Genomic DNA, 72,089 nt, shown 5'->3' on the forward strand with positions numbered 1-72,089 from the left:
GGCCTTCAGAATAGACTTGGGATCAGTCACTTGTTGACTGTGAACTGCTCAGGTCTGTAGATTCTAGTCTGAAAATCTTTTAAGACTTTTAAGCCTAGTTTTGTGTATCAACTGTGGATCCTTTTTTCTGGTTTGCACTGTTTTTTATAGAATCATAGAATAGAATCATAGAGTTGGAAGGGACCACCAGGGTCATCAAGTCCAACCCCCCGCACAATGCAGGAAATTCACAACTACCTCCCCCTCCCACACCCCTAGTGACCAGAAGATGGCCAAGATTCCCTCCCTCTCATCATCTACCTAAGGTCACAGAATCAGCATTGCTGACAGATGGCCATCTAACCTCTTCTTAAAAACCTCCAGGGAAGGAGAGTTTACCACCTCCAGAGGAAGCCTGTTCCACTGAGAAACCGCTCTAACTGTTCGAAAATTCTTCCTAATGTCTAGACGGCAATTCTTTTAATTTAATTGAACAAGTACTTGAACAAGTACTTTTGGTTGGTTTAAACTTTGTTTTAAACTAATGTTTTGTAAACCACCTTGAGCAACAAGCAAAGGTGACCTGGGACTTATTTTAACAAATAAATAACCCCCTTAATTCTCTTTCATGCCACATATACCTCTTTCAGCCAGACACGTTCTGGAAACTTAAAGAGGAGCCGAAATGCACAAACTCCTTGAGGGGCGACACCCTACAGCACCTGGGGGGCTGATAATAAGCAGATCCTGGCATTGTCTTCATTCCAGTCCCCAGAATCAACAGATCACACCTAAGGATACAGCATAGAAACAACCAATACACTTCCACAACAGCTCTTGGAAGAATGGTTTGATCTAATCTAGCAACGTTGGTGGCACGACAGACGGTGGGAATTTAATTTCCTGCACTTAGCCAAATTTCTGCTTCGCAAAAGTGTCAAAAGACAGAAATTTGACTGTTATCATGTTACTAGAGCAACAGAAGTGAGAATTGTTCCTAGAAAGTCATCTTTTCCATTATTTCAACCAAGGTGTATAAAGGGGGAGATTACTCAGTTCTGACAAGAAACAATTCCATTCTTGTCCTTCCTGTATAAAAACCTCCGCGTCTTCCTTTTAAGATGAAAAGAATTTATTTATGTATACCTGACGCTCCAGATGATTAATACGGCTGCTATGATTAATACCCAAGGATGACAGTCATTGTTTCCCCAGTAACACTGTAAGGCATGTTTGGGTCATGGGAAAATGATATAGGCTCTCCTCCAGCTCCATCAAGTGAAAACAGAGTCCATTTTAGTTTTTTAGTATTTATTCTATTTATTCTATTTCTATTTTGCCAGCGTGGTATAGTGATTAAGAGTGGTGGTTTGGAATGGTAGACTCTGATCTGGAGAACCGGGTTTGATTCCCCGCTCTTCCACATGAGCGGTGGAGGCTAATCTGGTGAACCAGGTTGGTTTCCCCACTCCTACACATGATTGACCTTGGGCTAGTCACACACTCTCAGCCCCACCCACCTCACAGGGTGTCTGTGGTGTGGAGGGGAAGGGAAGGTGATTGTAAGCTGGGTTGATTCTCCCTTAAGTGGTGGAGAAAGTCAGCATATAAAAGCCAACTCTTCTTCTTCTTCTTCTAAACAACAACAAATTGTGGCCAAATGCCTTCCGAAATAAGGTTGTTTCAGCCCAGGTCTAGTAGCCATGAAGATGTCTACATAAGAATATGGATGGTGTTGCACATTCAAATGCTCACTGAGATTTGCAACCCATTCAAAGCAGCAGGGTATTTAGAATGTACCTCCAACTAGGGCTGTTGAATTAAAAAAAATTCGGTATAGTTCGGATTCGGCCGAATTCAGCCCATTTAGATTCGGGATATGCCGAAGTCCGAACTCCCCCACTTCGGATCCGTTCAATTCGGCGGGAATTCAAAGTTCGGAAAAAAATTCGGCCGAATAAAGCCATTAAAATCACAATCGCGCCTTTCCGCGGCTCTGGGGGGGCATTTTTGGTGTTAGAGGTCCCAAACTTTCGGCAGAGCTTCAAAGGACATTTATTGAAAGACTCCCCAAGTTTTGTAAAGATTGGGTCAGGGGGGCTGAGATATGGGCCCCGAAAGGGGTCCCCCCACCCTTAATGTGCATCTCTCAGCAGAGCTTGCCGCCCACGCACAAAGCTCCCAGCCCCGACAACAGCTGAAAAGTTTGCAAAGCAACTGCAAAACAACTGCAAAACAACACAACCTTGTTAAACAACACCTTTGCAACACACAACTGAAACCTCCCCCCTCAAACCAGGGAGCGAGAGAGTCGAGGGGGAACACACACCCCAGGCAGAACCGACGAAAGCCCCCTTTGGCTTCCCCCCACCCACAGAAACTGCTCCCTCCCCACACACACACAGACTCTGCTTTCCCCCACACACACACACATACAAAGGAGAAAAATTATAGATTAAAGCCCCCAAAGCGGTCTTACTGTGGCTGTCTTCTGTTCCATCAAGAGGGGCTGAAGAGGACTTGTAATCCAAGATGATTCCAATTAGGCACGGGACGTTTTGCTCTGGAGAAGATGCACAGGATCGGCTAATCCATTCATCCCAATAGGGAAAAGGGGAAAGGGGAAAGGGGAAAGCCCATATCTCGGGACCCCCTGACCCAATGTTCACAAAACTTGGGGGTATCTTAAGAACACTGGTCTGAAACTCCGCTCAAAGTTTGGGATCTGCACCCCCAAAAATGCGCCCCCTGCAGCCATGGAAAGAGAAAAGGGGGAGGCGATATTTCTGCCCCTACTGAACCCATCTTTACAAAACTTGGGTAGTATCTTAAGAATAAGTGTCTGAAGCTATGCTAAAAGTTTGGGAGCTATATCCCCAAAAAAGCGCCCCCTGCAGCCACATAAATGGAAAAAGGGGGAGGGAAAAGGGGGAGAGCCCATATCTCGAGACCCCCTGACCCAATGTTTACAAAACTTGGGGGGTATCTTAAGAACACTGGTCTGAAACTCCAGTGAAAGTTTTGTGTCTGTACCCCAAAAAATACGTCCCCTGCAGCCACAGAAAGGAGCAGCACAAGCACCCCACACACACACACGAGGATTTCGCTCTCTCTCTCTCTCTCCCTAGCCGGGCCGCACATCAGCTGATTCCTCCAGTACTCAATCCTGACTGATTGGCCAGAAGAAGACCCAGCTTGGCCACCGATTGGCCGGGGGAGGAGAATGCTGCTTACTGACGGTTATGCTGCTTACTGACGGCCCCGAATTTGCTGAATTTATTCGCGAACTCCCGAACTCGCTGAATTCGGCCCCCCCGGTTGCCCGCCAGTTTTGAGTTCGGTTCCTCCCGAACTAAAAACCACCGAATCAGGGGAAATTCGGCTGATTTTCAGTTCGGGCCGAACTGAATCAACAGCCCTACCTCCAACCTATGCTTTTGGCTCCCAATTCAGCAACTGATACACATCCAGAAGCTGGTTTACACATGTGGACCTCCTTCACTAGATTGTAGCGTACGCTTGTAACAACTCAGCAAACTTACCAGATAAGCAAGTTCCACAAAGAAGGTATCCCTGCCACCTAGGGCTGCCAACTCTGCGTTGGGAAATACCTGGAGATTTTGGGGGTGGAGTCTGAGGAGGGAAGGAGAAAGGAGGGACTTCAGTGCCATACAGTCCAATTGTAAAAGCAGCCATTTTCTCCAGGGGAACTGATTTCTATCACCTGGAGATCAGTTGTAATAGAGGGGGGTCTTCAGCCACCACCTGGAGGTTGGCAACCCTACTGCCACCATAGGTAAGAGCCTGTTTCTCATTGCCATAAGCGTTACCGCTCATGGTGAAATTCAGTGTCTGGCCTTTTCTGAAAGTACAGTGATTCCTGGATTTTGAAATGTTGCAAACTCTACCTTAACAAACACTGTAATCCCAAGCAAAGCTAAGCCCTTCTCAGTCCATTGAAATCAATGGAGTTAGAAGGATATAACTCTGCTTGGGTCAGCAGTGATAAACACACTGTAAATCTGTAACTCAACTGTAAATCTAACTCAATGAGATGATGAAGAGTGAGCCTGAGGAGGAAGGAATGTGCAAATTTACAAATCGTGTATAGGACGCATAATCCAGGCTTGACGGTCTGTTACCGGCTTCTCAAGGTACAATTCGTATTCAGTCATTGCCGGTTTTATTAATTCAAATAAGAGCTGATGAAGTCCATCGAAATGTGTACAGACGATTAGCCACACGTTCTCTTTTCTTCGTTGGATCTCTCCGCCTTCGGGCTCTTCTTTGGAACTTCATATACCCACTGAGCTACGGCTGTTCCCAATTCGGACTCCCTTTACGTATTTACTACAAACTCAGTGGATGTTCTTGCTACTCCTATTGGAGATTCTTTATTTCGATACGTTATGTTACATTGCTATTATTAATTGCTGTGGGTTGCTTTACTTCTGTACTTTGCACTTAATCATACTAGATAATTTATGTTACTTATCAGGTTATTGTGGCATGAAGATAATGCCACATAATAAATCATAATTTTTGGAATTTCGTTTTTGCTAACGCTGTAAATATTTGAGCCCTCGTGCTGCCAACTTCCAGGTACTAGCTGGAGACCTCCTGCTATTACATCTGATCTCCAGCTGACAGAGATCAGTTCACCTGGAGAAAATGGCCACTTCGGAAGTCCAGGGTCAGTACACAGCGGCAGGCCGTGGCAAACCACCTCTGAATGTCTGAGATCGTTGCCAGCCCTTGTGAAGTTGTATTGAAAAGCTGGAGCCGTTCACCAGCTTGCTGAAAAGCTGAGCTCCTCAAGAGCAGCCCGGTTTTCTCTGCCGTTGTTACCACGTGAGCTAACGTGGGCATGTGGCTCCTCACCTGCCAGGGCGGGCCTTTCCAAGGTAATTCCTCCCTCAAACCACTACAAGGCTACTTCTCCTCCACCACCGCCACCAGGGCGGTTTGGATGGAGCAGCTGTTCCTCTCTGAGACACAGAGTTATACAGGAAACCAGGAAAATGAAAAAAAAATGGAATAATGAAACAGGAGAAAAAACGCTGCACCTTCATTTTTGCTCCCCGCGTCGGTAACTATCCGCAGCCTCAGGATATGGCTAGTTAAAATTTAATCCAAATCAAATAGAGCCAATTTGAGAGAGAGTCTTCTGTTTGGCTGTGGTTTTATTTTCCTTTGAATGCTGTATTATACTTGATGCTCAGATCCTTTTGACAGGCAAGGAGTTTAGGTGTGGGATGGGTATGTATGCGGCTGGCTGCTCAGGCCTAGAACCTCAGGATTTATTAATTGGCCCCTGGTGACAGGCTGGGATGAACCTGAAAGTCCTCAGGACGGCAGCGTCCTAGAAACAGATGTGAAGTCTAGCATTTGTGGTGAGGAAAGCCAAGGTTCATGTGTTTCTCTAACCACGGCATTTTGGTGACCATAATTTTGTCAGGAATTTGTTTTGAGACAGAGAGCTTTCCATGTTTGATCACTGCTTGGAAGTGATTTTTTCGTTTTCCACTTGGCATTGGGAAAAAAATACCACAATTTACATGCAAAACCCCATCTCCATCTTCCATCCCCCTGGTCCAAAGCAGACACTTGCCATATGGCCAAAATGACAACTCCCTGCATGGTTAACGTAAAGGACATCAACGGAGCTTATTAATTTATGTTATGGCCCTAAGTCTTTTTTCAAGAGATCAACATGAATAAGATCTAATGAGTGTGAGTCTCGGTGGGAACTGACCCCATGACTGTGGGCAGGTTTGGGATCCCTGGCATGGTCCTGGGTATCCCCCCTTACCCTACTTCACTAGCTTTTCTTGGATCAGCTACCGCCTCTGGCCCTGCTGGTTTCATACGAAAAGGAGGGGATTGCATCACCAAAATCCTCCTCCTCTGTCTGAGCACTCTCTCTCGCCCTCTCCCCCCAGTTTCCATCTCTGCACGGCAACTTCTTGTAACTCTCATCTAATCTAAGGTCGAATTTCCCTGGAACGAATGACTCAACTTTTCTGCCTAGATGATTCCGCAATGACTCTCTAATGGTCCAAAATGGTGTCTTCCAGGCAATCATAATCTTATGAGTCTTTGACAGAGACATGAAAATCTCCTGCCCTTCCCAGAAATATAGAGTTCAGTATCACCAGTATGCAGATTACAAGATGGGAGGGTCATTGGTGTTATGGTTGCCAACCTCCAGGTGGGGCCAGAGGCTCTCCTGGAATTCCAACTGATCTCCAGACTACAGAGATCAGTTTCCCTGGAGAAAATGGCAGCTTTGGAGAGGGGACTTTGTGGTATTATACCCTGCTGCGGTCCTTTACCTCCCCAAACCTCACCTTCCCCTGGCTCCGGCCCTCAAATCTCTAGGAATGGCAACCACATAAATCATCCTCTTCTGTATTCTCAAAGGGGTGAAGAAAGTGCTCCATGCCACTCCTTTTTCAACGTAGGGTTGCCAGCTCCAGCTTGGGGAAATCCTTGGATATTTGGGGGTTGAATAGTGTTGCCAACCTCCAGGTACTTAGGAAATAAACAGCACACAAACTCAATATTATTCACAATACTCCTACGTTTATAGGTTCAATTTTTCAAAATTTTTACACAGTATAAATACTCTCTATGTTCTACTGTCAAATAAATATACACACATACAAAAATTTCTCTCAACTGTGGCAATGTCCATAAGACAAAGGAGACCGCCAGTGTCAGTTCCAATGAAAGTTGGTATTTATGAGTTCAAAAAGGATGCTGAAGATCTCCAGCCGGTAGAGGTCACTTCACCTGGAGAAAATGGCCGCTTTGGCAATTGGACTCTATGGCATTGAAGTCCCTCTCCTCCCCAAACCCCGCCCTCCTCAGGCTCCGCCCTGATAATCTCCTGCAGGTGGTGAAGAGGGACCAGGCAACCCTAGGGTGGAGCCTGGAGAGTACTGGGTTCGGGGATGGGATGGACCTCAGCAGGGTATAATGTCATAGAGTCCATCCTTCAAAGCAGCCATTTTCTCCAGGAGAGCTGATCTCTGTTGTCCGTAGATGAGTTGTAATCCTGGGATGTCTCCAGACCCTGCCTGGAGGTTGGCAACTTTACTTGCAAAGGAGGCAGAAAGGGATATGGATTTCTAACTGTTCATTGCTTTGGCTCTCCAGGCATCAGGTATCCCTACTCCTGTACTGTCCAGCCCACCAAAGATCAGCCTCTCAAGCCCTGATCTCTGTGTCCCAGCCTTCAGAGGTGAGGTGGGTGGTGACTAGAGACGGGGTCTTTTCTGTGGTGGCACCTCACTTTTGGAATGCGCTCCCCTTCAGGCTCTCCTGTAGGGTTGCCAACCTCCAGGAACTAGCTGGAGATCTCCCGCTATTACAACTGATCTCCAGCCAATAGAGATAAGTTCCCCTGGAGAAAATGGCCGCTTTGGCAATTGGACTTTATGGCATTGAAGTCCCTCCCCTCTCCAAACCCCGCCCTCCTCAGGCTCTGCCCCAAAAACCTCCAGCCGGTGGCGAAGAGGGACCTGGCAACCATACTCTCCTGGCACTTACTTTACTACCATTTAAACACCAAGCCAAAACATCTCTTTTACCTGTACCCAGGTTTTCAATCTGGGTTTTTATCTTTCCAGCTCTTTTATGGTCTGCTTCTGGCCTGAGGTCTGTTTTAAGGACAGGTTTGTTCTGTTTTTATGTCCCCAGGACTGCTTTTATGGCTTGTTGGTTTTATACTGATTATTTATTATTACGATTGTAAGCCATCTCAAGCAAGACTCCAGGAGGCACAGTTACCTCCTAAATAAATGAGAAATAAAAGAACAAAAGTCTCATAATCGTTTGGAGAAGTTGGGTAGTTCAATCAAGTTTTATTTTGATACAATATCAGCTCTGAATAAAAATCAAAGTTAGGTTTAAAAGAATAAAATAAAATAATAACAGTTGATGAAAGTTGGGTAGTTAAAGACAGAAGGCAGACAGATCTCAATTTGGTGACCTCCGTTGATCTCTACATCAAAGTAATTACTCCTTTGCTTAGAACAATTTTTGGCCTCTTGCTGTAGTGGTTAAGAGCGGCTGACTCTGGAGAACCGGGTTTGATTACTGTTACTATTACTGTTGCTTCATCGTAGCTTACCACCAATTAATTTCCACCTAGCCTGGATTCTTTGATGTGGTCACCCTTCTCATAAAACCTCGTAAGGCAAGTCTTTCAGCTTGCCTACACTGCCTACACCCTACAGATGACCAACTGCTGGCCTGCAGATAGGAATCATCCAATGAGATAATGTCATCTTGTTCCTAAGAGTCCTTGGAGGAGGCAACACTTGCATGCCAGGCCCTGAGAAGCCGCAACGCTCATTGAATTCCACCTTCACCCATGTTACGCAATGTCGTATCTTCAAGACCACCTCTCTTGGCAAACCCCCGAAGAGCATTACACTCTGCTGATCATAGCTTGTTGGTGGTCCCCGGCCCTAGGAGTGTGTGGCTGTCGAAGAAGAAGAAGAAGTTTTTACACCCTGCTTTTTTCTACCTTTAGGAGTCTCAAAGCAGTTTACAATGCCTTCCTTTCCGCTCCCCACAAAGACACCCTGTGAGGTAGGTGAGGTTGAGAGAGTTTGGAGAGAACTGTGACTGGCCCAAGGTCCCCCAGCTGGCTTCATGTGGAGGTGTGAGTGGAAACCAACCAGGTTCACCAGATTAGAATACACCACTCATGTGGAGGCATGGGGAATCAAATCCAGTTCTCCAGATTAGAGGCTGTTGCTGCTCTTAACCACTACGCCACATTGGCGGTAGTAGTTACAAGGCAGTGCAATTCATTTCATTTCATTCCATCAATGAACTCTTAATAAATGTATTAAATCTGATGAACTACCTCAGCTTCACAAATTTGTTCTGAATGAATGTTTATTTGTTTATTTATTAGGTTTATACTCCACCCTTCCCGGCTCAGCCAGGCTCATGTATGTTGTGCTGAAATATCCTTGGTTTTTGCCATCAATTTATGAGATTCGACATCAGACGGCAAACCAGCCAGGCAACTGTAACAGGCAATACCGAGCAATAAATAGATTGCTTATTTTTAAAAGAAGAGGGAGGGGGAGACCATGGAAAATATGCTGTTCCCATTTGTATTATTGTTTGAAAGATCTGGACAATTCCCTTGCCAACATGCAATCCATAGTAGCTGTTTATGTTGATGTGTCAGGCTCTTGACGGGATGGAGGGTATCATAGCCTAGTATAATATTTGGCTTTTTTAACTTTGGCAGAAAGAGGCCCAGCCATCTAGATCGAGGCAACATAAGTTAAGACATGAACTAGCCTTCTCCATGCCAGAAGGAATACAAGTGCCCCCTTTCAGAGTCGTAATGAAATCATTACTTATGTCAGCGACTCCAGTGATAGTTCTCCAAACACTTCACTCTTCTTAAGCAATGGAGCTGCCTTCTTGGGCACTTTGGAACTTCCAGAAAAGGGTCTCCTTACAAGGACGAACCCTAACCACAAGCCATTGTACAGTTACACCGATTTCTGGTTCGACCAGTTTCCCCCGGCTTCCTTCATAAAAGAACTCGAGTGGTGTTTCAGTGGAGAGAGAGAGTTGACTGGCTTATTGCAACCTGTAAATGGAGCCATGACGCAACCAAAGGCTAACCTCCTGGATCCAAAAATATATCACATATTGCATTAATAACTACTTCTTCAATAGCACGCTTTCATTTTAGCTAAGGTTTACTGTGAGCTCCTGACCAATATTGAAAGGGGGTTCTTAGCATCTTCCAGCACCATTTTTCTTGATATAAACATTCACACATGTTTACCTTTCTGGAGCACTTGCAAAAAAGAAGAAGAAGCAGCATTGGCGTCTATATGTATAGGCCAGTATCCAAGCTTAAAAAGAAAGGAAGGAACCGAAATCTGAAAAGAAAGGAAAAATCCGTGTACATTCCTGCTGAATAGCAGACCACTGGGAGCCCTATGTATATAGCTACAAACTTTATAATGAATTTTATTGGCTATAACGCTGCACTGTCCAACGTCATTTTAGTTGGGTGTGTTTCAGATGGCTCATATAAAAGCAAAGTGTTCTGAGTTTAATGTGTGGTGGAATAACTTCTTCCTATTGGAGCAGTAAGTAAAAATGAGCTTTCCCTAAAATTACCATGCAAGCAATGCACAGGTCATTTTTTTCTCAAACAGGAGTAGGCCTTACATCCTTCAGCAAACAAGAGAACCCCGTTATCAGACTATCTACACCAGACATTAACATATTTGTAAAAGTGTCCTGTTTTCCTCAGGCATTCGTATTGAAAGTGGCTATGCCGGTTTTGAGAGCAACTGTATGAAACCGGGTCCATTGAAACACACACTTACTTATGCTACTGTTGCTTCACTGGAGCTTACCACCAATTAATTTCCACCTAGCCTGGATTCTTTGATGTGGTCACCCTTCTCATAAAACCTCGTAAGGCAAGTCTTTCAGCTTGCCTACACTGCCTACACGCTACAGATGACCAACTGCTGGCCTGCAGACAAGAATCATCCAATGAGATAATGTCATCTTGCTCCTAAGAGTCCTTGGAGGAGGCAACATTTGCATTCCGGGCGCTGAGAAGCCCCAACGCTCATTGAATTCCACCTTCACCCATGTTATGCAATGTCATATGTTTGGGACTGCCTCTCTTGGTATACCACCCCCACCCCCCGAAGAGCATTATGCTCTGCTGATCGTAACTTGTTGGTGGTCCCCGGTCCTAGGAGTGTGCGGCTGTCCTCAACTAGAGGAGGAGGAGGAGGAGGAGGAGGAAGAAGAAGATGAAGAAGAAGAAGAAGAAGAAGGAGGAGGAGGAGGAGGAGGAGGAGGAGAAGGAGAAGGAGAAGGAGAAGGAGAAGGAGAAGGAGAAGGAGAAGGAGAAGGAGAAGGAGAAGGAGAGTTGGCTATTATATGCTGTCTTTCTTTCCCACTTAAGGAAGAGTCAAACTGGCTTACAAGCACCTTCCCTTCCCCTCCCCTCAACAGACACTCTGTGAGGTAGGTGGGGCTGAAAGAGTGTGACTAGCCCAAGGTCACCCAGCTGGCTTCATGCGTAGGAGTGGGGAAAGAAATCCAGTTCACCAGATTAGTGTCCGCCACTCATGTGGAGGAGTGGGGAATCAAACCGGGCTCTCCAAATGAGAATCCACCCCTCCAAACCACCGCTCTTAACCACTACTCCACTCTGGCTCTCTACACTGCTCTTAACCACTACACCTTTTCAGCCATGGCTCCATCCTGGTGGAATGCTCTGCCTAGTAACATAGTATCTGAAAGAGTTCCACAGGGCCTGTAAGACAGAGCTATTCCACCACACCTATGATTGAGGTGAGATGAATACTGGCCTCCCTACCCCACTTTTATTTTACAATCAGTTTACTTAAGGTGGCTAGCCATCCTGGTTTCAAGCTGGTTTGTCTTGGGTTTGGCAACTTTTGCTCCACAATATAAATATGGTGACCATCTTTTTTTAATAATCGAGGAATGGTTTTATGGTTTTATACGTTTTATTGTCATTGTTGTTAACGTTAACGTTGTCACCTGCCCTTAACCCGGCCTGGCCAGGGCAGGGCAGGTGAGAAGTACGAAAAATACATAAATAAATTAACTGAGGAAGGGGCCTCAGAGGCGCTGGGATTCTCTCATCAGGAGGGTGTGGCATGTTTGCACCACGACCACTGATCTCAGATGTGCTCTCTCTGCTCACCCACACCTGTCTCCAGTTTAATGACCTGGTGCCTGCTCCCAAGTCCTGGGCTCATCGTCTTGGAATCCTCTTGGATGTGACGAACGTTCTCCCTTATGGGCTGTGCACACAAATGAGATCTCGACTGTTTTAAATGTTATCACAGGTCCCCTTCTCAAGCTGATAAACTGACTACCCACTCCGGTGATATCTCTTTGAAGGAAACTCTGATGAAGTCAAAGTCATTGGTCCTTGTAAAATATACCTGAGGTCTATATTTACAAGAAACGTAGGGGTGTGGTGGTTAAGAGTGGCGGACTCTAATCTGGAGAACCAGGTTTAAGAACATAAGAAAGGCCATGCTGGATCAGACTAAGGTCCATCAAGTCCAGCAGTCTGTTCACACAGTGGCCAACCAGGTGCCTTTAGGAAGGCCACAAACAAGACGACTGCAGCAGCATTATCCTGCCTGTGTTCCTCAGAATCTAATATAATAGGCATGCTCCTCTGATCCTGGAGAGAATAGGTATGCCTCATTACCAGTATCCATTTTTACTAGTAGCCATGAATACTCCTCTCCTCCATGAACATGTCAACTCCCCTCTTAAAGCCTTCCACGTTGGCAGCCATCACCACATCCTGGGGCAGGAAGTCCTACAGTTTAACTATTTTGGGGTTTGATTCCCCGCTCCTTCACATGAAGCCTGCTGGGTGACCTTGGGCCAGTGACAGAACTCTCTCAGCCTGCATGGAGGCAGGCAATGGCAAACCACCTCTGAACATCTCTTGCCTTGAAAACCCAATGGGGTTGCCATAAGACAGCTGTGACTGGACAGCACATGCACACATACACACATAGCTAAGATCAAGCATCCCTCACTTGCAAGACAAAGGAAGGCCAATCCACAAGAGCATGCACAAGGCTGCCTTGTTCATATTGATCCCATTTTTAAATTTCACAAAACATAGAGCATCATCAGCTGGCACATTGTGTGTGTGTAAAGTGCCATCAAGTCGCAGATGACGTCTGGTGATCCCAGCAAGGGGCCTTCAAGGCAAGTGAGAAGCAGAGGTGGCTTGCCATTACCCTCCTCTGCAGAGTCTTCCTTGGTGGCCTCCCTTCCTAGTACCAACTAGGGCTGCCAGGTCCCTCTTCGCCACCGGCAGGAGGTTTTTGGGGTTGGAGCCTGAGGACGGTGAGGTTTAGGGAGGGGAGGGACTTCAATGCCAGAAAGTCCAATTGCCAAAGCAGCCATTTTCTCCAGGTGAACTCATCTCTGTTGGCTGGAGATCAGTTATAATAGCAGGAGATCTCCCGCTAGTACCTGGAGGTTAGCAACCTTAGTACCGACCCTATTCAGCTTCCAAAATCTGACAGGATCGGGCTATACCGTGCTGCCTTCCCTACACAGGTACATTACTTGAAGTTAAATTCAACAAGACTCTTGGTCCCTTTTCTCTCCCTCTCAATTGGAAGATTCATCCAGCGCAATCAGAGGCAGACCTTTCTGCCAAAGCAAACTATTGACGTTAGCATGGCCCACAGACAGCCATTTTCAGGCACTCTGCTGTCTATGCTGAGAAGCGATGATGTACACAGCAATGAAGAGGACAGGTTAATATAAGACATTTGCAGTGCGCTCACTAGAATGCCCATGCTGAATACACCTGTGCATACAGAAAGGAGCCATGAATGCCTACACTCAGGAAAGGGGTTCTTCAGATATTTTTGTGCAATGTAATCGATGCAAGATTTGGTGGATGCTCTAGAAGCCTGCAGTCAAAAGCTCTGCTCATGACCTGAGTTCAATCCCGACGGAAGTCGGTTTCAGGTAGCTGGCTCAAGGTTGACTCAGCCTTCCATCCTTCCGAGGTCGGTAAAATGAGTACCCAGCTTGCTGGGGGTAAAGCATAGATGACTGGGGAAGGCACAAGCAAACTACCCCATAAACATAGTCTGTCTAGTAAACACCGGTACAGTATGTGCAGTCACCCCATGGGTCAGTTAGGACCGGGTGCTTGCACAAGGGACTACCTTTATCTTTACCTAGAAGCCTGTGTGAGTGCACAACAGTGCTGAGCTCAATATCTTTAGAGTAAGTCAAGTTCTCCCAGTGTTGTATCCAACCATCTCTTCTGCTGGTGAAAAAGGAAAAGGGAATCCTCTTTGATCACCAAAAAAAAGGGTAGAACATGGGGGGGATCATGGCGCCCGCAAGTACAAAAGCCATGTGGAATGAGGGCTGCATTACGGATGGGAATTGGGTGAGTGAAAAAGTTGGCTGGATCTCACCCAAAGAATTCAAATCCTCCAAATCACCATGATTCAATGGTAAAGTTCACAAAATAATCAAATTTCTACACCCTCTAGCAATGGATGTAGCTTTAATGCTTCCTGGTTTTCTCTAAATATATACTTGATATTTGACAGTATTTTCTTGCAGATATGTGGTGTTTAGTAATTAACTACTAACATTTTGTGAAATGGCATCAAGTTTAATAACAATCAAGTTCCAAATGTGTGTGTGTTAAGTGCCGTCAAGTCGCTTCCGACTCATGGCGACCCTATGAATGAAAGTCCTCCAAAATGTCCGATCTTTGACAGCCTTGCTCAGATCTTGCAAATTGAGGGCTGTGGCTTCCTTTATTGAGTCAATCCATCTCTTGTTGGGTCTTCCTCTTTTCCTGCTGCCCTCAACCTTTCCTAGCATGACTGTCTTTTCCAGTAACTCTTGTCGTCTCCTGATGTGACCAAAATACGATAGCCTCAGTTTAGTCATTTTAGCTTCTAGGGTCAGTTCAGGCTTGATTTGACCTATAACCCACTGATTTGTTTTTTTGGCAGTCCACGCAATCCGTAACCCTCTCCTCCAACACCACATTTCAAAGGAATCTATTTTCTTCCTATCAGCTTTCTTCACTGTCCAGCTTTCGCACCCATACATAGTAAAAGTTCCAAATAGTGAAGTTAAATTACAAATTCAGAGTGTGAATTCTGATCCTGAAAGGCAATTCCATAGGGTTTTCAAGGCAAGAGACCTTCAGAGGCGGTTTGCCATTGCCTGCCTCCACGTCACACCCCTGGTATTCCTTGGAGGTCCCCATCCAAACACTTGCCAGGGTAGAGGCTGAGAGCATGTGACTGGCCCAAGGTCACCCATCAAGTCTCCATAGCAGAGTGGGTTTCCTAGGTCCTAGTCCGACACCTTAACCACTACATCACGCTATCTGTTTTACCACTTTCTAAATATCTGTTTTTTTAACCTTCTCTTTAAGTGTCTGTTTTAAAAAACTGATTAAAATTAGTTACATCATGCAAAGTGGTCTTTTTTCTAATCCTTTCTACTTCCCAGAATTTTGAATGGGCTAGTATTCCTCTCTGTTGGTTTCTGTTCTTATGGCAAACTATAAGAATTGCAGAAATTTCAGAAGTAGAAGAATTGTGTCAATTTGGTTGGCCTTATAAAAAGTATTGTATGGATTTCATACTAGAAGAAGAATGTTTCTCTCTCCTTTATAAAGAAATGGGGCTTTGAAAGATTCTCTTCTCTTGGTACCAGTGCATATTATGAGTCTTCCTTCCCCACCCAAAATTAATGTTTCCAAGTAGTTCTTCTCCCTTTGTGCTTTTAAAGAAATCAACTGAAAACCAAGCAATAAACACACTTCCGTTTGAACCTCTCATGGTATTGGGTGGAAGGTTTTCATAAGTTTTTAATTTATCAGCGTGATCTGATTAAATTGTTATAATCAACACTTATAGCCTCTGGTCAATTGATTGGCAAGCGGGAGTATTGCTCCTTCTCCAACTACTATGCATTGTTGAATGACTGCACCATGAATAAAGCAGGATGCTTTGTGTTTCAAAAGAGATTGCAATTCTGATGTTATGAAAATGAAATTGATGTCATTGGTACCATGTCGCAGAGAGATTGCATCATTTCATTTCTAAAGCTATATACTTATGCCTTCACTTCCTTCATCTTGCTGTAGTAGTGCCGTCCAGTTGCTTCCAACTTATGGTGACTCATAGTGAGGGACATAAATTTAAGGATATAATAGTTTTAAAATAATGTTCTGGGTCACAAGAAGGAACTTGATTTAATTCTCAGTCTGTTAGGGAAGGCAAAGAATACTGGCAATTTCCACCAGCACAAGCCAAGTGGAGGTCCGCCTTTCAAACAAAATAAAGATACTGAAGGAATATAAAAACAACACACAATGTAATAAATTATCTACCATAAAGGATGCTGGTTTTCTTCTGGAAGTCAACCATGTTTCCTGGTTGAGGATCTGTCGCCCTCAAATAACCCACTCAAAACAATTGTATGTATCCTACCACTCAGGTCAGCAAAGTTTGAAACTTTCCTTCAGCTTATGGAGTCTTCTGTGGAACACACATGAGCACATGAAGCTTCTTTATACTGAATCAAACCCTTGGTCCATCAAAGTCAGTATGGTCTACTCAGACCGGCAGCGGCTCTCCAGGGTCTCAGGCAGAGGTCTTTCACATCACCTACTTGCCTAGTCCCTTTAACTGGAGATGCTAGGGATTGAACCTGGGACCTTCCACGTGCCAAGCAGATGCTCTACAAACTGAGCCACAGCCCCTCCCCTAACACCACTTAATTGGGAAGAAGACTCCTTAGACTGGAGGAAGGTTTCAAACATCATTGAGATGCATGGTAGAGTGCAGGCCAGTACATTTCAGAATGAATCAGTTCACCTGAACACTTCCGTTCCACTCCTAACTCAAGACGTGTGACAATAATGAACTGCAAACATTGCATATATAGCAAATATTGTAAAAACCACAGATGCCAATATTTGTTTGAACTGTGCAATTCACTTTCTCAGTGACGGGGCAGGCGAGAACAGCAGACAATTTCTATAAAGTTCGTTGTCTTCAGAAAACTTTGGACATTTTGGGCTGCTTATCTGCTTGGTCTGCTAGCCACCCAGAGAGCTTTAATTGAAGCGCAGTTAATGAATCGTTTTGACCGGCTTCTCCTTCCAGGTGCTCGGGTGAAACAATTCCTCAGCAACTGCACATCTATTTTTAAAATGCTTTAGATATGGAAATGAAGTTAAGACATAAACACACATTGTTACATAGGATTGGTAGTAATATACGGTTTTAGTCAATCTGGATTAAAGGCACTCTGGTCTTAAAAGCTTTGCCTGTAGGAGCCTGACTGAATTGACAGAGACCCAAGATTCCACTGAGCTTCTTTCTGCTCTGATCTGCTGGTTCCCAGCACCCGTGTTGTAGACCGTCAGGAAGTTCCCTTCTCTCCCAGCTGAGGATGACTTCATGCAAGTCATTCCAAGTATGCTTCTTCCTGCTAGGGGGAGAGGTCAAAATGGTGGGAATGGGTGGGGAGGAAAGGGAGAGGCAAAGGTATGCAAAGAGTGACGTAAGCAAACCCTGTAACACTTGAGCAGGGCGCATTACAACAGAGAAGAAGGCTAAAGGGCTCGGCATTCGGTTTCACAGAGAAGATGGGTTTGGGGGAGGGATTGGAAGGCAGAGAGGAAAGTGAGTCAGTGTTGGGATTCTTCTGGGAGGGAATTCTAGGGAAGAGGCCACTGGGTGAGAAGGGCAGAAACCTGGTCCCAGTAGAGTCCTACATTCATATAGTGAAGTTTATTCATAAATCCAAGTCAGAAATCTCATGCTAGAGCCAGCGTGGTGTAATGGTTAAGAGAGGTGGTTTGGAGAGGTGGACTCTGATCTGGAAAACGGGGTTTGATTCCCCACTCCTCCACATGAGTGGTGGAGGCTACTCTGGTGAACTGGATTTGTTTCCCCACTCCTCCACATGAAGCCAGCTGGGTGACCTTGGGCAAGTCACATTCTCTCAGCCTCACCTACCTCACAGGGTGTCTGTTGTGGGGAGGGCAGGGAAGGTTTCTCTACCCTTAAGCGGTAGAGAAAGTTGGCATATAAAAACCAACTCTTCTTCTTCATCCTGACTTTTTAAAATGTCAGACAGTGACAACTTTTGCATGGCTGAGGGTGGCAGAATGGAATAAGTAAAAGTGTAAGGGAAATTATGGGATGTAAGGGCAGGAAGACCGGGGCCTTTGCCCCGCACCCCTTTTTCCTTCCTTCAGAAGAAGAAGAGTTGGTTTTTGTATGCCAACTTTCTCCACCACTTAAGAAGACACAAACTGGCTTACAATCACCTTCTCTTCCCCTCCCCACAACAGACACCCCTGTCAGGTAGGTGGGGCTGAGAGAGCTCTACCAGAGCTGTGACTTGCCCAAGGTCACCCAGCTGGCTTCATGTGGAGGAGTGGGGAAACAAATCCAGTTCACCAGATTATCCTCCGCCGCTCATGTGGAGGAGTGGGGAATCAAACCCGGTTCTCCAGCTCAGAGTCCACCACTCTTAACCATACACCACGTTGGCTCTGCAAAATGACCAGGGATGTATCCCAACGTACAATGTTCATGTAATAATGTACAGTGACAGATTTAGTCCACGCATTCGAGAGATCGCAGGAGATTTCCAATGGCCCATGGAATTATTTTTATACTCCCCCCCCCAAGGTTTTGCACCAAAATACTTAGCCTGACAATGGTGTTGTGGGCAATGGAGGGGGGTCGACATCTTTCCAGGACAGGACCAAAACGGCTTTCGAGGAGTCCTGGGCTTCGTCCACCATGGACAGCTCACTGGTTTGTCAAGCCAGCCAGTGGAAAGCCTTCTCAAACGCCATAGGAGCCACAGAACCCGGTTTCGCTTTTGATCCCCCTGGCGCGGCGCCAACCCTCCGCAGTGTACACACCAGGCGCCCGTGCCAGCATCATCCACCAGGCGAGCTATATATAGATGGAACAGGCTTTATGAATTAAATAACTGAATCCGTGCCCTCCTCAAACTTGAAAGGCAGCCTTTGAGTGTCTACTAGATTCCAAGAACCAGACAGCAGGTTTGGCAAAACATTCTGCAGTTCCACGGCTCTTATTTATTTTTTTTAACCTAAATGGTGACAGGCATTTTTTTTAAGTCTTATGTTCCACTAAAACTGTGCATTTCAGTAACTAATGAAGTGGAGATAGATCACTATGGGTAGGTGTTACGCCACTTATGCATGGGGTTTTTTGCCTTGGATTTGCCACTCTCTAGACGCACATTTTCCCCATCCAAATTCTCAAAACTCTGCATGGGGGTTTGTTGTCGAGTTTGGGCACTTATGCATGGGGGGGGTTGCTTTGGATTTGATGTTCTCTAGATGCACATTTTCCCCATCTGAACCCTCAAAACTCTGCATGGGGGCTTATTTTTGAGTTTTGAGAATTTGGATGGGGAAAATGTGCGTTTAAAGAGCGGCAAATCCAAGGCAAAACCTCCCGCGCGTAAATGGCCAAGTCTGTCTGTGGCAGTAGAAAAGAGCAAGAGTCGCATGAACACATGAAGCTGCCTTCTACTGAACCAGACCCTCGGTCCATCAAAGTCAGTCTTGCCTACTCAGGCCGGCAGCGGCTCTCCAGGGTCTCAGGCAGAGGTCTTTTGCATCACCTACTTGCTTAGTCCCTTTATTGGAGATGCTGGGGATTGAACCTGGGACCTTCTACATGCAAAGCAGTAGCACCTTAAAGACTAAATATCTTGGCAGTGCATGAGCTTTCGTGAGCCACAGCTCCCTTCTTCAGTTGAAAAGGACTCTACTCCAGCAAGTTACAAACAGGGCGAAAACGCATGGTCGCTTTATCCTTCTTTAATCCCTGTTTCAGCCAGGATTCAGCCAGGATCGAATACATGCGTTTCACCTAATGTGCGCGATCCTGGCTAAAACAGGGATTAAAGGAGGATAAAGCGACCATGCGTTTTTGCCCACAGGTCACCAGACTGGTCCTCAGAGGCGTTTGCATCAGGAAGTACCATCCCTGGAGAAAAGGGGTTTTCCTTCCCCGTCCTGGATTGCAGAAAGCAGGAAACTATAGACGGGTGCTCTTAAGACCTAAATGGGAGAGATCCTTCCTAGAAGGAACAACCACAGCTGCGCAACGTTTGAGCACGTCGGGCGTCGAGATAGACAGAGGGGGCGGGGAGGGGAAAACCCCATTTCCCAAAAGCGCTGAACCGGGGCAGAGAAGCCCTGATACCGAAACGCGGCTGATGAGAAGATCGCGTCCCGGAGCCTCTCCGGGAAATTCTGTCCGAATTTGGGGCATTTTATTTCAGACCCTCTTTGGATTCAGAATGCCACCCCGGGGGGGGGGGATTTTCCAATTCCAGAGTCCCGTGAAGCCCACGACCCCACTAACCCTCTTCCCGAGTTGAAAGCGGGTCGGACCCGGATTTCAGACCTCCGGGAGAAGCTGCCCGCCTTCGCGCACCCGGCTGGGGCCAGAGCAGCCGCGACGCGTTTGGTGGGAGCGTTTGCGCAAGGGACGCGCGTCCAGGCGGGGTCCGCTTGAGATCCCCGCCGAAGGCAACTGGCAGGAGCCCCGCGAGGTTGCATGTTCGGTTCCGGGGCGCTCCTTTCGGCGCCCAAGAACTGAGTTCCAAAAACAAAACAGAACAAAAAACCCCTGGAGCATCTGACGCCTCTCCGAGCGCCCCTCTGCTTTACAAAACTTCCTTCTTGGCGCAAAAGAAAGGGGGTGGGGGTCGCCTTAACACAAGGGGCGAAAACGCACGGGAGGTTTTGCCTTGATTTGCCGCTCTCTGGGTGCACATTTTCCCCAGCCAAATTCTCAAAACTCAGCAATAAGCCCCCATGCAGAGTTTTGAGGATTTGGATGGGGAAAACGTGCATCCAGAGAGCGGCAAATCCAAGGCGAAACCTCCCGTGCGTTTTCGCCCAAGGAGAAAGCTGGAGTCTGCCCATTCGAAAATTCTCGCTCTTTGAATCTGGCCCAAACCCCCCACCTTCACCCCAAGACATTGGGGGAGAGGACTATACACCGCTTCCCACACCTGGATATTTTAGAAAATGAAGCGCTGCTCCGCCATCCCCTCGTGGCGTTTCTCGCACCTTTCTAGGGCGATCAAGGCTGCGCATCATTGATTCAGGAGCCCCGCTAGTGAGGTTTTCACCTGAGTTAACCTGGATCGGCTTATGAAGCTGCTTCGCCTTTCCAGGCTACCAAACGGGGTTAGGCACCTTCTTTTGGGGTGGGGGCTGTCTAGGTGTCTCCTACCCACACCCATGTAGAGGGTTCGGCAGAGGAGCGGGAATCTTCTTTACTTAGGGCGCGATCTACACCCCTGTTTGAGGGACTCCGAGCAGCTGGCCACATTCTCTTTTAATCCTTGCGACAACAACCCTGCCAGGTAGCAGAAAAGAGTAGGAGTCCAGTAACACCTTAAAAATTAACAACATTTCTGGCAGGGCATGAGCTTTCGTGAGGTGTGGCTCTCGAAAGCTCATACCCTGCCATACGTTTTGTTAGTCTTTAAGGTGCTACTGGATTCCTACTCTTTTCTACTGCTAGAGACGGACTAACACGGCTACCCATAGAGACCTGTGAGGTAGGTTAGGCTGAGAGGGAATAAATGGCCTTAAGATAGGGGAAAGCATCTTTCAAGATTATCTTGACAGTTACTTCACCTATAGCGCACCTTTCTCAGGGATACACCAGGCGGATTACAACTACAAGCCAGGACGATCCATAGGGAAAAGGAGACGTATCCGGGCGCTCGCCCTGCCTGGGACCTCCTGCCAAGATGTGTCAAAACAAAGGGGTCCCCTGTCTCTCCCCCCCCCCCCATGAGATCGCCGGCTGGCTCTTTGTAAGGGACTTCGACGCGCCGGTGTGTGGGCTGCCAGGATCTTCAGCCCCCAGGATCCAACCCTCTCCCCACCTGCACCCCTTCGCATCCGGAGCGGGAGCTGATCGATGGGTGGTCCGGCGGGCGGTTCCTCAGTTCCGCCGGCCCAGGATCTGCGATCGGCTCTGGGGATGCCAAGAATTTGATTCTTTTTTGGGTTGTTGTTGTTGTTTCCAAAATTACTCGGAAGTGAAGGATTTGCAAACACAGGAGGGAGATCAGATAAGAGCATTCTTCAGGGCTGAAGTCATGCAGCGGCGTGCAGGGGAAAGGGTTTTGCCGGGAGAATCGTCTACTAACCAGGAGGCGAACAGACGGTTAGAACTTTTAAAAAGGGGGGAGCGGGGAGGCCCAAAGGTTTTCCCTTGGATCTACCGCTCTCTAGATGCACATTTTCCCCATCTGAATTCTCACAACTTTGCATGGGGGCTTATTTTTGAGTTTTGAGAATTTGGCGGGGCGGAGGGCGGAATGTGCATTTAGAGAGCAGCAAATCCGTGCATTTTTGCCCCGGCTGAGTCGCCCTCGCTTTGTCCTGCCGTCAAGGGAGAGAAGACGCCCCAGCGAGGGTCCAGATGTCCAGGGATCCCAGGCACAGAGGAAGAGGCCAGCAGGTCCCCGGTCTGTGTGTGTTCCATGCAAAAAAAAAAGGGGGGGAGATGCACAGGCCATCCTTCCTCCCCCCCCCCCCACGGACATGCCAGTTCCCTCCTGGCCAGAGGGAGGGGCAGGTGCTCACCCCCCCACCACCATTCTGGGACCGACGGGCTCCAGATTCAGGGCAGGCAGGTGGGTGCCCGGGCAAGGTGGCTTGGCTGGAGGAGCCCCCCCCCCAGCTGGGGGGCAGGCAGGCAGGGCTGCGCCCCCAGGCGGCTTCCACGGGGGGAGAAAGGAGAGTCCCCCAACTGCCCCTCCCTCCCTCGAGGCCACGGCACCAGCCCCCTCCCCCCTCCCAGGGGCGGCCTGAGCACGGTCTTGGGCCCGCTCTGCAGCCCTGGGGGCGAGAGCGGCCGTACCGAAAGAGAGGCCTGAGCGGCAGGGAGGGGGGAGGTGGCGGCCGCCAGGGCAGCTCGCTCTCTGCCTCCCCCTCCCCTCCGGGCTGCGGGCGGCCTCAAGCGAGAAAGGCACTGCGCGGGGCTTCCTCGTCAGGGCGAAGCGCGTCCAAAGCAGCGGCATGAGTCAAACGTCCCTTTAAGGGCAAAGGAGGGCTCCCCCCCCTCCCGCCTCCCGCCTCCAGCTTCGCTATATATTCAGAGAATCCCGCTCTGTCCTTTCAGTCATTCCAAGAGGAAAGGAAGCACCTGCTTGGGGTTTTTTTTAAAAAACTATCTAAACAAACTTCTGCTGAGTTCTCACGTCCCGAATCAAACCTCCTAGGTGTGGATTATTGAGCAGGGGGGGAAATATCCTTCTCTTCCCCCATCTCTCCCTGCTGTGGCTGCCTCGGCTTGGGGGAAAGGGAGGAAAGACCCAACACGTTTGGGGAGCGGCTGGCGAGGAGATCCGTTTTGGCTTGGTCACCGGGAAGGCAAAAGAGGAGGCGAGGAAAAGGTGATGTACCGCGGGCGGCTGGCTGGAGAAAAGACTTTTGTTTTGTTTTTTTAAATGTTTGCTCTTAAATCTGTAAGTTTAGTGGGGTGAATTCTTCATAGATGATAGTAATATGGGGGGGGGCTGTCTTTAGAAGTTTTTCTTTTTCTTTCAAAGAAAGGTTTATTTTCTTTTCAAGCATCTGGGACATCCCAATGAAATACTACTCCAGCCCCGTCTACCATTATGCACGGGAGGTTTTGTCTTGGATCTGCCGCTCTCTAGATGCACAGTTTTCCTTATCTGAATTCTTAAAACTCAACAATAAGCCCCCATGCAGAGTTTTGGGAATTCGGATGGGGACAATGTGCATCTAGAGAGCGGCAAAACCTCCCGTGCATGAATGGGACATGTTTCAGCGAATGCAGGGATAACCCGCCTGTACCTGGGCGCGCAAGGGGCAGGCAATGGCGAACCACCCCCGAAGTCAGCCGTGACTGGACGGCGCCTGCACCACGCACTCACGCACTGGTACAACTACAACTGGTTGTAAGAGAGAGCCAGCCCCCTGTTCATTTGCCCAAGGAAATCGGGGGCCAGCGCCCGGAGAGAAGCGGGGTTGCTCAGGGACCGTGGCTCAATGGTAGAGCATCTGCTTGGCATGCAGAAGGTCCCAGGTTCAACCCCCGGCATCTCCAATTGAAAGGGACTAGGCAGGTAAGTGATGCGAAAGACCTCTGCCTGAGACCCCCTCTGCCTGAGACCCCAGAGAGCCGCTGCCGGTCTGAGTAGACAATACTGACTTTTATGGACCGAGGATCTGATTCAGTAGAAGGCAGCTTCATGTGTTCTTGTGTTCATTTTTGGGGAAGGGCTGTGGCTCAGTGGTAGAGCCTCTGCTTGGCATGCAGAAGGTCCCAGGTTCAATCCCAGGCATCTCCAGTTAAAGGAACCAGGCAAGTAGGTGATGGGAAAGACGCCTGCTTGAGACCCTGGAGAGCCGCTGCCAGTCAGAGTAGACAATACTGACTTTGATGGACCAAGGGTCTGATTCAGTAGAAGGCAGCTTCATGTGTTCATAGGTGCGGGCAGAGACTGCACCTGCCCTCGCTGTAACTTCGCTGTCTTTGTCGAGGTTTGTGGCGGTACAGTTTGCTGCCTCAAGAAGCCCTGTTAGGCACAAGCCGCTCCGAGCAGGCTTAAAGGGCGCCTCCTGAGATGCCTTCCAGAGCCCGACAGCATGGAGAGCCTCTGCGGGCTGAGCCAGGAGGCGCTCTGCCTATAGGATGGCGGCTGCCCCTCTGGTCCTACGGGCTGCGCCCCAACGCGCACTGACTCCAGAGGAAGCCCACCCCCGGACACAGGAGGCCTTAGCTCCCAGTAAACACCGGGCTCGGCCGACTGCAACTCTATTCACAGTCGGGAGTGGGTTTCAGGGACAGGCATTTCTTCGCACAACGCAGAGTTCAACTGTGGAACTCCCTGCCCCAGGATGTGGTGATGGCTGGTAACTTAGAAGGCTTTAAGAGGGGAGTGGACATGTTCATGGAGGAGAGGGCTATCCATGGCTACTAGTCAAAATGGATACCAGTCATGATACATACCTATTCTCTCCAGGACCAGAGGGGTGTGCCAAATATGTTAGGTGCTGTGGAACACAGGCAGGATGGTGCTGCTGCAGCCGTCTTGTTTGTGGGCTTCCTAGAGGCACCTGGCTGGCCACTGTGTGAACAGACTGCTGGACTTGATGGGCCTTGCTCTGATCCAGCGTGGCCTTTCTTATGTGCTTATGGGATGGGGCTTGCTCGTTGATTTTATTGGGAGAATGAAGCAGGCGTTTTGGCCGCTCTTCTACTGAAATTCCGGATTTATGCACGGGAGGGTTTTCCTTGGATATGCCGCTCTCTCGGTGCACATTTTCCCCACCCGAATTCTCAAAACTCTGCATGGGGGCTTATTCTTGAGTTTGGAGAATTCGGATGGGGAGAAATGTGCACCTGGAGAGCTGCAAATCCAAGGCGAAACCTCCCATGTATAAACGGGGCTGTTGAAAGGTGCGGGCCTTTTTGATCCGGTTCTTTCCCTCAGTCACGTCAAAGGACGTTTGAATTCTCCTTCCTTTGGAATTGCCGGGTCTCCCAGCACCACAAAGTCAAGCCCCTTTTGATTTGAGGGGAAGGGATTCTCACCACTGCGTTGGGCTGGGATCTCTAGACGCGATCAGGAAACCACGCTTCCATGAAGCCAGGCTAGCCTGATCTCATCAGATCTCGGAAGCTAAGCAGGGTCTGCCCTGGTCTGTATTCGGAATGGGGGGCCACCGGGAGAGTCCAGGGTCGCCATGCAGAGGCACCTCTGTTCTAGGATGGCCCAGGCCAGCTCGACTTCATCAGATCTCAGAAGCTAAGCAGGGTTGTCCCTGGTTAGTATTTGGATGGGAGACCACCAAGGAAGTCCAGGGTTGCCATGCAGAGGCAGGCACTGGCAACCCGCCTCTGAACGTCTTGGGTGGAAAACCCCACAGGGCCACCATAAGTCAGCTGAGACTTGGGTGGGGAAAGATGCAGGAGCCCCATCCAGACAAATGGATCCCATTCATTCCAGTGGGACTCATTCGGGGGGACTTCCCGCTGTGGCCCGCCGTCCTATGCGCGCTTCCCGGACGGACTTCCCAGTCGGTGTGGCTTCCGATCCGCCTGTGCCTTAAGGATCGCTCTGATTCACGCTGATCTGGGCAGGGCGACTAGAGGATCCCCACGACGAATGAAGCGGGGGGAGGTATTTGGCTGAAATCCCGAAAGCACCCTGCCGACTTTGCCCAGCGCAGGCTGCAGGCCGGCCGGTGTAGGTTCCCCGGGGAGTCCTTCGCTGAAGCGGATCCGGTGGGGACAGGAGGGCGGAAAGCAGCGCGGGTCTTGGGCGACTTGGCCAGGGCTCAGCCATGAAACCCATTAATTCAATAGGCACTTTTACAAATGCCAAATAATGCACTTTCGGTCCACTTTCAATGCACTTTGAAGGTGGATTTTACTGTGTGAACTGGCAAAATCCACTTGCAAACGATCGTTAAAGTGTACTGAAAGTGGATTGAAAGTGCATTATTTGTTTGGCATGTGTGAAAGTGCCCAATGTGCGCGTGCAAAGTGCCGTCAAGTCGCAGCCGACTTATGGCGACCCCTTATGGGGTATTCAAGGCGAGAGATGTTCAGAGATGGGGTTTGGCCATTGCCTGCCGCTGTGTAGCGACCCTGGACTTCCTTGGTGGTCTGCCACCCAATTACTAATCAGGGCTGACCCTCAGGGGAGAGGCTGTGGCTCGGTGGTAGAGCATCTGCTTGGCATGCCGAAGATCCCGGGTTCAATCCCCGGCATCTCCAGTTAAGGGACTAGGCAAGTAGGTGATGTGAAAAACCCCTGCCTGAGACCCTGGAGAGCCGCTGCCGGTCTGAGTAGACAATACTGGCTTTGATGGGCGAGGGTTTGATTCAGTGTAAGGCAGCTTCATGTGTTCATGTGTTCTTCGCTTCGGAGATCTCACCCGATCGGGCTCTCCCATGCTGCCTTCCCTCCCAATAGATTACCTCCCCCCCCCCAATTTTTGAAATAGTTTCTTGTGTAAGGGTTCTGAACTAAATGATGGACTTGGGTCCCCTTTGGGTGGGGGTTTACACTATTTCTGAAAGGGTACCTTTTGGTGGCGCGCTGGGAGACCCGTTTGGACGAGAGATCCCCGGCGAAAAAGCCAGCCAGGCCTCCAGAGTTGAGGGGGGGGGGGTTGGCCGGGCTCCAGCTGTGCACAGCTGTTCTTCCGGGCTCCGGCGAAGCACCAGCCGGGCCCCGAGCCGATTCTCCCATCCCGAGCGCGGCTTCTCCTCCCCCTGGCCGAGTGGGGCTGGAGGGCCTTTCGCTGCAACCGGGGGGCCCAAAACAGGGAGGGGGGGTGACTTTCCACCAACTCGTTGCACCAGAGGATTCCCACAAGACTGGGCGCGCGGGGGGGGGGTTGCACATGCCCCCCTTTCCTCGTGTCTCATTGGGACTGGGCAGCAGCTGGTGCGTTTCCATTTCCCCGAGCGGGAGTCTAGAAAGCGTGTCTGGGTCTGACAGGCACCCCAAGAATGCTCGCAGCAGAGATGATGCGGAGTGGGGGGCAGGGGAGGCGATTGGGGGGGGGCGTGGATCCCAGAGGGGCTGGCCCGAGATCCGGGATGGATGAGGCCTGATCTCCGCCTGCAGGCGTGGTAGAGTCCTGCAAGAGGGTGAACCAGACCATTTCGGACGAGACCATTTTTTAATGAAATGCACCCCCCCACAAACCCAAAGAACCCAATCTGCCTGCAAGTAGACCATTGACATCCGGAATAAAGGCTCAAATGCAACCCTGAACTACTAGTTGTCTACTTCAGGGAGTTTGGCTTCCTTTTTTTTTTTTTTTTAAAGGGAGCTCTTTCAAAAAGTTGCCCCCCAAGAACCCAACCTGTCTGCGAGTAGAACATTGACATCCGGAATAAAGGCTCAAATGCAACCCTGAACTACTAGATGTCTACTTGCAGGGAGTTTGGTTTCTTTTTTTTTTAAGGGAGCTCTTTCAAAAAGTTGCCCCCCCCCCCCAAGAACCCAACCTGTCTGCAAGTCGAACATTGACATCCGGAATAAAGGCTCAAATGCGACCCTGAACTACTAGATGTCTACTTGCAGGGAGTTTGGTTTCTTTCCTTCCCCCCCCCCAAGAGAGCTCTTTCAAAAAGCCCCCCGCCCCATTCACGCCGGCAATTCGTGCCCCCGGCCGGGTCTGCCCGCCCGGCCCGGCCCCGGGGGCCCAGCGGAGCCGGGGGGCGGCCCCGGGGGGCGTGGGAGCGCGGCGGGGAGGCCCCAGGGCCGCCGCGCGAACGGAGCGTCTCCGCTCCTGGGGCGCCGTCTCTCCGCCAGCGGTTCCTCCGCCTCCTCTCCGCCTCCTCCCGCAGGTTTCCCAGAGGCGGCGGCGGCGGCTGCCCGCAGACGAGCGTGTGAACCGTCCACGGCAGGCTGCGGAGCCCCGCCGAGGGCTTGGCTTGCGCCCAGTTGGGGAGGGCGGAGGTGCCCCGCCGGCCAGAAGCGCCGGAGCGGACCCTTCAGCCCCCAGGTCTTACGAGGCGCAAAAGCCTGCCGCTCCAGCGCGCAGCGCCGCCCGGCTCTCAGCGAAAGCGCGCAGCCGCCCGCACTCACGCGTGCTTGTCCTCCGCAGGTTCCCAAGACCCCCCCCCTCCCGCCGGCGACGATGTTCCCCAGACTCTTTGGACGGTGGAGTTTCCTGGTCTTCATGCTCAGCTACGGAGCCCCCTCCTCGGGGAGGTCGCTGGAATGGAACCTCCGCAGAATGTAAGTTTCCTCTTCTCCTCTGTCCTTCCCTACTATACTGTACTATACTATACTATACTATACTATACTATACTATACTATACTATACTATACTATACTATACTATACTATGTTGGGGGTCCTTGGGACAGGGTAGGTCAGTTTTGCACAGGAATAAAGTTTCTTGAGTCTTTTTGGTCCCCGAAATCCGTTTCTGAAGTCACCGGGGCAGGTTACACACCTGATTCATTCCGTTTTTTTTGGGTCTGATCGAATGCTTAGTCGAGATTGAGCCTTACAGTGCGTTCCTAAGGAGAGTTACTCCAGTCTGAGCCCATTCGTTTCAATGGGCTTAGACTGGAGTAACTCTCCTTAGGAATGCGCCGTTTGTTTCTCTTACTAAGGGTTAATCTCAGCTAAGCGTTAAAGAAAACAAAAAAAACCCCTGAATGAATCAGGTCTGGAATAAGGAATTACGCTCCCTAAAAGGTTTTTTTTTAAAAAAAATATTTCCTTTAAGAAGAATAGTTGGAGAAATAACCTATTTTGGAGCTGGAAACCATCATCTCTGCGATTGTTGGCAATCCAGGAGGGGAGCAATCACTGTCCTTAAAGAACATGGGTGGGGAAGGGGAATCTCAGTTGTCAGTGCAAGAAAGCTATGCTATTAGGCCCATGCTGACTTGCCCCCCCCCCCGCACATTGGCACGGATCCCGGCACTTGGGGGGAGCAATGTGGAAAGAGATACGGGACCCCCTCCATCACAAGCATCCCCCCCCTCTTGGCATGTGCCAGCCAGCATTAATTCTCCAGCTGGAATTCAATCTCTCGATTTGGAGAGATGGAAGGGTTTTTAAGATAACATAATCCAAGCAAGGTCCCAAAGCCCCAAGCCATATTTATTAACATGAATCATATGTCTCTCGTGTAAACAAAACTCAGACAAAAAGCCGCAGAAACCACCCAGGTCAATATTCCCACATGGTGGTTACTCATTGATGTTCAGGAGAATGCCAGTTACTTTAAGGCCAGGATTCCAAAAAAGAAAAACCCCTAATTATTCCAGCCTAAGAAAAGGGAGGAGTCGGGAACTGGGTCCAAGAAGCTCCCAAGCCAGGTGGCTTATAAGGTGTTTGTTGGAGCAATCATTCTAGGAGAACAGGTCTTGTTATGAACTTCGCTAAAAGGGCTCAGTAGGATCCAGTTCGGTTTGCACATAGACTTAAGCCATTTGGGAGGATGCCCAGAGTTCATTGTTGGGACAGAGAACAAAAACTAGGCTGGCAACGAGATATGCGAACTTTTGCACCAAAAGTCTGTAGATAACTGGGATAGAGAAACGCTGTCCCAAAGATAAGGCTCCAGGACATTCCCTTCCCGCGAACGTTCGCTGCCTTGAGATTTTGGCTGCCAGCGGTTTATCAGAAAACGGTGCTTCTGACATGCGTTCTTGTTTGGGTTTGTGTCGAACCCTTGCACGGGCAAGGACATGGGGAACTGTCTTAGTCCTTTGGACTTTCCCCAAGAGTCTTTTGATATGCCCTCCACCCAAAATCGCCACTGCAAAACTCACCCTGCACTTCTCAGTGCCAAAAACCCACGCTCAAGAAACTGCCTGCCACTGAGCTGCTGCTTGTACGTAATGCTCTCGAAGAAAACCCATAAGCAAAATGCTACCTCCCCATGCCCCACTATATTATCAAGGATGGCGATGGGAAGCAGATAAAATTTTGAGTTATGGGAAGCCAACGAAATCCCAAATGGGGAGGCACCGGAGCAACTTGGCTGGTCTTGAGTCTCTGGCTCTAGACAGACCTTCTTCAGTGGAATCAAATAGGGGAAATCGATCAAATAAAAGATGCAGAGGCCTCTCAGCCCACAGACAGGCTTTCAGGACTGCAAACCTTTGAGAGATAAATAATTTCTGGCAGGAGTTCGAGCGGCCCTTCGAGTGAGCTGGTTCTGTTGGAGGAAAGTGAAAGGGAACTCAGAACAGGAGAAGTGTTTGAAGTGGCGGATCGGGATTAATTCGGCAACTGGAGGGTGCCTGTTGAACGCCAAGCTTTGCTGGCAACACACAATGTCAACAGCGGACACTTTCCTAATGAGGATTGGGTTGAAGTAATCCCCAAAGGGAAAAATGGTTAACCAACCGGCATGTTTCTGACGCTGCATTCATCGCATTCAGGGCTTGGTACATGTTTATGCGATTGAATGATAGCTCTGTGAATGTGGCGTGCAATGTATACAGTAATTTGTGTGGGCATTTTGGGCAGTGAGAAACCATAAGCTCTCAGCTCTTCTCTCAAAATTGCCTACCGCATGTTAGCATTGAATTAACTGCATCTGGTTTGGGGTCAGACCTCTTTCATTGAGCAAGTTCTCTTCACTTCATCGCAGGGTGGAAGGGACCTCTAGTGGGTTATCCTAACAATTATTAAATCTTCATTCTGGTTAGCACGGGCTTCTTCTTATTTTTTCTCCCGGTGCTTTTTTTCCTGACGACTAAACCAGCCTTGTAATTAGGCACACAAAATGTTTAATCCTTTTTAACGCCACATGATTACATGGGGGTGTGAGCAACCATGCAGGAGATCAGCCTTTTAAGGGACATTAGCTTACAGCCTCTGTTACGGTTCTGCTTTTGGTTTTCTTTAAGCGGTTTTATCCGTTCCTGCTCAAGACATTTTGGTGCTTGATGCATGGGGGAGCATGGGGGGGGGGCTCTAAAAGGCAAGAGGCCACACGTGATTATTCCTCAGTAGAGTCTATGAGCCAAACCAGACTTGTGCTGAGAATTTTCTGTCTGGAATTCCCAGCAACTTTTTTTGAAAGTTAATTCTCAAGTGTGCATGTCTAAGATCCCAGTGATTTTTAAAAAAGTTAATTCTCAAGCATGCATGTCTCAGCGCACCTGAGAAATGAGTTTTAAAATATCACCAGGTGCTCCGGACACAAACTCCTGGTGCACATCTGATATAGCCCATGTTTATGGCCGGCTCACTGGTTCGATATGCCGAATGATTATTGGTAAACAATTAGACTCGCCTGACCTGGATAGCCCCAGGCTAGCCTGATCTTGTCAGATCTCAGAAGCTAAGCAGGGTTGGCTCTGGCTAATATTTGGATGGGAGACCACCAAGGAATACCAGAGGCGTGACATGGAGGCAGGCAATGGCAAACCGTCTCTGAATATCTCTTTCCTTGAAAATCCTATGAGGTTGCCATAAGTCAGCTGTGACTTGACGGTAAAAAAAAAAAAATCTAAATGTGCATAAGTGTCATTGTGCAATGTAAACCAATATGTTCTACATTCCAAAGCCACACATTCCTTTGCTTTTACAAAAGGTGTGAGACAGAGTTTGTGGATCATGTTACTGCACTTGTGAGGTATGAAGGATGACCAAACACATTCTCTGCTTTTAAGAACAGACCTGACCCCATCCTGCCAGAAATCAGAGAGGATGGGCACTGCTGAGAAAGGGCACCTGAATGGTGCCCCCTAATTAGTATGGGGATGAATGTTAGAGCAAGGTGGACCTCAGTGAGACTGGCACAGAAAAGCTGTCCCATAAGCCAGCTCCATTCTGCCATGAATGGTGCCCCCAAATCCACAGCCCTGAGAAAGTCACCCCGCCTGGACTCTGGATGAGCTGCCTCGATATTCTTCAGCCTCTGTTTCTTCAGCCAGGTTCCTTTGATAAACAGCGAAATCGCTAGGATTATTATACTAAAGCATTTCCCACTTGTTAGATCTGTCATTTTGAAGGATTTTTTTTTCATTTCACAGTATACAAAAGAAGCAATTGGGCAAAATGTCATCTTTCCATCTGCGTCATAAAATCCATGTGCAAAGTAATGCCAAGTAACGTTCTATGATTTCATAAAGTGACAGAGAAGTTTGGGGCCAGATTGGCATGTGAAGCATTGGACTGAAAGGCACCCTCTGCCGGCACAGTATGGTTTCAAATAATCAGGCAGGTTATTTTGAAAATACTATTACTGAACGTTTCATAGAATCATAGAGTTGGAAGGGACCACCAGGGTCATCAAGTCCAACCCCCTGCACAATGCAGGAAATTCACAACTACCTTCCCCCCACACCCCCAGTGACCAGACGTTGGCCAAGATGCCCCCCCTCCTCATCTGCCTAAGGTCACAGAATCAGCACTGCTGACAGATGGCCATCTAACCTCTTCTTAAAAACCTCCAGGGAAGGAGAGCTTACCACCTCCCGAGGAAGCCTGTTCCACTGAGGAACCGCTCTGTTAGAAAATTCTTCCTAATGTCTAGACAGAAACTCTTTTGATTTAATTTCAACCTGTTGGTTCTGGTCCGGCCTTCTTGGGAAACAGAAAACAACTCGGCACCATCCTCTATATGACAGCCCCTCAAATACTTGAACATGGTTATCATATCCCCTCTCAGTCTTCTACTCTTCAGGCTAAACATACCCAGCTCCTTCAACCTTTCCCTATAGGGTGTATATAATACACCCAGACTGTATTCTGTGTATACTAAACCAACATCTGTGTTTAGGGTACTTAGGTAAGAATAGAGGTGTTTTCTACCATTAATCCATCAACATCCCTATTGGATTTGATTTCTTAAAATAATGTGGATGAGAACAGTACAAGGGGAATAAGGTGGTGTTGGCTTCGTGATAATCCAGAGGAAATCCAGAGAAAGACCTCTCTCAGTTTGGCCTAAAAGTGTCTCCCACCCATTCTGAGCAATCATGAGGTCCCTGAATATTCACAGACTGGCTCCTTTCCCCTCACAGCTAATCATGACTTCAGAGTAGCTCGAACCGCACCCAGGACCTAGAAAGAGGCAAAGCTCTGAGTGGTAGGTGAGAGGAAATAAATAAATGAGAACAAGAGAAACCAAGGAGAGGGACGGTGCAATTTTACAAACTGGTTCTAAAGTACTTACCAAAACTTTGGCTATAGTATTTCTAATGTGATACAACACTATGAACGTTAAATGTTAGGAAAGGAGTTGATGTAACTCCTGACAGTATCCTAGAAAATGTCATGTGGAGTTTTATGTGAGCAGATGAACAATTACTGTAGAGGTTAACCAACCTTGAAGGAGCCCTGTGGGTCAAAAGAGGTAAACTGCAGTACTTCAGTCAAAGCTCTGCTCACGACCTGAGTTTGATCTCGATGAAAGTAGGTTTCAGGTCGCTGGCTCAAGGTTGACTCAGCCTTCCATCCTTCCAAGGTCAGTAAAACTACCCAGCTTGCTGGGGGTAAAGTGTAGACGACTGGGGAGGGCAACGGCAAACCACCCCATATATGTGGCCTGCTAGTATATATGGTGATGTGACATCACCCCACGGATCAGTAATGACCTGGTGCTTGCACAGGGGGGACTACCTTTATCAACCACCTTTCATGGCTGTAAGTTAATCATTTCATGTAACATTGGTCTGCTCTGAAAACATAAGAACATAGGAAAAGCCATTCTGGATCAGACCAAGGCCCATGAAGTCCAGCAGTCTGTTCACACAGTGGCCAACTGGGTGCCTCTAGAAGCCCACAAACAAGGTGACTGCAGCAGCATTGTCCTGCTTGTGTTCCAATGCACCTAATAAAATAGGCATGCTCCTCTGATCCTGGAGAGAATAGGTATACATCATGACCAGTATCCATTTTAACTAGTAGCCATGAATACCCCTCTCCTCCATGAACATGTCCACTCCCCTCTTAAAGCCTTCCAAGGTGGCAGCCATCACCACATCCTGGGGCAGGGAGTTCCACAACTGAACTTGAGACTGTTGATGACTATGGAGAAATGCAGAGGACAAATGTCAGAGGGAGTTTCTTGAGAATAGTTTTCTGCGGTGGGGGGGGGGTCCTTTTAGTGCTGTGGTTTTAAGGACTACATGTTAAGAGTCCCACACGTGTCCTTTCTCAGCTACAGTCTCTTCTTCAACCCTTCTGCATTTCCATAACATCCGTGAAGATTTTTTTCAAGGATATGCTTTTGACTGTACTTCTAGTACACACAACACCATTCCTACAAGGGCACAGTGGGGGTCCTTACAGGCAGCCTTTGGAGAGAAGATCCTGCCCCAGTGAGGTTACAGTTCATTTGAAAGTAGCCAATAGGGAATAGGCGAGAGGTGGCTAGACACTGGACAGTTGCCTGGCCTCCAGCCTCTTTCAACAGAGGCAGCATTAGATTAAAAAGGGTGTCAAATATACAGCCCAGAGGCCAGATCTGACCCCTTGAGAGCTATTATCTGGCCTGCAAGGCAGCCACCCCCCACCCACTCTCAATCTGGGCTGGAGAGGCATGGCCCAGCCTGACCGAGTGACATTTATGTCATATCTGGCCCTCATAACAATTAAGTTCGACACCCTTGATTTACACAGTATCTTCTCATACTAAGATGATCAATTGTAAGCTAAAAAAACACACCCACTGTTTTAATGTGTTGACCTCTGCCAACCCATACAGCTTTAGAACTCTTTGAGGGTTCAAAATATTGTCGAAGGCTTTCAGTCAGAGTTCACTGGTTCTTGTAGGTTATCCGGGCTGTGTAACCGTGGTCTTGGTATTTTCTTTCCTGACGTTTCGCCAGCAGCTGTGGCAGGCATCTTCAGAGGAGTAACACTGAAGGACAGTGTCTCTCAGTGTCAAGTGTGTAGGAAGAGTAATATATAGTCAGAAAGGGGTTGGTTTGAGCTGAATCAGCCACTGCTGATTTCTCAGACTTGGCCAACCTGAGAAATCAGCAGTGGCTGAACATGGACTGACACATACAGGACACAGGGTCTTATTCCAAGACACTGAAAGACTGGACAATTCTACCAACTATTTTGTCAGATTGCACAGAGAAGCCATTGAAATTCATAAACATCAGCACAACTTTAACAGAAAAGAAGAGAGTTTAAGAATGAATAAGGCTTGGCTTCCTGTCCTGAAAACCTCCAGACTAACAAAGACTACAGTCAACAATAGCCATGCAGATTAGCTTTGGATTTCACACATTAACAGGTCACTTCAGGATACAATGGTTCCGTATTAACATACCACACCCTCATTAGCACATTATCTTGATACTTACAGGACAATGATTAGCACATTACCTTTGATACTTTTTGCAGGACAATGATTCAGCTCAACCCAACCCCTTTCTGACTATATATTACTCTTCCTACACACTTGACACTAAGAGACACTGTCCTTCCGAGTTACTCCTCTGAAGATGCCTGCCACAGCTGCTGGCAAAACGTCAGGAAAGAAAATACCAAGACCACGGTTACACAGCCCGGATAACCTACAAGAATCTTTGAGGGTTGCTTCAAAAAGATGTCTTTAGCAGTCCTGTATATATACCTCCCATATACTGGTATACTGTCCATATATGTGGGTTCCCAGAGCACTGTAGCACATTCACACTCATATACCAAGTGTAGGTTCACTTTTCCAGCATTTTTACTTAGAAGGGCACTCTCAAAGCAAGCTCTTCCCAGCAAGGCTTCCTGTCCACTACAATTCTGCCAGCTATAACAGGCACCAACTCCCCAGGATGCCTCAGAGTTTCTGGACAGCTGCCTTCTATTTAGGCTAATAGTATTGCATTGGGTGGCTGGTTGATTCCAATATCTAAAAGGCTGGTTCACACATGTATGTTATTGACTTAAGAACATCAGAAGAGGCCTGCTGGATCAAACCAGTGGTCCACCTAGTCCAATATACTGATTCATACAGTGGACAACCAGTAGTCATGGAGGGCCACCAAAATGGCCCAGAGACCAAGGCCTTCCCTGATGCTTCCTGGGAAGATAGCCAGCGTAGTGTAGTGGTTAAGAGCGGTAGTTTGGAGCGGTGGACTCTGATCTGGAGAACCGGGTTTGATTCCCCACTCCTCCTCATGAGTGGCAGAGGCTAATCTGGTGAACTGGATGTATTTCCCCACTCCTACACACGAAGCCAGCTGGGTGACCTTGGGCTAGTCACAGCTCTCTCAGCCCCACCTACCTCACAGGGTGTCTGTTGTGGGGAGGGGAAGGGAAGGCGATTGTAAGCCGGTTTGATTCTGCCTTAAGTGGTAGAGAAAGTTGGCATGTAAAAACCAACTCTTCTTCTTCTTCCTCCTCCTAGCACTGGGTTTCAGAATATGAACACGTAAACACATGAAGTTGCCTTATAGTGAATCAGACCCTTGGTCCATCAAAGTCAGTATTGTCTACTCAGCAGCGGCTCTCCAGGGTCTCAGGCAGAGGTCTTTCACATCACCTACTCGCTTAGTCCATTTAACTGGAGATGCTGGGGATTGAACCTGGGACCTTCTGCATGTCAAGGAGATGCTCTACTACTGAGCCACAACCCCTCCCCTATATGAAGGTTCCCTTTACTCATCGCAGCTAGTAACCACTAGTGGACCTTTCCACCATGAATTTACCTAATCCTGTTGTAAAGCCATCTATGCCTGGGGCCATTACTACATCCTCTGGCAGTGAATTCCACACTTTAAAACTGAAAATTCTCAGATTCTTCAGCCTTTCCTCATAGCAAAGGTGCTCCAGCACCTCACTCATCTTGTGTGCTTCTATACTCCCCCCCCTTTGCAATGTCCTTTTCTAGATATGGTGATCAGAACTGCACATTGTACTCCAAATGAGGCCTCATCATTGATCTAAACAGGAGCATTACATTTGCAATTTTATTTGATGACCGTAAGATCCGCTAATCATAAAGATCATAAATAATAATTTGCATTAACTTTTTCTTTTTTTTTGCTGTCAAGTTGCAGCCAACGTTTGGAGACCCTGTAGGGTTTTCAAAGCAAGAAAGATTCCGAAGTGGTTTGCCATTGCCTTCCTCTGCATAGTGATCCTCGATTTCCTTGGTGGTCTCCCCGCCACATATTGATCAGGGCGGACCCTGCTTAGCCTCTGAGATCTCAGGAGATCAGGCTAGCCTGGGCCACCCAGGTTAGGGCAGCATTGACACAGGGTTTCTGAAAGTTCCTGTTAACCCCCTTACACAACCTTGTAAGGTTGTCAGAGCCATTATCCCTTGAGATAGGAGAACAGCAATTTGCCCAGGGCGACCTAGAAAGCTCATGGCAGATGAAACATTCAAACCAGTGACTTCTTGTTTCCTAACTTCATCTCTGAGGCCTGGTGCTGCTGTCCCAATACTCCAAAGCAGTGCACATCGAACACCGTGGCTTAAATATCCTCGTTTGCACAAATGCCAGTCTCATCACATGTGCATCTTCCAACAAGGACACATAATGTGTAAACGTTTACTAGGCTGGCTCTTTGTCTAAGAGGATGGGGTTGCCTGGACTTCATTTTAATATTTAGATCCCTCAGAATATGAAAGGTGCGGACAATGACAAATGTCTGTAGAGTTCTGCTAGTCAATGCAGAACAGCAGTTCAGATGCTGGAGATGACGGGCAACCGTGCTGTTTATGTATGTATGTATGTATGTATGTATGTATGTATGTATGTATGTTACGGATTCCATGGACTGCCAAAAAAACAAATCAGTGGGTTATGGATCAAATCAAGCCTGAACTGACCCTAGAAGCTAAAATGACTAAACTGAGGCTATCGTATTTTGGTCACTTCATGAGACGACAAGAGTCACTGGAAAAGACAGTCATGCTAGGAAAAGTTGAGGGCAGCAGGAAAAGAGGAAGACCCAACAAGAGATGGATTGACTCAATAAAGGAAGCCACAGCCTTCAATTTGCAGGATCTGAGCAAGGCTGTCAAAGATAGGACATTTTGGAGGACTTTCATGCATAGGGTCGCCATGAGTCGGAAGCGACTTGACAGCACTTAACACACACACATGTATGAATGTATACCCTGCCACATTTTAATACTCTTTGGTGCAACTGGCAAATATTCTTGCCTCATTAGGCCTGCGTTCAATAGATGGAGTAATTCTGCAAAGGGGATGGTTGTAAGAAACTTGTGATTAGTTGTAAGCGAAACAGCAAGGACATTAATTCGCCCTTGACCACTTATTTCCATTTGTCATGCATGCACTGAAGCAGCTATATGAACACATTCAACTCCTGATGGACCAGAAGGACAGCTAATTTGGCATGCCAGGGAACTAACCTACAAACCCACCTCCCGGTTTTCCCTGCGCATCCACCTTACCCTGAGGGAGATGCACATATTTTTCCCATCGTTGATTATTTCCCAGGCTGCTCTGCTGGACCACAGCATGGTTTCCGTGGACCACGTTCTCTTCCCTCCCTTGTTATTCCAGTATGAACTGTTTGCAAATTCTCTGGTTAAACCATTGCTTAACAGTGCTAAAACTGAGAGAGCTCAGGAGAGTGAAATGTGTCAGCAGTGTGAGAGAGGCAATGGCCTCAGCTGGTAACCAAGAAGGCATTATGATATGTACAGAACAAGATATAGGGAGAGAAGAAGAAGAAGAGTTGGTTTTTATATGCCAACTTTCTCTACCACTTAAGGGAGACTCAAACCAGATTACAATCACCTTCCCTTCCCCTCCCCACAATAGACACCCTGTGAGGTAGGTGGGGCTGAGAGAGCTCTAAGAGAGCTGTGAGTAGCCCAAGGTCACCCAGCTGGCTTCATGTGAAGGAAACCAACCCAGTTCACCAGATTAGAGTCCACTGCTCATGTGGAGGAGTGGGAAATCAAACCCAGTTCTCCAGATCAGAGTCAGTGTTTAAGGGCATGGCAGTCAGCACCGCAGCAGTGACTCTGGAGATGGAGACATAAAACAAGTAGTCTGACATCTACAGGGAGGGGGGAGGGGCCACGGCTCAGTGGTAGAGCATCTGCTTTGCATGCAGAAGGTTCCAGGTTCAATCCTTGACATCTGCAGTTGAAAGGATCACATAGGAGGTGATGTGAAAGACCTCCAACCTGAGACCCTGGAGAACCGCTGCCAGTCTGAGTAGACAATACTGAGATTGGTGGACCAATGGCCTGATCCAGTATAAAGCAGTTTCATGTGTACATTTCATACAGTGCACCCCTATGCAGAGTAAGTTTGCCAACCTCCAGGTACTAGCTGGTAATCTCCTGCTATTACAACTGATCTCCAGCCAATAGAGATCAGTTCACCTGGGGAAAATGGCTGCTTTGGCAATTGGACTCTACGGCATTGAAGGCCATCCCCTCCCCAAACCCCACCCTCCTCAGGCTCCACCCCAAAAACCTCCCTCCAGTGGTGAAGAGGGACCTGGCAACTTTAATGCAGAGTCACACCCTTGTGAGTCCAGTGAAATTGACATTGAAGTCAACATTTAGTCCATTGACTTCAGGGGTGTGTCTCTCCTTAAGATGGCACTCTTCTTTAGCCACTGGATTTCTGTACTCCTATCCTGCCTTTCTGCAAAGTGCTCAGGTTTCTGCTATACTACTCTAGAATTCACATCCCGGAGAATAGCTTTTAAACCGAGGAATGCATGTTATGTCTGTGGTGGACCTACCAGGTCTGAATCAAGGAGTGGCAATAGATTTGTCCCCCGTTTCATAAGGAAAAGAGGGGACAAGAGGGTCTTTTCAAATTGTAAGAGAGAGCAAATCTACTGTGTAATATGTCAGGCTTCTATGCTTTAAAAAAAATGTAATAGCCACTTTATACCTGAGCGCATATGCGCCGTCAATGGGGCACTTCCTGCAAGAGCTTCACTTTTATTATAGAGGTCAGCTGGCTTTGCAAAAAAAAACCCTCTCTTCTAGGCAATCTTACATTGGGTACCCAAGTGGCCTTTGATGGTGTAGAAAGCTCACAAAGTCAAGAAAAGGAGCAAATGGATGACTTTTGGCTTAGCTTTCCCGGCTGTGCAGGGAATGGCCTAGCAAAAGTAGACAGCACCGTTCTCATACCAGTTGGTATAATCATTCCACATCAAGGAGGCGGAAGACAGACCCGTCGAGCTGCGTCACTATGGTTATGAAAGTTACCAAAAGAGAAGGGATGGGTATTGCCAAACTGGCTGAACAACAACAACCCCATTCATGTAATATAATTCATTCATTCATCATTCTCTCTCTCTCTCTCTTTCTCTCCTTTCTTCAAACAGCAAAAGAACAGTATCAGAATATCAGCTGTTGCATGACAAAGGCAAGTCTTTTCATGAAACGCGCAGACGGCACTTCCTGCAAAATTTGATAGACGGGGTGAACACGGCCGAGATCCGAGCCATGTCCGAGGACTCGCCTAACCCTAAACCGTCCACCATCGCCAAGAATTACCCTGTGCGGTTTGGCAGCGACGACGAGGGCAAATACCTGACTCAGGAGACCAACAAAGCTCAGACGTACAAAGAGCAGCCCCTTAAGACACCAGGGAAGAAGAAGAAAGGGAAGGCCGGGAAACGTAAGGAGCAGGAGAAGAAGAAAAGGAGAGTTCGCTCCGCCTGGCCCAGCTCCAGGGGGTCGGGCAGTGGAATGGCACAGATCCCTCTCTTGGACATCTTTGGTGCTACACATGTCAATGCAAGGTAATTTCATTATTCTCCACCCTCAATGACAAAGGCAACTGTTGGAAGTTTCCGGGGCAAAATACTACGGTGCCTCCAGTGGACCAATGGACACGGAGCAAAGTCTATTTTAGAAGCAGTTTGGTGCAAGCCTCATTGAGTAAAACAGGAGCTGCACAACAGCAGTCTGGTTCCGGAGAAGGCCCGTCTCTTACAGGGTCATCCTAAGCAGAGTTACACCATGATAGGTTCATTGAAGTCAACTGTGCTTGGGATGATACTGTTACGCTACAATCCCAAACCCACTTCCTAGGGAGTATGTGTGGTTAGGATTGCAGTATGTCCTGCCTTAATAGGGTTGCCAGCCTCCAGGGACTAGCTGGAGATCTCCTGCTGTTACAACTGATCTCCAGCCAATAGAGTTCAGTTCACCTGGAGAAAATGGCCGCTTTGGCAATTGGACTCTATGGCATTGAAGTCCCTCCCCTCCCCAAACCCTGCCCTCCTCAGGCTCCACCCTAAACACCTCCCACCAGTGGCAAACAGGGATCTGGCAACCCTATGCCTTAAGTATTAGGGATCTACCCTAGATGTTTATCCTGGGAGGCAGGCAAATTATTACAGAAAGATTTGCATTTGATTTTTTTTTTAAATGAGAACTATTTGGATTTTAGATTGGAAAATACAAACCTTGGTTAACTTTTGCGCACATAGAAGTGATAGGGTTGCCAACCTCTAGGTAGTAGCTGGCAATATCTTACTATTACAACTGACCTCCAGCCAATAGAGATCAGTTCCCCTGGAGAAAATGGCTGGTTTGGCAATTGGACTTTATGGCATTGAAGTCCCTCCCCTCCCCAAACCCCACCCTCTTCAGGCTCCACCCCCAAAATCTCCTGCTGGTGGTGAACAGGGACCTGTCAACCTTAAGAAGTGAGGTATGATTTCCCTCCCCCCATTTTTAGTAATTTACACCCCTGCTTTACAAGGTTGGATTTTTCTTACCTTTTTTTTTCATTCTTACTACTTTAACCTCAGGGGAGAACATGGAAAGTTTCTCTTAGTAAAATGTGCTCAAACTGGCCTCCCCTCTGCCATAATATTTTCCCTACCATTAGGACTTGTTAGTTCAGTTCCAATTTTGCTGCCAGCTTGTCAAACAATTACATTGCTGCTGAAAAATGTTGAGCATTACCCTGGGGGAAGAGAAACATGTTTCTCTTATGTATGACAAAGAAGGGCTTTTTAAAAAGTAACAGCAGTTTTGCAGCTTAAGCGCGGCTGCCCTGCGCCGATTCTGTAAGATAGTTTTTGGAAGGAATCTCGAAAAAGGCTCACTCTCTTTCATTTGCTTTAACTCAAAAGAAAATAGACTGAACTTTAATTTTAAGGGAGATTCTTGGATAGACATCTGAACAGTCCAAAGCTTATATTTTACTTACATCCCTCCTTTTTCCACTGTGGAACTCCATGCTCTGTACAACACTTTTCCTGGAGGTCTCCCACCCAGGCATTGACTAAACTCAGACCTGCTTGGCTTCAGAAGTCAGCGAGCCACTTCAGAAGTTGTCTTTCAATAACACGTTGGGTATTTATAGCAAACTACATCTGGTTGCCTCAGATAGATGGTAAGGGAATCTTCCAAAAGCCCAAGCAACTTAAAAACCTATCTCAAGGCCTTGCTGTCTGGTATGGAATATACTAGACAAGCAGTTCCCGACTTTTTGAATCATGGAGCACTTTTCGGGTGAGAAATTCGTCACAGAGCACTAATTTTCACCTAGCACCTATATACTAAACCGAATGACAGTAGTATTTTTCTTTCCAATCTCTTCACGGAGCACTACGAGATGTTTCACGGAGCACCAAGTGCTCCGTGGAGCACAGTTTGGGAACTGCTGTACTAAACTATGCATGGGATTGGACTGTTACTGCAAGGGGCAATTCAGAGCAAGACGAAAAAGGCCTTGCTTAGATATAACAGAAATCAAATTGCACGAAAAGGCAGTCTTTCTTTTTTGTGTCTTCTGATAGCTATAAAAATGTCAAGCCGTTCCCAACATCCTATCCCCTTTCCAAGGAATTAATACTTTGGGCATGCATGCCTTCTCCAAATAGTCATTGCATGATTTGTAACTGTACAGAACCAGTGAGTGTGCAAGGAAGAAAGGTTTTCCTGAAGGACAGTTACATGAGATCTGAAATACAGAGAGAGGGTAATCTGCCCCTCCTTCCACCTACCCTAAACAATGCCCTGATCCTGTTTGAAGATGGTTCTGGGGTACCTTCTCATGCTTGATGCATTTGGAATTCCTTACTCAATGGGGTTGCCAGGTCCCTCTTTGCCACCAGCGGGAGATTTTTGGGCCGGAGCCTGAGGAGGACACGGTTTGGGGAGGGGAGGGACTTCATTGCCATAGAGTCCAGTTGCCAAAGCGACCATTTTCTCCAGGTTGACTGATCTCTATCAGCTGGAGATCAGTTGTAATAGCAAGAGATCTCCAGCTAGTACCTGGCGGTTGGCAGCCCTATTCCTCAGTGCTTTGGAGAGATCAAGATTGACAGCGATGATAGTCGCTTTGAAATATTTCTCATGGCAGTTCTAGGAGAGGAGGAAGAATAGTTTTTTATATCTCGCTTTTCTCTACTTTAATGAGTTTCAAATGGGCTTACCATAAACATTCCTTTCCTCTCCCCACAACAGGCACCTTGTGAGATATGTGGGGCTAGGAGAGTTCTGAGAGAACTGTGACTGGCCCAGATCACCCAGCTGGCTTCACGTAGAGGAGTGGGGAATCAAACCCAGTTCTTCAGATTTAGGGTTGCCAGGTCCCTCTTCACCACCAGCAGGAGGTTTTGGTGGTGAAGCCTGAGGAAGGTGGGGTTTGGGGAGGGGAGTCCAATTGCCAAAACGGCCATTTTCTCCAGGTGAACTGATCTCTATCAGCTGGAGATCAGTTGTAACAGCAGGAGATTTCCAGCTACTACCTGGAGGTTGGCAACCCTAACTAAGACCTAGTTAGGACCCAAGATTCTGCATGGGCAAAGCCTACAGAATGGTGTTCTGTGGGGCCTGGGGGGGGGGAGCGGAGACACCCTGAACTTTGCAAAAAGTGGCTGTGCGTCAAACCTTCACTTAACTGAATTGCTGCACTTCTCAGGGTCTTCTCCCCCTCTCCAGTTTTATTTTTATTAGCTGCATAACTATGGCTCTTCTATCCAAGGGCTCTTCTTAAGAGAGTTGCAGATGCTGTATTAGAATTGTTTTGAAATGCTGAACCAGCTTTAATGCTTGGTTATGCACAAAGGAAACCCAAAACTCACTGAGCGTTCATCGATCTGGCCTCGTCACAAAGCATTTTTGTCTTCATTATAATATTTTCGCAGCATAACAAAGCCTTCAGGAGTTTATACGTTTGTTTTAAAAGACTCTTTGAGAAAAGGAAGTGATTAAGAACAAAAGCAAAATTCCTCCTTTGCCAAATGGAATGTGGAGTTTCGGCTTCTGAGATTCAAAAGCATCTTTACCTGAAGTGATGCCAATAATCTGGCAGAAGATAATATTTCTATGCCATTAATCATGTGATAGTTAGCCTTAAAAGATCAGGATAGTGTTTCCAGGAAAATACATGGTGATTTTCACCAGGTATAGCCAGATATATTTTTTTTAAAAAAACTGTTGCTCTGCTTCCATTGCCTTTTCAATATTGATGTGTACAGTTTCCCCGCTGCAGATTTTAAAGTGGTTTTCTTACACGCTGCCAGAGAAATCAAGATTTCTGGGCACGCAACAGACGAATGGCTTGTGAAGTGTGGTTATTCTTGCTGGTCTCCCTCATTCAGCCAGAGATCTAAACAGAGCCTATGCTCACCCAAGTTGCACATGGTTCTCTCCATGCACTCAGGAACCATGCAAATGGGTAGATTTGGGTCAGACCTCTGGGTGTAGGGTTGCCATGTCCTTCCTGGCCATGGGCAGGGGATGGGTGGGGGGGAGGTAGGCTTGCCAGCTTCAGGTTGAGAAACTCCTGGAAATTTGGGGGTGGAGCCTGGGGAGGACAGGGAACTCAGTGGGGTACAATGACAGAATTAGGGTTGCCAACCTCCAGATAGCTGGAGATCTCCTGCTATTACAACTATCTCTAGCAGATAGAGATCAGTTCCCCTGTAGAAAATGGCTACCTTTGACAATTAGACTCTATGGCATTGAAATCCCTCCCCTCCCCAAATCCCACCCTCCTCAGGCTCTGCCCAAAAAACCTCCTTCCAGTGGTGAAGAGGGACCTGGTAATTCTACACCGAATTCACCCTCCAAAGCATCCATTTTCATCAGGGGAACTGATCTCTGTAGTCTGGAGATGAGCTGTAATTCCGGAGGATCCCCAGGTCCCACCTGGAGGCTGGCTATCAGGTTGGTGGGTGGGCTAAAGTATGGATTCGTTTCATTGCAAGGACTAGACAACATTCAGAGTTGAACGTCCATTAGTTTCCCCAAGGAAGGGGGGGAATCTGAAGATGGTTATCCTTTAACCTCACTGACCATGCAAATACCATCAGTATGTATGTGGTTCCAAAGCACTGGAAAACACAAACGCAGCTGTGGTGGAGAGGTGGGTAGAGAGATTGGATGGTTCCATGGCACATTGCACCACACACCATATTGGTGTTGCAAGCAACCATCTCCATACTTCATGCAAGAAACTTCCTTCGGCAGATCCCTTAGTGAAAGCCTTCAAAATTACCATTAAAATAAGGAGGGAGTTTCCTGACTTTCCCCCCTGATATGGCTCATATGAGCTGGGGAAATTGAATTGTACTGAAGAAATTTTGTCTGGTTTCAGATGTTGTGTGTGTTTTTGCTGTTGGGGAATGAAGCTTTGCCTTCTACCTCTATCATTTCCAGTATATCTATAGTGCAGGCAGGCTGCCAATCACTAGAGAGGCATGTATCTACCACTATTAACCCCATCTCTGTTACCCTACCTGCCTGGCCTGTACATATACCTGGATAACAGGATTGCTCAAGCAATGAGGAACTGTGGTAATAAATACAGAATTAGAAAGCCATTGCAAACCAGTGAGATGGTGCAATTATTGGCAGAAAGTCGAAATGCTGAGCCCAGAATGCTGAATTTGTTTAGTGGGAAAACCGACTGAGGGTTTTGGTCGGATAACATCCCTGTCACACACTTACCTACCAAATTACTCTTCCCCTTTGCTTCTCTTGTCCCTCCTTCCTCCTGTGTCTGACAGTAAAGTGACAGCATAACTGTCAGATATGAACACTTCTGCCTGTTCCCATGTTCCAGAAGCAACTTTGTTATGATTCAGGGCATTTATGATACTCCCAAATGGGCCACCTTTCAGTTAGTAAATATTCAACTGTGCATCCTTAGACTCTGGTATATTGGGATGGTTCTGAGTACTGTTGCAGGACTTTTGAGGCTCCCTCTCCACCTGGATGGCCCAGGCTAGCCTGATCTCATCAGATCTCAGAAGCTAAGCAGGGTCAGTCGTGGTTAGTATTTGGATGGGAGACCACCAAGGAAGACCAGAGTTGCTGTGCAGAGGAAGGCACTGGCAAACCACCTCTGTTGGTCTCTTGCCATGAAAACCCCAAAAGGGGTCGCCATAAGTCAGCTGCGACTTGAAGGCACTTTACACACACACACACACACTCCACTGTCAGGTTATGGTGGATCACCCTTGCACCTGAAGTCCAAATAACTAATTATGTGAAAATAAACGCTGCTGCTAAGGCTCCATCTACGCATGATGAAGTCCTTGTGTATGTCAGGGGACAACATGAGGACTTTGTATCACTGGTGCAAAGGAAATATTGTGCCTTCCAGATGCACGCCAGCTGTTTTCTGTTTACAACCAAAACATGTAGGGAGGAATCGCGTTTGCCTCCATTGCGAATCTTACATGTAGCCATGTAAGTCACATTGTTTTTACAACTGCTAGCGCAGAAAGAGCTTGCACAATAAGGGTGACCCATGAGGTATGCAGTTCTCAGATGTTTTAGAAGCCACACAGGCTCAGCCTCACGTGCAAACATGTCCGGCAGCTTGCAGTAACCCATTTATCAGCCCCAAGGCAGATAACAATTTTTTTGCTTAGTTATTAGTAGAAATGAAGAGCGCCCAGTTTTGTTTCATACCCAGCTACTTCTGTTGCGCCTTAAAGACTTAAAAAAGTTCATTAAGGATGTCACCGGAGTCCAGTTTTATTTTGCTGCTACAGACTCCACACCTGGGATACAGAGCTTGACAATTCCATGCCAAAGAGGAAGATCTTCTGATGGTTTTGAAGTTGCTTTTGAAAGATTCCAAGAGTTTAATCCATTTAACGGCTGCCTGGAACCCTTCTTGGTATGCCTTTGTTATACAGGCCAAGAGGGTACACTCTATGTTTAATTTAGAAATCACAGCATGTACCGGATGAAATTTTGGCTACAATAAAAGCTACCACACTGTTCCAACCTGTCCAAAAATCCTATAAGAACTGAGAGCTTGAGGATTATATGAACGTGCATCCTTGTGATTCCCCATGATTCACTGTGCTAAAGCTATTGTCTGCCTGTAGCTATCTAGAATCTGGTAGGGTTGCTAATTCTGGGTTAGGAAATTCCTGGAGATTTGGGGGTGAAGCCTGGGGGGTATAGGGTTGCCAACCTCCAGGTATTAGGTGGAGATCTTGTGCTATTACAACTGATCTCCAGCCAATAGAGATCAATTCATCTGGAGAAAATGGTCACTTTGGCCATTGGTCTATGACATTGAAGTTCCTTCCCAAACCCTGCCCTCCTTAGGCTCTGTCCCAATACCTTCCGCTCGTGGCGAAGTGGGACCTGGCAGCCCTAGGAGGGTGGGATTTAGGGAAGGACCTCAGTGGGGTATAATGCCATACCCTTCGGTGGGGTAAAATGACATCCTCCAAAGCTGCCATTTTCTCCCGGGGAACTGATCTCTGTAGTCTGGAGAACAGTTGTGATTCCAGGAAAACTCCAGGCCTCATCTGGATGCAGGCTAGGGTTGCCAGGTCCCTCTTCTCAACCAGCGGGAGATTTTGGGGGCGGAGCCTGAAGAGGGCGAGGTTTGGAGAGGGGAGGGACTTCAATGCCATAGAGATCAATTGCCAAAGCGGCCATTTTTCTCCAGGTGATCTGATCTCTATTGGCTGGAGATCAGTTGAATTAGCAGGAGATCTCCTGCCTCTAGCTGGCAGTTGGCAACCCTAATGCATGCCCCACTAGACCAAGGCATATAGCTACAGGGCAGTAGTGTGAAAGGAAGCCCATCTCCAGCAAGGGAAATAAGCTATTCCAAAAGACAGCTTATGGGAGTGAAAGACAGACACAAATATACAACTCAGGGTTGACTAAATTTTTACCCAGTAGCCAGCCTCAACAGAATGACAAGGATGGAGAGGGCCTTGAACAGGATATCATATATAAGCTCCAACAGAGGAAGGAAAATTCAGCATGCATGCTTGGGTCTTGGCTGCCCAGCATAGATTTGGAAGATGGTTTCCCCCACCCACCCCCAACTTTGCCTCTCTGCAAAGATCTTGGTATTTCCCCCAAAGCATTATTATGACGTTCTTCGAAAGACGTCAGCCCGCACCTCGTTTCAGACGGGTTTCAGTAGGGCTGCATTCAGCGGCGATTGAGACGTGAGGCATTGTGTTGTGTGTGAGAGATGGAAAGAGAGAGGGGAAGCTGAGGATTGTTCTTACCTCACACAGACCCAGCTGCAGAGGATCAGCTGCTTGGAACGGGTCTGTAATTCTTTGCATTGCTCCTTTAATTGCGTTGAAAGCCATGTACAGGAGAGGCTGAACAACAGAGAGAAGTGCTTTTGTAGACCCAATGATGTTCATCATCTCTTCCAAGGGAGGCACACCCTGTTTGTATGACTGTTAATGGTGTGTCCAATTATTTAGTATGGAAAAAAATTAATGTTGCCCTTTTCTCTTTCCTCTTTTTGTAGGAGGCGCTGACATCTTCAGCTGAGGTCTCTGGAAAACACATCGCAGTATTCTGTAATACTGAACATATGGAAAGTATTATAAGTATTTATTATCTGTAAATACTGTAAATATATCAAACTAAACCGTTGGGCCCCTGATACTTTCCAAAGCTGCACATTTGAACATTGTGAATATTGTTTTATTTTGTGACAATTCTTGTTGTCACAATTACCATAATTTATTTTGTTGAATGATGTATTTATTTTCATGAACTTTTATCTTGGTGCTGCTGACTTTCTATAATTTTTTTGTAACATGCACTTTAGATATACTTCTTTTGAGTATGTGGATAAAAAAAAATAAACAAACGATTCCAGTTTTTTGGTTGATTTTAATGAGTTGTCAAGTACTGTTGTTCAAAACTGATTTTCTTCCACGCATGTATAAAAAGGCAGTGTTTTTTTTAAAGATTTGTAAAAAAAAAGTCCAATAAAATATAATCTAATTAAAATCACATCGTGACTCAGAGGGAGAAATGTGTCCTCTAGGAATTTTAAGGACAAGGAACAATCATTTTCCCCTTTATAACATCTGAAAATAGTCTTTAAATTTAATATGTTTACCTTGGTTTCAGTTCCATTTTCACATTAGCTTTTAGTTAAAAATCACTTACAGCATTTTGTGCTCCAATGTCTGGCGCGGAGCTGATGTCTATTCCTTGTGGAGCTGAACGAATGCTCTGCACCGGAGGAAACACTCTAGCCTTACAGCAGAGCAAAGAAACCCCAGTGAATGCTAGTCCAAAATTTCCCAAGGCAGAGAAGAAGGTATGGGAATGAATTGCGGAGGGGTTTCTGTGTGTGTGTGCAACAACAAAAATCTGGCTGAAGATACAGAGAAAGGACAGGCATGATCAGATGTGACAAGAAAACGACAACGTGATAGCTCTTTTAACAACTTGGCTCTATTTGCCACTATACATTCTCACATAAGCATTGCATAAGCAACTCAATAAGCAACAATGGAGTTCATACAACTTCTTGAAGCTATATGCTCTCAAAAGCAGTTGCCCTTCAGTTACAGAAAAAGGAATGTATAACAGGTTATAGTCTGTAGTAGTCTGTTACTTGACATGTGGACGTTTCTGTTCTTTGGCTGACTTGAGGAATCAGCGCTGAGAGATGTGCAGACGGCGGCGCTGAGACAGCTTGGAGAAAACCCAAACAGCGCAGCTAGCTCAGTGCAGCTGTTTCACACACCCACAAGGGGTTAATGCTTTGTCAGTTCGTCCGTCTCCAACCATAAACTGAACAATATAGTCAAGCAGGGACGCTTCTAGCATGCCCTCTTATTTCCCAATGTTGCTACTTCTATTACACAGAGACATATTTGGAATGGTTAGTTGAGGTTACCTGGAAGCAGTGGTGAAAATGAGCCGGTACAGCCAGGCATGGCATGATTGAGCAGCGACTCTGTAGTACTGCCGCTGGTTTTTAAAAGGACCCCCCTCCCAAAAAAAAAAAAAAGGTATTATGTTCACAGGATGCTATCAAGGGAAGTGGGGGCAATGAATAGAATCACAGAATTACAGAATTGGAAGGGGCCATTTAGTCCATCCCCCTGCTCAATGCAGGATCCGCCTAGAGCATCCCTGACAAGTGTTTGTCCAGCCGTTGCTTAAATACTGCCAGTGAGGCAGCGTGCCATCTGCCCTGGAAAGATACCTGGCTCTGTGATTCCAAGACAATTTCCCAATGTGCAGCTCTGCTATGGAGACAGATTGTTGGAGCTTCTTCCTGCCACCTACATTGTAGCCGATTGCTCTACACAATTCTTCTGTATTAGTGTTTAGCCCGAGTCTTCTGAGGCTCAATTCTATCTGGTATGAGTGTTCTTTCTATATTACTGTCTCCATTGCTGAACCGAAGTAGTGTTTATTTAGCTCTGATTCTTGTATTACCTCTTGGAACACGCTGGGATACCTAGGTTCCCCATTTTTTGTGCTGTCAAATAATAGCTAACTTATGGCGACCCTGTAGGGCATGGGTGGGGAACCTTTTTTCCGCCAAGGGCCATTTGGATATTTATAACATCATTCGCGGGCCATACAAAATTATCAACTTAAAAATTAGCTGACCAAGCCCCAAGCAGGCAGCTGCCCCAGATGACTCCCCCCCCCATGCGGGCAAGCAGGCAAGCATCCAACCGGTGGCACACGCCCACCTGGAGACACAGGATGGCCTGTTGCACCAGCCAGGCGTAGCTGTCCAGCAGCACACCAGTGTTGCTCCTGCTCTGCATGGTCAGGGCAGGGATGAAATGAGGACACACTGGCTAAGAACTCGACCGCCCCCACCCCGCACATTCTGGCCCTGTCCCCTTTAACCCCTCCATTGCTGCCACTTCCACCCCCATTCCTCTTGTAGTTCAGAGGCAATAAGTTTCCCCAAGGCCCAGGTGGGAAAGGGTTAACACAGTTTTTGGGTGGTCCTAGCAGCTCCATAGCTAACGACTCTTCTGCAAGGGGGGAAAAAGTTCCCTTTTCTCAGCAAAACAAACTCACATCTGCCTTGAATAGAGGCTATTCCTGTCCTCGGGAGGGGGCAGATCACCAGTCTTAGATCCTTCTGAACTAGAGATCTGCCAGGACCCACGATGGGCCAGACCAGACATTTGGAGGTGGTTTGCTATTGTCTACCTCCTTGTCCTGAGTCTGGTGTTCCTTGGAGGTTGCCCATCCAAACACTTAACAGGGCCAACCCTGCTTAGCTTCTGAGATCTGATGAGATCACGCTAGCCTGGGGATACCAGGGCAGGCCTTAGGACCCTACATCAGGTGAAAAGTATCTACCCATGAAATCTGGCAGCCAAGTTTGATTTTCCAATTACAGATTAAAAGAAAACTCACAGGTGAGTTCATGTTCCGGGTGTTGTGTAGCCCAGTCCTGTGCTTGTCTGCACCAGAGCAAATTGCAATGGGTTCTGTAGAGCTTACTCCCATTTATACAGGTATAAGAAGACCATCTGATATAGGGTTGCCAGCTCCGGGTTGGGAAATACCTGGAGATTTTGGAGGTGGAGCCTGTTGAGGGCAGGGTTTGGAGAGGGAAGGGACATCAATGCCATAGAGTCCAATTGCCAAAGCGGCCATTTTCTCAAGGGGAACTGATCTCTGTCTCCTGGAGATCAGTTGTAACAGCGGGAGATCTCCAGCCACTACCTGGAGGTTGGCAACCCTAAATCTCATGAAGGAACCATCATGGTGGTGGTGTGGGTGGTGTGCATGGTGCACACACTCAGACTCCATCCATCCCAAAGTTGCTTCTGGTCACTACCGAACCATGCAAAGGAGACATGAGTTGAGCATTTACTTATTTACTTATTTATTTACTTCATATACACCCTGGCCATTTTTGCATGGTTAGTTTTGATGCTCGCTCAAAGCTCTTTTTAAAAATGCGACCTTAAAAATGCCTTTGCATGGTCCCGACGTAAAAGAAGTTCCACTCCCCCCACTCGCCTGCTCCTTTGTTCCTGTATGCATAGCCATTGGCATATGCATAGCTAACGCGCCTCTGCTGTTTTGCATTGTTCCTTGAGGGGGAGTCTTTGCAGCTAACACTAAAGGTTGCGTTAAATGAGCTCTTTTGTAATGCGAAGCAGGTATGCGCCAGCCTCGCAGTCACTTCCGGAATGATGGTTCAGCTTGCAAAATTCAAAAAAAATATGCGGGGCAATTTAGCCTGGAACGCGCTGCTAATTACCATGCAAAAATGGCCCCTGCCTTTCTCCCTGATGGGGACCCAAAGGGGTTTACATCATTCTCCTCTCCTCCATTGTATCCCTTCAACAACCCTGTGAAGTAGGTTAGTCTGAGCGAGCGTGACTGGCCCAAGGTCATCCAGAGCGCTTTCATGGCATGAGTGGGAATTCGAACCTGGGTCTCCCAGACACTCGTCTGACTCTCTTAACCATTACACCATGCTGTTCAGAAATTAAAACTCCAGAACTTAGAACTTCTAAGGAAGATAATTTCCAGTTAGCTCAGAAAGCCAATATAGCCACTGATTTCAGCTTTATAACAATCATGATATTGTTTTGTGTCCCCCATTTCTGTGTAGCTGGAAGCTCCAATTCCATCCTTTTTACAGGGCTTATTTCCTCATGAGGAAAAAATACTGGAGGGTTGTGGCCTTTTTGTAATACCTGTTTCAAGTTGGAACCAAAGAAGAATCACTGAGCAGGGGAGGATCAGCTGGAGAATTCCCTCCCCGCAATGGAACAGCCTGAGAGCCACTGTGATGTAGTGGTTAAGAGCGGCAGACTAATCTGGAGAACCGGGTTTGATTCCCCACTCCTCCACATGAAGCCTGCTAGGTGACCTTGGGCTAGTCACAGCTCTCTCAGAACTCTCTCAGTCCCACCTACCTCACAAGGTGTCTGTTGTCAGGTGGGGCATGGTGATTGTAAAGCACTTTGAGACTCCTTAAAGGTAGAGAAAAGCATGGTATAAAAACCAACTCTTCTTCTTCTCTCTGGCGGAGTCAACGGGCTCCTTCTCTCACATAGCCTTGAGGGCCAACAGTCAAAGCACTGCCACACCATTACCTTGACTGCTGCAGGCCATTCGTCTGCCGAGGAGACGCTCAAGGTGGCTCACGAGAACAAGAACACAAAATCGCAATGATGAAAAACGATGCTTCAAGCAGTGGTTGAGATAAAAACTGCCAGGAGACCATAACATAAAATCCAACCAGCAAAGCCACAGCACAGATAAAAAAAAAAACACAGAAGGAATAAGAGGAGGAAAGGGGAAAGAAGAAGCTGTTCTTGGTCTCCTCAACTTGAGTAGCACAGCAGGTAAAAGGTAAAGGGCCCCTGTGCAAGCACCGGGTCATTCCTGACCCATGGGGTGACGTCACATCCTGACGATTACTAGGCAGACTATGTTTACGGGGTGGTTTGCCAGTGCCTTCCCAGTCATCTTCCCTTTCCCCCCAGCAAGCCGGGACCGGGTACTCATTTCACCAACCTCGGAAGGATGGAAGGCAGAGTCAACCTTGAGCCGGCTACCTGAAACTGGCTTCCGTCGAATCGAACTCAGGTCGTGAGCAGAGCTTGGACTGCAGTACTGCAGCTTACCACTCTGTGCCTTGGGGCTCTTCAGCACAGCAGGACAGGAGGGTAAAGCTGCCTCTCAGCCTCCATCCATCCATCTCTTGACTAGGGTTGCCAGGTCCCCCCTAGCCACTGGTGGGGGATGGGGGGGCAGGGTTGCCAGATCCAGGTTGGGAAACTCATGGAGATTTGGGGATGGAGCCTGGGGAGGACAGGGACCTCAGTGGGGTACAATGCCAACGAGTCCGCCCTCCAAAGCAACCATTTTCTCCAGGGGGACTGATCTCTGTGGTCTGGACATGAGCTGTAATTCTGGGGGGGTCCCCAGGTCCCACTTGGAGGTTGGCATCCCTGCTCCTGACCCCAATTTAGATCCCTGTCCCAGGATACTATAAGGGGCTCTGCAGTTTTTTTTTTGGGGGGGGGGGGCAGGGACATGTGATTAATTAGGATTGCAGGAAACACTTTTCCTCTGATGCTCATTTATCCTCCTGCATTAACTCCCTAGCTAGAACTCTTCTCTGCTTCTTTCAGCTTATAGCACCCTAGAGTGGTGGTTTGGAAATTAGACCTGCCACTCCTGTCCTGCCCTCCCCACCCCACCACCACCACCACCACACACACACACAAAGACACACACAGACACTTTGCTTGGAGAACTTCGGCCTAAATGCAGATGTGGGGAAACTGTTGGATCTGGTCCTATAAAGAGAATTGGTGAGGTTATAAGTGAAGACATCTTGCAAGAGATCAATCTCCCTGGAGAAAATGGTAGGTTTTCAAATTCAAATTCAAATTTATTAATACGGTCGACTGACCAATCACGTGCCAATTTCCAGATCCAATAGTTTTGCACCGCAGAATCTCAGAATCACAGTACATATAAAGGTGTAAGATCAATAAAATTGATTAAATTGGTTAAAATTATCATCTTAAAACTGATAACATTGTAAAATATTCTAACAATCATTTTCTAATAAAGTTCTGCGTATTTTAATAGCAACGGCGCAGAACTTGGCAGTTTGGAGCGTAAGCGGAGGGTCTTCTAATAGGAGCTTCTTTGCCAAAAGCTCAGCTGACTCTTCAGGGAATTTACCAAGTAGGGGGGAAATAAGCTTTGATCTAACTTCGTGGTAGAATGGGCAGCATATCAGTGCATGTTCAAAACAGTAGGTTTGGAAAGTGGACTGTATGGAATTCCGTGCCTGCTGAGCGTCTTCCCCTCCCCAAACTCCACCCTCTGTGGCTGTGGCCCCAAATCTCCAGGAGTTTCACCATCAGGATGTGGCAACAGGGCCCCCACCTGCCTCCTCTCTCCACCTAGGTGGGAAAACTCTTCTCGTCCAGCCCTGATGGCACTAGAACAAAACCTTTCCCAGCAATTAAAGGTCATTGAGAAGCATTACTTCCCTGTTTGTCATGCCTGAACCACAGTGATTAGAGCCCATAGGGATGCCAACCTCCAGCTAGTAGTAGTAGAAGAAGAGGAGTTGGTTTTTATATGCCGACTTTCTCTACCACTTAAAGGAGACTCAAACCAGCTTACAATCACCTTCAATTCTCCTCCCCACAGCAGTGGGGCTGAGAGAGCTCTAACAGAGCTGTAACTTGCCCAAGGTCACCCAGCTGGCTTCATGCGTAGGAGTGGGGAAACAAACCCAGTTCACCAGATTAGCATCCACCGCTCATGTGGAGGAGTTGGGGAATCAAACTCGGTTCTCCAGGTCAGAGTCCACCACTCCAAACCACAGCTCTTAACCACTGCACCATGCTGGCTCCCGCTGGAGATCTCCCACTATTACAACTGATCTCCAGCCGATAAGAGTTCACCTGGAGAAAATGGCCACTTTGGCAATTGGACTCTATGGCACTGAAGTCCCTCCCCAAACCCTTCCCTCCTCAGGCTCCACCCCCAAAATATCCAGGTATTTCCCAGCCCGGATCTGGCAACCCTAAGAGCCCAGGAATATAGGACAGAATCATTTGGCCAAGCTCCATACACTGTTGCAGCATCTCGCCTTGGGAATTTGCTCCCTGTATGGATTCCCTGGTGGCCAATGCTGCTGCGTTTTGGGCACCAGGTTCTACATGTGGTATAGTGGGAAGAGGGCCTGGCTAGCTTAAGGACATAAGAAGAGCCCTGTTTGATTAGACCAATGGTCCATCTAGTCCAGCATCCTACCTCACAGTGTCCAAACAGCTTTTTGGAAGGGCCAACAACACCGCATAGAGGCCAAGTCCTTCCCTCGACATTGCCTGCTGGCCCACTGGTATTCACAGGTTTACTGCCTCTGGATATGGAGGTTTCCTTGCTGTTTTACTCGCTGGAAACGGCCCTGGAAGCCACCTAGGGTTGCCAGGTCCCTCTTCACCACTGACGGGAGGTTTTGGGGGCGGAGCCTAAGGAGGGGAGGGTTTGGGGAGGGGAGGGATATCAATGCCATAGAGTCCAATTGCTCAAGAAGCAATTTTCTCCAAGTGAACCGATCTCTATAGGCCGGAGTTCAGTTGTGGTGTAGAGCAGTGGTTTGGAGTGGTGGACTGTGATCTGGAGAACCGGGTTTGATTCCCCACTCCTTCACATGAGCGGCAGAGGCTAATCTGGTGAACTGGATTTGTTTCCCCACTCCTCCACACACTAAGCCAGCTGGGTGACCTTGGGCTAGTCACAGTTCTCTTAGAGCTCTCTCAGCCCCACCTGCCTCATAGGGTGTCTGTTGTGGGGAGGGAAAGGAAAGGTGATTGTAAGCCGGTTTGAATCTTCCTTAAGTGGTAGAGAAAGTTTGCATATGAAAACCAACTCTTCTTCTTCTTCTTCTTCTTCTTCTTCTTCTTCTTCTTCTTCTTCTTCTTCTTCTTCTTCTTCTTCTTCTTGTAATAGCAGGAGATCTCCAGCCACCACCTGGAGGCTGGCAACCCTAAAGCAATCAGTTGCCCCACTGGAGCAAATATACATGCTGCTTCTGCTAGTGGAACAAATCTACCCCAGGAATCTTATTTCATTATTATTTTTATATATGTAATGCATTTCAATCCCATGGTATAGGACTCAGTGATGGCGAACCTTTTAGAAACCGAGTGCCCAAACTGCAACCCAAAACCCACTTATTTATCGCAAAGTGCCAACACGGCAATTTAACCTGAATACTGAGGATTTAGTTTAGAAAAAACCACACATACATTAGCATCTTTTGCCTTAAAAGAAAAACACAATAACGGAGCTTTCAATGATACAAACAACTTTTTATTGAAAGGTAAAAGTTTGCATTTGGCATGTTTTTGAACAATTAATGTTTGTTCAAAGCTCCTAAGCTGGGCGGCGGAGAGTCCAGGGAAGGGGGGGCTTTGAACTGCTCTGCAGCGCTGAGCAGTTCAAAGCCCCCGCCACCCAGCTGGGCGGCAGGCAGTCCAGGGAAGGCAGATGTGACAGCTGCTCAACTTACCAGCGCATGCCCACAGAGAGGGCTCAGAGTGCCAAGTCCGGCACGCGTGCCGTAGGTTCGCCAACACGGGTATAGGTGGTGTCCTCTTCCATTTTATCCTCACAGAACACTTCATTATGCTGTACGGATCTCCTTTAATTAGTTTCTCAAGTTGATTGATTTTGTTTGGCAGACTAGCCATTCTCTCATGGCACAGCCTTTAGGAATTATTGGTTTAATGGGCCAGAAGACCTTGTCAGTGGTCCATATAATGTCCCAAAGCAATGCCTACAAGAAATAGATGCATGTAGGAAGGGCCAAGGGATCTGCTTCCATATTATAGCCGGTGTCAAAAAGTCAAGGTGAAGGTCAGACCACTGCTCTAATTCTGTCTCTGTATCCATCTCGTTCATATTTTGGGCTCTTGATTCATTAGGTTTGATCATGGTCCAAACAGGATACTTGAATCACTTGAGATATTTGGGAAGCTTCAGACATTTCCTTTCATTTAGGACTGGTGTTTTTTTTTTCAGACAAAAGGAAAGTGGCAGATGTTTAAACACAAAGGGTGTTGCCTTGTAAAAACAATGGCTGAACAAGATTAAATTATTGAAAACCCACTGAGCACGGCGATGTCCAAGTTTACTTGAAACATGGCTTTCAAGTCAAATTTCTTCCTATTCACACCCACCATCTGTTCGGAGAGCTGCAGAAATCTTGTAGAAGGGAATATTTGAATATCGTTCCAAAATTCCCTCGCTCCTTTGATAGTCTGTGGCATGGGAAAGGATTAGGTGGTGTGCAGAAACTCAGCACTTGAGTGAACTGAGGACAGTTGTTGAAGAAAATACATTTTTTTCACCCTCAAGTACTAAAAGTATTATGGTCAGAACGGGTTGGAAATTGCTTTCCATCATAAATGGCAAGGAAAATGATAATTTAGAGAAGCTCTGATTTACTGGTCCAAGCTGTGAGTCTAGACATGTTTGTTAAGCATTAGGTAAAGGTAGTCCCCTGTGCAAGCACCGGGTCATTACTGACCCATGGGTGATGTCATATCTCAACGTTTACTAGGAAGACTATGTTTACGGGGTGGTTTGCCAGTGCCTTCCGTCTACACTTTACCCCCAGAAAGCTGGGTACTCATTTTACTGACCTCGGAGGGTCGGAAGACTGAGTCAACCTTGAGCTGGCTACCTGAAACCGACTTCCACCAGGATCAAACTCAGGTCATGAGCAGAGCTTTGACTGCAGGACTGCAGTTAGAAGAAGAACTGGTGTTTATATGCCAACTTTCTCTACCACTGAAGGAAGAATCAAACTGGCTTACAAGCACCTTCCCTTCCCCTCCCCACAACAGGCATCCTGTAAGGTAGGTGGGACTGAGAGAGTGTGACTAGCCAAGGTCACCCAGTTGGCTTTATGTGTAGGAATGGGGAAACAAACCCAGTTCACCAAATTAGCCACTGTCACTCATGTGGAGGAGTGGGGAATCAAACCCGGTTCTCCAGCTCAGACTCCACAGCTCCAAACCACTGCTCTTAACCACGCTGGCTCTCACTGCACAACGGGGCTCCCGTTGTAAGCAAAAGTTAGAGCTATTGTGACTTTTTGGTCAAAAAGCTAAGGCAGGGACATACCAGAAGTTTATAATTAGGAATCACAGTTGGTTTTGATATGCCGACTTTCTCTGCCACTTAAGGAAGAATAAAATTGGCTTACAATCTCCTTTCCTTCCTCTCCCCACAACAGACACTTGGTGAGATAGGTGCGGCTGAGAGAGTGCAAAGAGAACTGTGACTAGCCCAAGGTCACCCAGCAGTCTGCATGTGTAGGAGTGGGGAAACCAACCCGGTTCACCTGTTTACAGTGTGCCGCTCCTAACCACTACACTATGCTGGCTCTCCTCCAACACCACATTTCAAAGGAATCAACTTTCTTCCTATCAGCATTCTTACAATATAACTAACAGAAGAACTACATCTTTAAAATATTACAAACTATTAAAATTACTATTAATTAAAAAGACAGGATTAATTTTATTCATTTAAATAGTTTTATAATATTTTAAAGATGTGGTTCTTCTATTAGTTATATTTATTGTACTATTATGTTTTTATAGATTCCCCTGATGAAGCTTAAACAGCAAAACGCGTAGGGGCTGTATGTGACAATAAAGCTGTCATCGGTCACCTTGTATCTCCCCCCACCCTTTTGGGTTTGCTGACACATTGCTTGGTGAAGCCCTATTTTTCTTCTCTTCTAGATTTCAATTTGTCACACTAGGTTTCAATGGTGAAGGGGCTTTTAAAATTATTTTATTTGTTTTGAAAATGTGTATCCACTTTTCTCATAAAGACTGAAAGCAGCCTCCATTAAATAGTGGAGATTGGGATTTTTTGATGGCCACCAATACTTGGAAACTCATTATTTTTCTAAGGACGTTCAATGTAGCACCTCTTCTCTGACTCTGTTGCCATTGTGAATTGGGAACATCCTCATGCCTGAGGGCTCCCTTTTTGTATAGAGCTGGGAGCCAATTATGCATGGTTTGGAGAAAGTGGACAGGGAGACTTTTTCTCCCTCTCCCATAATACTAGAACGCAGGGTCATCTGCTGAAGCTGGAGGGTGAGAGATTCAAAACAGATAAAAGGAAGTATTTTTTTCACACAACGCATAGTTAAATTGTGGAACTCCCTGCCCCAAAATGTGGTGATGGCTGCCAACTTGGAAGGCTTTAAGAGGGGAGTGGACATGTTCATGGAGGAAAGGGGTATTCATGGCTACTAGTTAAAATGGATGATGGTCATGATGCATGCATGTTCTCTCCAGGATCAGAGGAGCATGCCTATTATCTTGGGTGCTGTGGAACACAGGCAGGATGTTGCTGCTGTGGTCGTTTTGTTTGGGGGCTTCCTAGAGGCACCTGGTTGGCCACTGTGTGAACAGACTCCTGGACTTGATGGGCCGTGGTCTGATCCAGCAGGGCTTTTCTTATGTTCTTATGTTCTTAATTCATAGGAACAGATGAAAGAAACTGTCTTATATTGATTGGGCTATCCATGGCTACTAGTAAATGAATACTAGTCATGATCTCTAGCGTAGAGATTCTGTCCATGCGGAAGAGCAGACATTGAATCATTAACTCGTTTTTTCTTTAGCTGTGGTTTGTATTCCACTCAAAGGGCTTGCTGTATAACACCTCTTGTCGTTTCCTGTTTGCTCACACGATTCTCACCTCTTATTTCTCTTGGCAGGTAGTTAAATTTATTTTTTTCTGTTCTTACAATTAGGAGCTTGTATGTATCACCTGGGGATTGAATTTTTTCTTTCAATATTTAATAAATTGGGACCTGCTTTTTTTATTCGCCCATGTGTTTTGGCACATAGGCACTCGAATTGCTGGACAGGAACAGGAAATAAGAAAGAAGCCTGGCTATCAATAGCATATCGACCATTTGTTGGTGCAGTCTCCAAGGGATGGACATACAGTTGCCAACTGGGAGGGGCTGAGATCTCACAGAATTATAACTATCTCCAGAGATCAGTTTCCCTGGGGAAAATGACTATTTTTGGAGGGTGACTGAGGTCCCTCCCTCCCCCTCCCCCACCTCCCCAAACCCTGCTCTCATCAGGCTCCACCCCCAAATATTCAGGAATTTCCCAACCCGAAAATGGCAACCCTACATGGACATCCAGATATGAACCAGTCCTTAATGAACCATCAAGATCAGGGATAACACTTTCCTGGCCCTTCAGCACTAAGCTCCATTTAGCTTTCTCTTTACCTGCCAATATTGCAACTAACATTCTCCGATTGACTGCACAGGCCTACAGGGAAGCAAACATCTATATAGCACTCCATGTGCTTGATCTTCTAGCCAACCACACAAGGTGGCGGGGGGGGGGAGCTTGGATCTGTTGCTGCAGTCCAGTGAATAGAGGAGGGATACTGTAGTTATGGTATTTGAAAGTTTAAAATATCTTGTTATTCAAACATAAAACTTAATGCTGGTGAAAGGTGCTGGAACAGTGTCTCAGGATACTGTAGACTTGTTTAAACTATGGCATGGATGCTACCCTGGCACAAGTCAAGTATCGTTTCGCCATGCTCAAGCAGCTGAAATGTAAACTTTAATAAAGAAAAAAAGACCACCTCTTAGAAAAAGGTTGAGAGGAGACAGTTCTAACAACAGGGTACGTTCTACAGGTTCATTACAAATGTGTACATTTTTTTTAACATTTTCCAGTCCACCTTTCTCTCATTACCAGCACCTATGAGGGTGCATAGCTGTCTCAATAAATCACACCTATTAAAAATTATCCCTTAAAAACACAACATTAAAAAAGCAACAACAGTAACTAAATGCTTGAAGCTGTAGTCTCACCAATTGAAAGTTTGGCAGAACAGGTTCTTCCCCCTGTATTTTTTTTAATGCCTTTATGTTATTCTATTTCATTTTATCCTATCACTGTGAGTGTTTCAACTAGCTGCCAACTGCCTTGAGGACCTTTCAATGGAAAGGTGGCCTAAAATATCCTAACAGTGTGATCCTAAGCACGGGTACACACTTCTAAGTCTGTAGTAGTGCTTAGGATTGCAGTGTAAATAAAGAAAACATAAACGGATGAGCACTGCTTCCATGTCGCATCAAAACATCAAGCAGTGGACAGTGCCACAGTGGTGAGAGGGGCTACCCTAACACTAGGGGCTCCCCCAAGGATGAGGCATTCAAAGCAGAGGCTCCCCCTTGATCTCAAACCCACAAGCTGCAGCATTACTCACTAACGCCTTCATCCAAAGGAAATGATGAAGAAGAAGAGTTGGTTTTTATATGCCAACTTTCTCTACCACTTAAAGAAGAATCAAACTGGCTTACAATCACCTTCTCAACTGGGAAAGAGACCTTGGACAGCTTACGCCAATCAGAGGAGGCAGGACTAAGCAGCACATCGGAATGGTCTGACTCAATACAAACCAGGCTTGCATGAGTTCTCCTGTATGGAGTCAGACCTCTCAGATCCACCTGGCTGAACATTGTCTATTGTGAATGGCAGCAGTTATCCAAAGTCTATCCTTGTCTGATCACTGAAGATGATTTCCTCCCACTACAGAGGCAGGGTTTCCAGGATGATTCCAACATCAGCAATTCCTCTTAGAAATTAACCACTATAAGCAGACAAGTTGGCATTTCCAACGCACTGTTCTTCATGCATGCTTTAATGATGTTTTTTTTAGATTGCTGCCCAACAAAACCTTGGAATGGGGCAACTTAGGCCAGGGATCTAATGATAACGTGACCTAGAATTGTATGCAAAAATCCATTGCCCATCCTCTCCAGCAAGACACCTCAATATGCTAGCAAAGTTAATTAAGATACCATTGGAAGCTCTTCTTTGTTTTTTGTTTTTTTTGCATAAGGAATCCTTTTCTCTATGATATACAGTGAACTGTCTTTAAAGTGGTGATTTTCCATTGTTCACAGCCTGGAAAAGGGGAGTCAGGCAGAAACTGTCTTCCATGAAGATTGAAGTTGGGCAGTGAACATCCCACACAATGCTTTGGAAATTTACACACACCCCTCAGAGCCTCTTTTGATCTGTTTCCTGGACTCCACTTTCTCACAGTTCAACTAATTTTTTCCTCTGTCATTGTTAGCTAATTTACTGTGGAAAGTATTCCTAAGTTAATGCTCTCCATGCCCGGCCCTTCCAAACACAACAGATACCCACCCAAGATAACTGAGTATGGTTTGCCATAAATTGTCGGTTTTAAAGGTTGGATTCATGACCTCTAGCAAGCAGGTGCCCATTCAGACACCAGACCATGAAAATGCTAGGATGCATTTCCTTTAAAATGTATCCTAACTTGCCCATGTGGACTCTGGTCTCTTCACCCTTCAAACAATATGTTAAGGACCCCCACACGTCGCTGTTAGTTTCTGGACAAAGCATAGTCTGCCTTATTAACATTGGCCTTCGGCATTGCAAGTTTCACAGGACCAAGCTTTTTCCTTCTACAAAGCAGGAAGCGGAAGAATAACGTGATGGCAAAGAAAAAAGCAGCTAACCAGACCGTAGATCCAGAATGCCAGTCTAACACCAAAGCTTGTAATATTCTGCGTCAGGACTCCTAACAGATGGTTGGAGAAATTACAACTGGGAATAATGGACCCTGGAGAAGGAGGAGAGGAGGCTGTATAAAGGGGCCTCTGGCACCGATCTTTTCAGTCTCTGTTAAAATTTGCAGTTATTTTTATGACTGTAGCCAAGACGTTTTCTAGGCATGACTTTCTGGTTGATTGCATGTTGGTGAGAAAGCGGGTTTAAATCATAAGAGACAATCATCCTTTTTCATTTTGGCACAACCAGATCCTCCAGCCCTACGAAAACGAAGTTGAAAAACAGCCCTCGCTAGCATGGAGTAATGCAGATGAGAATCCTCCAGAAGCCGTGCTTTTCCTCAGTTAGCCTGGTGGGAACTCCCTTCCTATTACACATTGCAAGTTTCAAAGCAGGCAACCATGTTTATTCGGAAAGAAGGCAACCGGGAATGTAAGATGACCTCTGTAAGAAAAGTTATATACTAAAGTTTTTGTATGTGAATGTAAGACAGCCCCCTCTTTCTTTTACTTACTTATTCATTTTTGATGGCAAATCGGGGGGAAAGCTCTTGTCTTGCATTGGAATATATACTCTATGACCAATCAATAGGACTGAGAACTACCAACATCACAATTACCTGCATGTTTCCATTCTCCGATTCTTGATTTCTACAAATTTGACATCAGAAGACAAAAGAGGTCTTTTTAATGTTTTGCCAAGTTACAGAACTCTTAATTATCATATGGCATGGAGGGGGGAAGGAAATGAATCTAGGATAGCTGCCACCCACCCCACCCATCAAGTAGGTTATTTCTAGTTTTGTTCAGTAGATATTCTCTGGTTCCAATCAGACATAAAGGACGAAAATTTGTTGGAGAGTTTTCCCCTTCTTCCCTGTTTTCTAACTAATCTAGCACAATGGAGTGGCCAACCATGTCAAAGGCAGCAGCCAAAGCTAATAGAACCAATAGGGAACAATTATCCAATTGTTAATGAAGATCACCATCCACCAGATCAATGAAGCCGGCCCCAGTCTCCAATCTGGGTCTGAAGCCAACTTGAAATGAGTCTTGGGGTTCCCCAGGTGTTTCTGTAGTTGCACATTCCTCATTTTAAACTTGGCAGTTGTCCACCATGGAGTGGAAATGACCGTGCTTCAATCCTAGGAAAACTGGGATTGTTAAAAATAGCTAAAAATCCAGGTTTCTCCTATGAAACACAAATGTAATCCAGGGTACAAGTCAAGTCATGTTTTGCAAAATTTCCTACTTTGCCGATGGTAAATTTTTAATTCTGATTTTCAGAATGGATGAATAACCAGACAAGCGAAGGGGAGAATAATGTAAGGAATAATGTTGATGGAACGTGATGTGTTTATGCATACCATGTAGTATTAGTATGCTAGCACAGTCAGCCCATTTATGCTGATTATTGCTGAGCAATTCAACATATAGGATGGGGGAATCCATAGCTCTGCAGTCATGATAAGTTCCATGATCTCACATGCTCTGGACGATTTATCAGAAGCTGTAAGAAAAGCTGCAGTGGAGGGCAGCAAACTGCTATCCCATATGCCTGGCTCACTCTAGAGGCAAATGGTTAAATCTTACAGAATATTTGGGTGGAAGTTTGTGTGTGTTAAGTGCCATCAAGTCGCTTCCGACTCATGGCGACCCTATGAATCAATGTCCTCCAAAACTTCCTATTCTTAACAGCCTTGCTCAGTTTTTCCAAACTGAGGGCCATGGCTTCCTTTATAGAGTCAATCCATCACTTGTTGGGTCTTCCTCTTTTCCTGCGGCCTTCAACCGTTCCTAGCATCATTGTCTTTTCCAGTGAGTCTTGTCTTCTTATAATGTGACCAAAGTACGACAGCCTCAGTTGAGTCATTTTAGCTTCTAGGGTCAGTTCAGTTCATTGTCCAGCTTTCACACCCATACATAGTAATAGGGAATACTATGGCATGAATTAACTTGATCTTGGTTGCCAGTGACACATTCTTACACTTAAGGATGGAAGTTTAGGAATAGGCAAAGTCTGGTGAACAAAGAGAAGAAGACTAGTATTCAGCATATGAAGCCTGTAGCTTAATCGATATAGAAATGTGTATGTAGCATATTGAAACAGTTGCTATTCGATCATTAAGTGCTTCAAACCCTTTAGTTTTTTAGTGTGTAATTAAGAAGATTGTTAAATCAATCATTAGCTTTAGAAACTAGCAATATAAGTTTAATGTTGAGGAAGGATGTATGTATTATTATATTGAAGCTCGGACACAGACATATTTTAGTTTTTCTTTGATTTCCCCCCCTTTTCCCCTTCTTTCTTTTTTCTGTATCCTATTATATAAAAATAAAAAAAGAAGAGAAGAAGACCCTGCAGGGGTAAGCAAGTGGGCAGTTAGGACAGTGAGGTTAGGACCTTCTCTCCTTTTAAGTGTCATTCCTTGTCTGTCTTCAGATTGTTACTCTTAGGGCAATATCCTCCTTCTTGGAAATCACTCTCTCACTCTCTGCTGTCTCTCAGCTAGTTATGTAGTTAGGAGACTACCTCTGTCTTCTCTTTACTATCAAGTGTGGCAGTTCCTTAATCAACATTTATCTAAGCTTCAAACAGGTTGCGCATCTTTCCTGTTGTTAATCACTCTGCCGACAGGAAGTACCAATAGACCCGATGCATCCCTCCTGAGCTAAATAATGCACCTCCATCGCAAAGAGCAGAAACCCTCAAGAATCCTGAACATTGTGCCTACACTTTCAACCCAGATACTCCATTCAAATGAGGATTAGTTTTCTACTGGCCCCATAAAACGAACTATCAGCCTTTTGCCAATAGAACGAGAATCCTTTGCGGGGGAAAGGGATCCATTAGAGGGGACCAGTTTCCTCTTAGTTTGTCCATTTCTTCGTTAAGAGTCTCATATCTGTCCCCAAATACTCCCAATTTGAAATAACACATTAATATATAGGCGATTCCAAGAAACAGAAGAACTGAGTATCCTACCCATGGTGCAATGTTTGATGACTAATTAGGAAACGCTTTGGCAATCTCTCGCTCTACACTTATAGGAGTGAACAAACAGTATTCTAGGAAGCAGGCCAATTTCAGACTTATGTTGTACAAAGACATAACAGGGACTTTGGGAACCTATAGTGTTTCTTCAGAGTTTCAGAGGGGTTATTCAGATTCCCTTCTAAATAGCTCTCTTTTTGCTGCTGGACCACAGCACTTCTCTCTTTTAAAACCACCCACAAGTAGGACTTGTGCATGGAATAAAGAGAGCCGACACCAAAGCTGGGATAATCAACGGGCCAACTTTATCCCCATTGCTCAAGAGGGATCTGCAGCGCACCCAGTCTGGTGGGATGCAGAAGAGTCAGGCCTTCTCTGTTTTGCGCATCCCAGGTCTTAGGGTGAGGCCACCCTGGCTCGGAGCCCTGAGCCGTCACTTGGGAACGGATCATGCTCCTCCTTGCCGAGCCTTCTTTAGTGCTTGAGGGAGGTGCGCCACATCCAGTCTCCCAAGCCGTGAGGTCTATAGGTCAAGGATAGTAGCACTCCTCAAGGGGTTCCTGTCCCAGGTCCCTGAGGCCCAGGCTGCACGTGTGATTTATGCAGCTAAATGGAAGACTGGAGAGATACCGGACAAGAAAGATTGGATATATAAGATGCTGGAATTGACTGAGATGGCAAAACTTACAGCTTTGATAAATCACAATGATAATGATAATTTTGGGGGGAATGGGAGGTGTGGAGAACTTACTGCGAAAATCAATTTTTAATGGGATCATTTAAAGGATACTCGTTGATCTAATCCCACATTTACAGTTTGCTTAAAGTAAGATAAATGTAGGTTTAACAATAGTGGGATTAGTTCCGTTAGGAAAAGATTATACAATATATTTTAAGATGGAAGAGGGTGAGGGGGAAGTCATATTATTGTTGAATTGTATTAGTATATGTTTTTTTATTTTATTACTACTGCTATTAATTTTATAGTATTGGATAATGTCATATAAGATGTTATAATTGGAAAAATAATAAAAATTATTTTTTTAAAAAAAGTCACCGAGGCCCCAGGTTTCTGGTCTGAGGGTTACCCCTTCATCTTCCAAACTGATGCCTCAGAGTGCTCTCCTGAGTTGTACCATTTACAATTAAAACCACATTTCCCTGCACTGGCTCTCTTTTCGTGCCACCAGCGGCCAAACCATGCCCCGCCTCTCAGTTCCTTGAAGGTGAGGATGGGGTGGAAAAATTCCATGAAACATTTTTTTTAGCTGCTGAATATGGACTTTGACCAAGAATGGAGTCCTGGAATCCAATTCATAACAAACAGATCCCCCCCAAAAGCAGTACTTTGTTCTGAGCGGCACTATTTCAGATCCCAGGTGTAGGGTTGCCAGGTCCCTCTTTGCCACCGGCGAGAGGTTTTGGGAGCAGAGCCTGAGTAGGGAGAGGTTTAGGGAAGAGGAGGGACTTCAGTGCCATAGAGTCCAATTGCCAAAGCGGCCATTTTCTCCAGGTGAACTGATCTTTATCGGCTGGAGTTCAGTTGTAATAGCAGGAGATCTCCAGTTAGTACCTGGAGGTTGGAGCAACCAAAACAGCACTTATGACAATGCAAAGCAAATTAAAGTGAATTTTATAAAGTGCAATAGTGAAAAAATATATACACAAAAATATATACAAAATGCAAGTACAAGATACAAAATGCAATCCAATAAATATGACTTCAAAGGATATCACGAATCCTAATTCAACAGGTAAGTCAAAATATATGACCCATTAGGGCATCATTTAATATAAAAGTCTTTTGATCTTTCAAAATTATTACATGTATTGGAGCAAAGCCACAGAAGAAAGATGTCAGACGTGTCGTCTAGATCGGGACCACGTTTCGCATATGGCTTCTTCAGCGACTTGTATCAGTATCAAAGGTCCTTTGGAGACCTACATACAAACCTTTGCAGTCCTTATGAGACTTTACCTATTAAGGCATATATATATTTTCTACTGATACAAGTCATCTGTCCCCTTCTATCACTGTCTTCTGCCAGTGGGTGAAGACTTTTAAAATTTCATCTGGCATTCCCCCAACAGTCCCTGTTCCCTGCCCTATGTTTTTAATTGAGGTCTCTCTGTTTATATGTGTGTGTGTGTGTTTTCACTACTCTGTTATTAGTTGTTAGCCAGCGTGGTGTAGTGGTTAAGAGCGGTGGTTTGGAGTGGTGGACTCTGATCTGGAGAACCGGGTTTGGTTCCCCACTCCTCCACATGAGTTGCGGACGCTAATCTGGTGAACTGGATTTGTTTCCCCACTCCTACACACAAAGCCATCTGGGTGACCTTGGGCTAGTCACAGCTCTTAGAGCTCTCTCAGCCCCACGTACCTCACAGGGTGTCTGTTGTGGGGAGGGGAAGGGAAGGTGATTGTAAGCCAGTTTGATTCATCCTTAAGTAGTAGAGAAAGTCAGCATATAAAAACCAACTCTTCTTCTTCTACTACTAGCCAGCTTGGTGGCTCTGATTGGGCCGAAAGGCAGGATATAAATCTTCTAAATACATAAACAATAAATGTGCATTGCCCAAGATAAACAGGATATGAACCCAGGACCAAGAATTAACTATTGGCTCACAATTATCCTTTGCTCACAGGACTCTTCCTTCCATCTGCATTTGTGTGGGCAATGAAATAATGTGCAGTGGAAGTTTGGAGATCTCATCCATAGTAACTTCTGTGATCTCATACAACAAAACACACAGTCATGTAAGCAAGCCAAAATGAGGGAGCTCTCATGTCTCGCAGGGTTCATGCAAAGGCAGATGCAAAAGCAAAAAGGGTCTCCGAGTGTCTCCCCTCTACACTGCACCTTCCCCCTCCCATCTTCTCTGCCCAGAATATTGTTCTCCGTTCCATGGTTTGCTGACCGATGACCTCCAGACTTCTGGTGCCAAGTCTGAAGCAAGTGGATCTACCACCACCCACTCAATACGGTCAAAGAATGAAAGGCTGAGCAAGAGATTTCCCTCAACCAGCGTCAGTTAGATATGATGAATGCATTCAAAGAAGGGCTCGTTTAGGGGAGATACAACTTGCAGAGTTTAATAGAAAAAGACCAGTTGATAGATGAAGTTGATCCTTCACACTCCTCATAAACTCCCCAATCTGCTGTGCAATCAGCAAAAATCATCCCCCCCCCACCAGCATCACTTTTCCTTCCCTGCTCCACTCGAAGTATACAGCTTTTCTATGGGAACCACTTTGGCAATTCTCTGAACAGTTTTACTCATTCATTTAACAGCGGCAAATAAAAATTTCATTACTCCAGTTAATGATTTCACCAGTTCAGCGATGCCTGCTTTCTCAGCACATTTGTTTAGGAGGGGTTCGATGCTTAAGCTTGGAAAAGGGGGAAAAAACAACAGAGTGACATCTCACTGCTTCCCTTCAGCGTCTACTGCTTCCCTTCCGCCAGCGTGGTGTAGTGGTTAAGAGCGGTGGTTTGGAGAAGTGGTGTCTGCTCTGGAGAACCGGGTTTGATTCCCCACTCCTCCACGGAGGCTAATCTGGTGAACTGGATTGGTTTTCCCGCTCCTACACATGAAGCCAGCTGGGTGACCTCAGGCTAGTCGCACTCTCTCAGCCCCACCTACCTCACAGGGTGTCTGTTGTGGGGAGGGGAAGGGAAGGTGATTGTAAGCTGGGTTGAGTCTCCCTCAAGTGGTAGAGAAAGTCGGCATGTAAAAACCAACTCTTCTTCTTCTTCGCTGGGGCTTTTCCCTTTGGTCATGAAAAACTTTGACCCATTCATCAACTATGTATGTATGCCTGTATATGTATGGTAATGTGATTCGAATGGAGAATGTGTATAAAAACTGGCCGCTACCATTTTGGTAGCTTTCAAAAAGTGGGGAAAGAGCTTATACATTCTTTTTTATTATTATTTATTTTTCTAAAGTTTTAGGGTACAGAAAAGAAAAGGAAGGTGGGGAGAGGGATTTAACACATATTGTCTCTTCCGAGCTCTAACAAGACTAGTATAAGCATAGGAGAATTACAAGCTTGTCAAAATTTCAGTTCATGTAGTATATCCTAAATGGTCTTTAAACTCTTTCATATAGCTAAAACTAATCAGGCTCTTGGTAGTCATTCAGTATACATTCATAAAATAATCATTGAACCATCTTAATACTCTTTTAAATAAACTTAGCATATCTTACACATAATACGTCATCGAATATTCTCAGTATAAAAGTCATCTGTTCTAAAGAATTTTTACTTGCTATTTGTATAGTAATCATAGAAAAATTGCCATTTCAACTCGAATTCTTCTATTGGTTTCTGGTTTACCAATTGTGTTAACCTGGCCATCAAGGCGAAATCGAGCCTACACATTCTTAAACAAATAAAATAGGGAATATTTATCATGTCTTATTTATGAAAGCACTTCAAGCATACTAGGTGATATGCGGAAATACAATGACCAGATCTTTTCTTGCCTGAAGACACACTATCTGAAGACTCCCTATCCGCAGATAAAAGGAAAGGGACCTGAAAGGATACAGGGGAAATTTTTTCACTAGCTTGATGACAATAAAAGCAGAAAAAGAATTCCGGCCACCCCTGTGCAGTAATTAACATACAAGTCAGTCGAAATAAAAGAAATCAAGCAGAACATCAAGGAGAGAGTGAAAGGAAGAGAAGATTTGTTGTCCATGGAGATGCACAGGAGTATGTCTGTGTCGGAGTCACTCCAGAGTAGGTTTGCCAGGTCCCTCTTCACCACCGGCAGGAGATTTTCAGGGTAGAGCCTGAAGAGGGCAGGGTTTCGGGAGGGGAGGGACAACAATGCCATAGAATCCAATTGCCAAAGCAGTCATTTTCTCCAGGAGAACTGATTTCTATCAGCTGGAGATCATTTGTAATAGCAGAAGATCTCCTCCTCAGGCTCTGCCCCAAAAAACCTCTCGCCAGTGGTGAAGAGGGTCCTGGCAACCCTATTTGCCAACCTCCAGGTACTAGATGGAGAGCTCCTACTATTACAACTGATCTCCTGCCAATAGAAATCAGTTCCTCTGGATAAATCAATGCCCCTGGAGTTCCTGCTTTGGCAATTGGGCTCTATGGCACTGAAGTCCCTCCCCTCCCCAACCCCACTCTCCTCAGGCTCCACCCCAAAAACCTCCCACCGCTTGCAAAGGGGGATCTGGAAACCCTACCAAGGACACCCAGCAAGCTACCAGAGTGGGGACTGAATCTGGGTCTCTCAGTTTCTAGTCTGTCACTCTAACCAATATACCAAGCTGGCTTTCATGTTGGGAAACATGCAAACTTTGAGAGAAGGAGCAAAGTATTTCACCCACTGCCAAGGCATATTCATATTGTGCACTTGGACACTGTGTACATTTGCGAAGCAATGTGTGAGCAGCTCCAACATCCCTAGGAGATTATGTATGTGGACAGGAAAATGTACACAGTTGCCTGCTTTAGCTATGACCACATTCTCCACAATGTCTGGGGAATGTGCCCAGTGACTCGTGTTTATGCATATTCTCCATTCAGCTCTCACCAACCACCACATAAATATCTCTGATGTGATTGGTGTGAGCCACTGGGGGTCACTGTAACAATAAAATGGAATAACGATGATCGT

The 72,089-nt window shown here is 46.5% G+C and overlaps 1 protein-coding gene across 1 annotated transcript; it reads left to right on the forward strand.

Moving 5' to 3' along the window:
• The first annotated feature begins 28,282 nt into the window (after nucleotides 1-28,282).
• On the forward strand, nucleotides 28,283-49,128 carry PTHLH (parathyroid hormone like hormone). The gene is made up of 3 exons (XM_056862537.1): nucleotides 28,283-28,383; nucleotides 40,414-40,833; nucleotides 48,807-49,128. Exons 1-3 carry the CDS (start codon nucleotides 28,283-28,285, stop codon nucleotides 48,814-48,816), a joined length of 531 nt encoding a protein of 176 aa, XP_056718515.1. The 3' UTR covers nucleotides 48,817-49,128.
• The last annotated feature ends 22,961 nt before the right edge of the window (nucleotides 49,129-72,089 follow it).

Source organism: Euleptes europaea, chromosome 17 (assembly GCF_029931775.1).
Source record: "Euleptes europaea isolate rEulEur1 chromosome 17, rEulEur1.hap1, whole genome shotgun sequence".
Taxonomy (NCBI): domain Eukaryota; kingdom Metazoa; phylum Chordata; class Lepidosauria; order Squamata; family Sphaerodactylidae; genus Euleptes; species Euleptes europaea.

What these genes read in the sequence shown, in the direction of transcription:
- PTHLH (XM_056862537.1), top strand. Translation starts at nt 28,283, where the DNA reads ATGTTCCCCAGACTCTTTGGACGGTGGAGTTTCCTGGTCTTCATGCTC. An exon ending in GAATGGAACCTCCGCAGAAT is followed by an intron (nt 28,384 to 40,413) that starts GTAAGTTTCCTC and finishes TTCTTCAAACAG; the next exon opens with CAAAAGAACAGTATCAGAAT.